Genomic DNA, 72089 nt, shown 5'->3' with positions numbered 1-72089 from the left:
GGTGTGGAGAGAAAGGTATAGGGGTGGCGGGTTGAGGGAGAGCAAGTAGGCAGGAGTAAAGGTGTGTTTGGGATAGCATAATATGCAGGACAGGAAGAGAGAAGGAGATAAAAAAGAAAAGGAAAGAGATGGAGACAGAAGGTGAGAGAGAAGGAGAGGGAGAAGGAAAGAGAAGGAGAGAGAAGGAGAGAGAAGGAAAGAGAAGGAAAGAGAAGGAAAGAGAAGGAGAGAGAGAAGGAAAGAGAAGGAGAGAGAGAAGGAAAGAGAGAAGGAAAGAGAAGGAGAGAGAGAAGGAGAGAGAGAAGAGAGAGAAGAGAGAAGGAGAGAAGGAAAGTGAGAAGAGAGAAGGAAAGAGAGAGAAGGAGAGAGAGAATGAAAGAGAAGGAAAGAGAAGGAAAGAGAGAAGGAAAGAGGAGAGCAAGAAGGAAAGAGAAGGAGAGAGAAGGAAAGAGGAGAAGGAAATAGAAGGAGAACGAGAAGGAGAGCGAGAAGGAAAGAGAGAAGGAAAGAGAGAAGGAGAAAGAAGGAGAAAGAGAAGGAGAGAGAAGGAAAGAGGAGAAGGAAAGAGAAGGAAATAGAAGGAGAGCGAGAAGGAGAGCGAGAAGGAGAGCGAGAAGGAAAGAGAGAAGGAGAGAGAGAAGGAGAGAGAGAAGGAAAGAGAAGGAGAGAGAAGGAAAGAGAGAAGGAGAGAGATGGTGAGCTGGCGTGACATTCTGAGATCAGGATGAATGGGTAGCGGCTCTCGGTGGCTGAGATTGCTTTATAGCATTTCATTTGGTTTGTTCCACTGCTTGGGTGAGCACAGCCCCAGTTATGGATTTCTATTCTAATGCGCTGGAGCAGGCGCTGAGAGAGGCCAATGAGACAGCTGCTGGAGCAGGGGGAACCACGCGCAGGGGGCCTGATCAATAGGACAGGGCTGGGGAGGGGTGGGTGGGACGGGGCTGAGGAGGAGGGGAGGCAGGGCTGAGCTAGGGTACAGCGCTGGGGTAAGGGAGGGCTGGGGAATGGGATATGGGGCTGGTGAAGGGTAGAGGGTTGGAATAGGGCTGAGTCTGGGGATAGGGAAGGGAGAGTGGTGGGCAGCAGGCTCTTGCCAAAACATAGGTATCATGTATGCTTGCTTACGGCTATGCTAAATGTACAGCCTACTAATGGCAACCACTGACAGCTCCAGAGAGTCAACTCTCCACCTATTGTCAAAAGATACACAGAGGACTAAAGTGACGACAATGTCAGCAGACATATATTAAAGGGATAGGAGCAACATTTTGGAAATTAAATACTTAACCAGAGTCAGATGAACTCCTGGATACCATTTGTATGTCCCTGCGTTCAGTTTGAAGGAAGTTTGAAGGTGGTTTCAGGAACCATTGCTAGGAACAATTAGCGTATTAGCCCTAACAATAACTGAAGCTTGTTTTTGTTGTTGTTTTTTTTAGAGGAGAAACACAGCTATGACCTGATTGGTTTCATTGTGACATCATAAAGGTGCATTCCAGTTTCAAGTTGCATTAGTCATATGCACGGCAAACATCCTCCAAACGAAATGCTTCCTTGCAGGTTCCTTCGACAATACGAAATGATACAATTTACGAATATGAACATAAAGTGAATGGCAGTAGAATAGAATACATATTTTAGCATAAATAGAGTACAGGAAGGCACAAGTGTAGAAATGGAGCAGTATACCAAGAGTCTGGTGACAGCGGTAGTGATGTGTTCTAAGGTGCAGAGAATCAGAGCAGATGGTCAGTCCACTTCAAGTGTTAGGCAGTCTGATGGCTTGTAGATAAAAACAGTCTCTGAACCTGTTGGTATTAGACCTCATGCTCCGATACGGTCTGCCCGACGGTGAGGGAGTGAACAGCTCGTAGCTGGGGTGTGTGGAGTCCTTGATGATGCTTTGTACCTTTGTCAGGTACTGATTTGAGTAGATGTCACGGATGGTTGGAAGCACGATCCCAGTGATGTACTGGGCCATCTTCAACACCTGCTGGAGGGCCTTGCAGTTGTGGACGAAGAAAATTCCGAACCAGTCCGTGATGCAACTAGTTAGGACACTCTCGAAGGTGCAGTGGAAGTATTTGGAGAGGACCTGGGGCGGCCACATTTCTTCAGCCGCCTTAGGAAGTAGAGACGCTGTTGCGCCATCTTGACAAGAGTGGTGGTGTTGTTGGTCCATGTTAAGTCCTTGGTGATGTGGGCGCAGAGGAACTTAAACCTACTGCAGTCCCGTTGTGATGTGGATCTGGGCGTGTTCCCTCCTCTGCTTCCTGAAGTCAAGAATCAACTCCTTTGTTTTGCTGATGTTGAAGGAGAGGTTGTTGTCATGGCACCACAATGCCAGTTCACTTACCACCTCCCCATTGGCTGACTTGTCGCTGTTGGTTATCAGGTCTACAACCGTGGTGTCGTCAGTAAACGTGATGATGGAGTTAGTGTCGTGCAAAGCCACACTGTCGTGGGGTGAACAAGGAGTACAGCAAAGGGCTGAGGACACACCCCTGGGGGGCCCCTGAATTAGTGTGGGGGAGGTGTTGTTGCCAATCGTCACACAGCTTGGAGTCTGCCCATCAGGAAGTCCAAGATCCAGTTGCAAAGTGTGGTCCCCAGACCCAGTGCTTTGAACTTGGTGTCAAACATGGAGGGAACAATCGTGTTGAACGCTGAACTGTAGTCAATGAAAAGCATTCTCACATAGGTGTACCTCTTTTTAAGATGTGTTACGGCCATGTGAATAGCGATGGAAATGGCATCTTCCATGGATCTGTTGGTAAATTGGAGTGGGTCCAGTGTGCCTGGCAGGCTGGCCTTGCTGTGGGCCATGACCAGTCTCCGCGGAGCACTTCATGATGACCTGAGGTAAGTGTGATGGGGAGGATAGTCATTTGGGCATGTCGCCTTGTTTTTCTTGGGCACTGGGACAATGGTGGTCTCCTCAAAAGCAGGTGGGGACTACAACCTGGGACATGTTGAAGATGTCAGAGAAGACACCCGCCAGCTGGCACACACTGAGGACATGGACGCCATCTGGGACGGCGGCTTTGTGAGTACTCACTTCTTCACCACCTGGCCGTGCTGCTGCTCCAGTTTCAACTGTTCTGCCTTTTTATTATTCGACCATGCTGGTCACTTATGAACATTTGAACATCTTGGCCATGTTCTGTTATAATCTCCACCCGGCACAGCCGGAAGAGGACTGGCCACCCCACATATGCTCTCTCTAATTCTCTTTCTTTCTCTCTCTCGGAGGACCTGAGCCCTAGGACCATGCCCCAGGACTACCTGACATGATGACTCCTTGCTGTCCCCAGTCCACCTGGCCGTGCCGCTGCTCTAGTTTCAACTGTTCTGCCTTTTTATTATTCGACCATGCTGGTCATTTATGAACATTTGAACATATTGGCCATGTTCTGTTATAATCTCCACCCGGCACAGCCAGAAGAGGACTGGCCACCCCACATAGCCTGGTTCCTCTCTAGGTTTCTTCCTAGGTTTTGGCCTTTCTAGGGAGTTTTTCCTAACCACCGTGCTTCTACACCTGCATTGCTTGCTGTTTGGGGTTTTAGGCTGGGTTTCTGTACAGCACTTTGAGATATCAGCTGATGTACGAAGGGCTATATACATATATTTGATTTGATTTGAGAAGAGGGAGAGAAAAAGCATCTGGTCATCCAGAGCAGCGAGAGTCCTCCTGGATAGCTCGGTATTGTCTGCCTCGAAGTGAGCATACAATGTGTTGAGCTTGTCTGGAAGGGATGCTTCGGTGGGCACCACACAGCTGGATTTGCCTTTGTAGTTTGTCATAGTCTGTAGTCCTTGCCACATGCGACTCAAGTCTGATTGTTGATGAACATCAATTAAAGTTTGAGTCTGTATTGTCTTTTTGCGCCCTGCTCGCGCCTGCTTGCCTTGTACACGATGTGTGTCACTGAGTCATCGGGGATCGTTCTGCTGACATTGAATGCTGCAGTATGGGCTCTCAGCATGGTACGGCTATCTCTGTTTGTCCAGGGTTTTTGGTTGGGATATGTCCGGTTTGTTATTGCGGGAACAACATCAACAACACATTTCCGAATGAAGCCTGTGACTGATGATGTATATTCCTCAATGTTGATGGATGAGTCCTAGCGGAAATGATTCTTTGAACATATTCCAATCAGTTCAATTCTCAAAACAGTCGTGCAGCATTGAGTCTGCTTCCTCTGTCCAGCACTTCATTATTCTCTGTGTTGGTAGCTGCCACTTGAGTTGCTGCTTGTAGTCGTGTGACTGTGCAACACAAAAAACAACAAGTCAATCCATACTGATGACTGGAAGACAAATGATACCCTATTCCCTATATAGTGCACTCTCTTTGCCCAGGTACCCATAGTGCACTATATAGGGAGCCACTTGGAACACATACCATCAACGCAAGACCAACTCAGGCTTGGGATGAGATTCTGAATGATCATCTTGAGAGAATTTGCACTCAGGCAAATAGACAGAGCATAATGAAAATAATTAAGGTATGGTTATGTTTGAATTTGTTGTCAACAGCGGAATGCAAAGCACCTCTTCAATACAGCTCAGTTGTATTGTACATCGACTCTTACACTACATACTCATACTAATTTTATCGTAATCATTAAAAACAAAGAAAATATGCCTTAACTGACAATTGGTCTGAAGCAGAAACATTATGGGAATTCACGAGCACCACAATGCTGATTCCACCCATGCTCTACCAAGGGTTTTCCCAGTACACAAGCTTTGACGCCGGGTCAATTGTGGGTCAATTGTGCGTCGCCCTATGGGACTCCCAATCACGGCCGGTTGTGAGTGGCGCAGCAGTCGAAGCACCTCAGTGCCAGAGGCGTCACTACAAAACATTGAGCTTCAATCAGTCCATACTACTTCATGGTATGACACAACACACCAGCAGGTTCCTTTATTACAGGTGTCTCACCACCACCGCTTATGGTGACCTTTAACCTATAGAGATCATGACCCCCACCGACCCCCTCCTTCCAGGCCAGAGAACAGGTTGATCTAAAGCTGACCTCCCTCCTACACACACACAGGTACCATGGCTAGAACAGAAACACACAGAGGCAGGTGAATTGACCTCCCAGTGACCTCTAGCTACAGCACAGTCTCTGTCCGCCCACAGACCTGAACACACCATTACACACACTAAACCACCAACACTATACATTACAACCTAAACAAAAAATTGCATTTTGAAAAGCCAAAAGTATTTTGTTTAAAACTATTTTTTATTTTATCATTTCTTTTACCCCCTTTTTCTCCCCAATTTTGTGATTACGATCTTGTCTCATCGCTGCAGCTCACCAACGGGCTCGGGAGGCAAAGATCGAGTCATGCGACCTCCGAAACATGACCCACCAAACCGCGCTTCTTCTTATCACCCGCACGCTGAACCAGGAAGCGATCTGTGTCGGAGGAAACGTTGTTGAACTGACGACCGGTAGTCAGCCTGCAGGACCCCGGCCCGCCACAAGGAGTCGCTAGACTGCGATGAGCCAAGTAAGGCTCCCTCTGGCCAAACCCTCCCCGAACCCTGGATGACGCTGGGCCAATTGTGCACCGCCCTATGGGACTCCCAATCACGGCATGTTGTGATACAGCCCGGGATTGAACCAGGGTCTGTAGTGACGCCTCGAGCACTGCGACTCGGGTGGCCCGGACCAGACCTATTCTGGTTTATATTAATATCAAACCTCAATTCTCGGTGAGTATTGTTCAACTTAGCCTTGAAGCATGTGTGTCCCGTAGACAATCCTGAGAACCTGCACTACCCTAGTAATTACACAGAGACCCTGCACTACCTTACTAATTACACAGAGACCCTGAACTACCCTACTAATTACAGAGAGACCCTGCACTACCCTCCTAATTACACAGAGACCCTGCACTACCTTACTAATTACACAGAGACCCTGAACTACCCTACAAATTATAGAGACCCTGCACTACCCTACTAATTACAGAGAGACCCTGCACTACCCTCCTAATTACACAGAGACCCTGCACTACCCTCCTAATTACACAGAGACCCTGCACTACCCTACTAATTACACAGAGACCATGCACTACCCTCCTAATTACAGAGACCCTGCACTACCCTACTAATTACAGAGACCCTGCACTACCCTACTAATTACACAGAGACCCTGCACTACCCTACTAATTACAGAGACCCTGCACTACCCTAATAATTACAGAGAGACCCTGCACTACCCTACTAATTACACAGAGACCCTGCACTACCCTAATAATTAGAGAGAGACCCTGCACTACCCTAATAATTACAGAGACCCTGCACTACCCTAATAATTACAGAGAGACCCTGCACTACCCTCCTAATTACACAGAGACCCTGCACTACCCTAATAATTACAGAGACCCTGCACTACCCTAATAATTACAGAGAGACCCTGCACTACCCTACTAATTACACAGAGACCCTGCACTACCCTAATAATTACAGAGACCCTGCACTACCCTAATAATTACAGAGAGACCCTGCACTACCCTACTAATTACACAGAGACCCTGCACTACCCTAATAATTAGAGAGAGACCCTGCACTACCCTAATAATTACAGAGACCCTGCACTACCCTACTAATTACACAGAGACCCTGCACTACCCTACTAATTACACAGAGACCCTGCACTACCCTACTAATTACACAGAGACCCTGCACTACCCTCCTAATTACAGAGACCCTGCACTACCCTCCTAATTACACAGAGACCCTGCACTACCCTACTAATTACAGAGACCCTGCACTACCCTCCTAATTACACAGAGACCCTGCACTACCCTCCTAATTACAGAGACACTGCACTACCCTCCTAATTACAGAGAGACCCTGCACTACCCTACTAATTACAGAGACCCTGCACTACCCTACTAATTACAGAGACCCTGCACTACCCTCCTAATTACACAGAGACCCTGCACTACCCTCCTAATTACACAGAGACCCTGCACTACCCTCCTAATTACACAGAGACCCTGCACTACCCTCCTAATTACAGAGACCCTGCACTACCCTACTAATTACAGAGACCCTGCACTACCCTACTAATTACAGAGACACTGCACTACCCTCCTAATTACAGAGAGACCCTGCACTACCCTCCTAATTACACAGAGACCCTGCACTACCCTCCTAATTACAGAGACCCTGCACTACCCTACTAATTACAGAGACCCTGCACTACCCTACTAATTACAGAGACACTGCACTACCCTCCTAATTACAGAGAGACCCTGCACTACCCTCCTAATTACACAGAGACCCTGCACTACCCTCCTAATTACAGAGACCCTGCACTACCCTACTAATTACAGAGACCCTGCACTACCCTACTAATTACACAGAGACCCTGCACTACCCTACTAATTACAGAGACCCTGCACTACCCTCCTAATTACACAGAGACCCTGCACTACCCTACTAATTACACAGAGACCCTGCACTACCCTACTAATTACAGAGACCCTGCACTACCCTACTAATTACAGAGACACTGCACTACCCTCCTAATTACACAGAGACCCTGCACTACCCTCCTAATTACAGAGACCCTGCACTACCCTACTAATTACAGAGACCCTGCACTACCCTCCTAATTACACAGAGACCCTGCACTACCCTCCTAATTACACAGAGACCCTGCACTACCCTCCTAATTACACAGAGACCCTGCACTACCCTCCTAATTACAGAGACCCTGCACTACCCTACTAATTACAGAGACCCTGCACTACCCTACTAATTACACAGAGACCCTGCACTACCCTACTAATTACAGAGACCCTGCACTACCCTCCTAATTACACAGAGACCCTGCACTACCCTCCTAATTACAGAGACCCTGCACTACCCTACTAATTACAGAGACCCTGCACTACCCTACTAATTACAGAGACCCTGCACTACCCTCCTAATTACACAGAGACCCTGCACTACCCTCCTAATTACAGAGACCCTGCACTACCCTACTAATTACACAGAGACCCTGCACTACCCTACTAATTACACAGAGACCCTGCACTACCCTAATAATTACACAGAGACCCTGCACTACCCTAATAATTACACAGAGACCCTGCACTACCCTCCTAATTACAGAGAGACCCTGCACTACCCTAATAATTAGAGAGAGAGAGAGAGAGGCAGGCAGAGAGAGAGAGAGAGAGAGGCAGGCAGAGAGAGAGAGAGAGGCAGGCAGAGAGAGAGAGAGAGAGAGGCAGGCAGAGAGAGAGAGAGAGAGAGAGCCAGGCAGAGAGAGAGAGAGAGAGAGAGGCAGGCAGAGAGAGAGAGGCAGGCAGAGAGAGAGAGAGGCAGGCAGAGAGAGAGAGAGAGAGAGAGAGAGGCAGGCAGAGAGAGAGAGAGAGAGGCAGGCAGAGAGAGAGAGGCAGGCAGGCAGAGAGAGAGAGAGAGAGGCAGGTAGAGAGAGAGAGAGGCAGGTAGAGAGAGAGAGAGGCAGGTAGAGAGAGAGAGAGGCAGGCAGAGAGAGAGAGAGGCAGGCAGAGAGAGAGAGGCAGGCAGAGAGGCAGAGAGAGAGAGGCAGGCAGAGAGAGAGAGGCAGGCAGAGAGAGAGAGGCAGGCAGAGAGGCAGAGAGAGAGGCAGAGAAACAATATGCATGGAGACAGCAGAAACCCGTCCCACTGCAGTTTCATCCATTAACAGAGGATTGTTCTGCCTCGCTCTATCTCACCCTTCACCCTCTCACTCCTCCACTCTCCTCTCCTCACGCTTTCCCTCCTCGCGCTCTATCTCACCCTTCACCCTCTCACTCCTCCACTCTCCTCTCCTCACGCTTTCCCCTCCTCACGCTCTCTCACCCTTCACCCTCTCACTCCTCCACTCTCCTCTCCTCACGCTCTCCCTCCTCGCGCTCTCTCACCCTTCACCCTCACTCCTCCACTCTCCTCTCCTCACGCTTTCCCTCCTCACGCTCTCTCTCACCCTTTACCCTCTCACTCCTTCACTCTCCTCTCCTCACGCTTTCCCTCCTCACGCTCTCTCTCACCCTTTACCCTCTCACTCCTTCACTCTCCTCTCCTCACGCTTTCCCTCCTCACGCTCTCTCTCACCCTTTACCCTCTCACTCCTTCTCTCCTCTCCTCACGCTTTCCCTCCTCGCGCTCTCTCACCCTTCACCCTCTCACTCCTCCACTCTCCTCTCCTCACGCTTTCCTCCTCGCGCTCTCTCTCACCCTTCACCCTCTCACTCCTCCACCCTCCTCTCCTCATGCTTTCCCTCCTCGCACTCTCTCACCCTTCACCCTCTCACTCCTCCACTCTCCTCTCCTCACGCTTTCCCTCCTCGCGCTCTCTCTCACCCTTCACTCCTCTCCTCACGCTTTCCCTCCTCGCGCTCTCTCTCACCCTTCACCCTCTCACTCCTCCACTCTCCTCTCCTCACGCTTTCCCTCCTCGCGCTCTCTCTCACCCTTCACCCTCTCACTCCTCCACTCTCCTCTCCTCACGCTCTCTCTCACCCTTCACCCTCTCACTCCTCCACTCTCCTCTCCTCACGCTTTCCCTCCTCACGCTCTCTCACCCTTCACCCTCTCACTCCTCCACTCTCCTCTCCTCACGCTTTCCCTCCTCACGCTCTCTCTCACCCTTCACCCTCTCACTCCCTCCACTCTCCTCTCCTCACGCTTTCCCTCCTCGCTCTCTCACCCTTCACCCTCTCACTCCTCCACTCTCCTCTCCTCACGCTTTCCCTCCTCGCGCTCTCTCACCCTTCACCCTCTCACTCCTCCACTCTCCTCTCCTCACGCTTTCCCTCCTCACGCTCTCTCTCACCCTTCACCCTCTCACTCCTCCACCCTCCTCTCCTCACGCTTTCCCTCCTCGCGCTCTCTCTCACCCTTCACCCTCTCACTCCTCCACCCTCCTCTCCTCACGCTTTCCCTCCTCACGCTCTCTCACCCTTCACCCTCTCACTCCTTCACTCTCCTCTCCTCACGCTTTCCCTCCTCGCGCTCTCTCTCACCCTTCACCCTCTCACTCCTTCACTCTCCTCTCCTCACGCTTTCCCTCCAAGCGCTCTCTCCGCCCTCTCGCTTCTCTCTGCAGAGTTGGTGTTTAATCATAGCTAACAACTGACACACACATCCATTCTCCTGACAAGACAGTTGATCACCCAATAACACCTCACAAATTAATAATCACCAAAAACTGCTGAGAGAACCAGAGAGAGGAGGGAACGAGAGGAGGAGAAGGTAAAGACTGACGAGGAGGAGGGAGAGAAAGAACAGCATGCCCCAACATCTCCTTTCATAGCCTGAAGACAGACAAGTGCTTCATTTCTCTCTTAAAAACAATAGACTATTTAAATCATCTGCCACACTTTCTCATACACGGTAACAAGAAGAATAACTAAATATGAGAAAATCGAAGTGATCAGGATTTTAATCAGATAGTTCTAGTCAACAGGTAAGAGGATACATTAAATTAGAGTCCATATGTTTGTTTCATCTTGGCATTATAAAACTATACTAAAACTATCATAAGTAAGAATGACCGACGTTTACCAAGCCAGCATATATAGAGAGCAATAACCCAGCTCTAGGCAGAGTATCTGTGGGGTGGCTCTAGGCAGAGTATCTGTGGGGCGGCTCTAGGCAGTGTGTCTGTGGGGCGGCTCTAGGCCGAGTGAGTCTGTGGGGCGGCTCTAGGCAGCGTGTCTGTGGGGCGGCTCTAGGCAGTGTGTGTCTGTGGGGCGGCGTGTCATATCCCCTGTATCCCCCGTACCGTCATACCCCCTGTACCCTCCGTACCGTCATACCCCCTGTACCCCCCGTACTGTCATACCCCCTGTACCCCCCGTCAAACTGTTTGTTTTCTTGTGGTGAAAAACTTTTACAAATAAAGAAGGTATCTATACATCCCAGCATAGTACAGTAAGACATATTACATCCCAAGCAATCAACCTTTTGAGCGGAGCCAAGACTGTGTAAAAAAATATTATTTTTTGAAAACTATTGATCCTATACCTTTAATACATCGAGATCCATTTTAATGACATTGTATCTAAATCCCATTTGCTGCTCCCTGGTTTAAAAATGTAATTTAATAAACTAAAAAGGACGACCATGTTTTCTTTTGTTGTCGTTGCTCTCCACTACTCTTCATCTTCTGGAGAAAAAAATAAATAGAGAGATGGATCGGCCCGAGTTGAACTCTTGTTGAAATTAAATTAAAAAGAGAACATGAATTAAAAGGAGGCAGAGTAATGTAGAGCAGCAACAGGTAGAACACAACTACAGTTATACCAGGAGGAGTTTAACTACAGACAGAGAGCGATGTCGTTCTCAGTATGAACACAACTACAGTTATACCAGGAGGAGGTTAGTCTTTTATATCATACCCATATCCTCTTATAATGGTGAGACGTTAGCATGTCTTGGAGGGTATGATATAAAAGGATAACCTCTAATGGTGAGACGTTAGCATGTCTTGGTGGTTATGATATAAAAGGCTAACCTCTTATTATAATGGTGAGACGTTAGCATGTCTTGGTGGTTATGATATAAAAGGCTAACCTCTTATTATAATGGTGAGACGTTAGCATGTCTTGGTGGTTATGATATTTGTGGGTCTATTACTTTCTCACTCATCATTATTCACGATTCATGAAATATATCCCCTTCTTAATGTCTGGTTACATAATAGGGACAGGAAGGCAGGGACTAACCCTTTAGGAGAGATGGGGACAGGAAGGCAGGGACTAACCCTTTAGGAGAGATGGGGGACAGGAAGGCAGGGACTAACACTTTAGGAGAGATGGGGACAGGAAGGTAGGGACTAACCCTTTAGGAGAGATGGGGACAGGAAGGCAGGGACTAACCCTTTAGGAGAGATGGGGACAGGACGGCAGGGACTAACCCTTTAGGAGAGATGGGGACAGGAAGGCAGGGACTAACCCTTTAGGAGAGATGGGGACAGGAAGGCAGGGACTAACCCTTTAGGAGAGATGGGGACAGGAAGGTAGGGACTAACCCTTTAGGAGAGATGGGGACAGGAAGGTAGGGACTAACCCTTTAGGAGAGATGGGGGACAGGAAGGCAGGGACTAACCCTTTAGGAGAGATGGGGACAGGAAGGCAGGGACTAACCCTTTAGGAGAGATGGGGACAGGAAGGCAGGGACTAACCCTTTAGGAGAGATGGGGACAGGAAGGTAGGGACTAACCCTTTAGGAGAGATGGGGGACAGGAAGGCAGGGACTAACCCTTTAGGAGAGATGGGGGACAGGAAGGCAGGGACTAACCCTTTAGGAGAGATGGGGGACAGGAAGGCAGGGACTAACCCTTTAGGAGAGATGGGGACAGGAAGGCAGGGACTAACCCTTTAGGAGAGATGGGGACAGGAAGGCAGGGACTAACCCTTTAGGAGAGATGGGGACAGGAAGGCAGGGACTAACCCTTTAGGAGAGATGGGGACAGGAAGGCAGGGACTAACCCTTTAGGAGAGATGGGGACAGGAAGGCAGGGACTAACCCTTTAGGAGAGATGGGGACAGGAAGACAGGGACTAACCCTTTAGGAGAGATGGGGACAGGAAGGCAGGGACTAACCCTTTAGGAGAGATGGGGACAGGAAGGTAGGGACTAACCCTTTAGGAGAGATGGGGACAGGAAGGCAGGGACTAACCCTTTAGGAGAGATGGGGACAGGAAGGCAGGGACTAACCCTTTAGGAGAGATGGGGGACAGGAAGGCAGGGACTAACCCTTTAGGAGAGATGGGGACAGGAAGGCAGGGACTAACCCTTTAGGAGAGATGGGGGACAGGAAGGCAGGGACTAACCCTTTAGGAGAGATGGGGACAGGAAGGCAGGGACTAACCCTTTAGGAGAGATGGGGACAGGAAGGCAGGGACTAACCCTTTAGGAGAGATGGGGACAGGAAGGCAGGGACTAACCCTTTAGGAGAGATGGGGGACAGGAAGGTAGGGACTAACCCTTTAGGAGAGATGGGGACAGGAAGGCAGGGACTAACAATTTAGGAGAGATGGGGACAGGAAGGCAGGGACTAACCCTTTAGGAGAGATGGGGACAGGAAGGCAGGGACTAACCCTTTAGGAGAGATGGGGACAGGAAGGCAGGGACTAACCCTTTAGGAGAGATGGGGACAGGAAGGCAGGGACTAACCCTTTAGGAGAGATGGGGACAGGAAGGCAGGGACTAACCCTTTAGGAGAGATGGGGACAGGAAGGTAGGGACTAACCCTTTTGGAGAGATGGGGACAGGAAGGCAGGGACTAACCATTTAGGAGAGATGGGGACAGGAAGGCAGGGACTAACCCTTTAGGAGAGATGGGGACAGGAAGGCAGGGACTAACCCTTTAGGAGAGATGGGGACAGGAAGGCAGGGACTAACCCTTTAGGAGAGATGGGGGACAGGAAGGCAGGGACTAACCCTTTAGGAGAGATGGGGACATGAATGTAGGGACTAACCCTTTAGGAGAGATGGGGACAGGAAGGCAGGGACTAACCCTTTAGGAGAGATGGGGGACAGGAAGGCAGGGACTAACCCTTTAGGAGAGATGGGGACAGGAAGGCAGGGACTAACCCTTTAGGAGAGATGGGGACAGGAAGGCAGGGACTAACCCTTTAGGAGAGATGGGGACAGGAAGGCAGGGACTAACCATTTAGGAGAGATGGGGACAGGAAGGCAGGGACTAACCATTTAGGAGAGATGGGGACATGAAGGCAGGGACTAACCCTTTAGGAGAGATGGGGACAGGAAGGCAGGGACTAACCCTTTAGGAGAGATGGGGACAGGAAGGCAGGGACTAACCCTTTAGGAGAGATGGGGACAGGAAGGCAGGGACTAACCCTTTAGGAGATGGGGACAGGAAGGCAGGGACTAACCCTTTCGGAGAGATGGGGGACAGGAAGGCAGGGACTAACCCTTTAGGAGAGATGGGGACAGGAATGTAGGGACTAACCCTTTAGGAGAGATGGGGACAGGAAGGCAGGGACTAACCATTTAGGAGAGATGGGGACAGGAAGGCAGGGACTAACCCTTTAGGAGAGATGGGGACAGGAAGGCAGGGACTAACCCTTTAGGAGAGATGGGGACAGGAAGGCAGGGACTAACCCTTTAGGAGAGATGGGGACAGGAAGGCAGGGACTAACCCTTTAGGAGATGGGGACAGGAAGGCAGGGACTAACCCTTTCGGAGAGATGGGGGACAGGAAGGCAGGGACTAACCCTTTAGGAGAGATGGGGACAGGAATGTAGGGACTAACCCTTTAGGAGAGATGGGGACAGGAAGGCAGGGACTAACCCTTTAGGAGAGATGGGGACAGGAAGGCAGGGACTAACCCTTTAGGAGAGATGGGGGACAGAAAGGCAGGGACTAACCCTTTAGGAGAGATGGGGGACAGAAAGGCAGGGACTAACCCTTTAGGAGAGATGGGGGACAGAAAGGCAGGGACTAACCCTTTAGGAGAGATGGGGACAGGAAGGCAGGGACTAACCCTTTAGGAGAGATGGGGACAGGAAGGCAGGGACTAACCCTTTAGGAGAGATGGGGACAGGAAGGCAGGGACTAACCCTTTAGGAGAGATGGGGACAGGAAGGCAGGGACTAACCCTTTAGGAGAGATGGGGACAGGAAGGCAGGGACTAACCCTTTAGGAGAGATGGGGGACAGAAAGGCAGGGACTAACCCTTTAGGAGAGATGGGGGACAGAAAGGCAGGGACTAACCCTTTAGGAGAGATGGGGGACAGAAAGGCAGGGACTAACCCTTTAGGAGAGATGGGGGACAGAAAGGCAGGGACTAACCCTTTAGGAGAGATGGGGGACAGAAAGGCAGGGACTAACCCTTTAGGAGAGATGGGGACAGGAAGGCAGGGACTAACCCTTTAGGAGAGATGGGGACAGGAAGGCAGGGACTAACCCTTTAGGAGAGATGGGGACAGGAAGGCAGGGACTAACCCTTTAGGAGAGATGGGGACAGGAAGGCAGGGACTAACCCTTTAGGAGAGATGGGGACAGGAAGGCAGGGACTAACCCTTTAGGAGAGATGGGGACAGGAAGGCAGGGACTAACCCTTTAGGAGAGATGGGGGACAGGAAGGCAGGGACTAACCCTTTAGGAGAGATGGGGGACAGGAAGGCAGGGACTAACCCTTTAGGAGAGATGGGGACAGGAAGGCAGGGACTAACCCTTTAGGAGAGATGGGGACAGGAAGGCAGGGACTAACCCTTTAGGAGAGATGGGGACAGGAAGGCAGGGACTAACCCTTTAGGAGAGATGGGGACAGGAAGGCAGGGACTAACCCTTTAGGAGAGATGGGGACAGGAAGACAGGGACTAACCCTTTAGGAGAGATGGGGACAGGAAGGCAGGGACTAACCCTTTAGGAGAGATGGGGACAGGAAGGCAGGGACTAACCCTTTAGGAGAGATGGGGACAGGAAGGCAGGGACTAACCCTTTAGGAGAGATGGGGGACAGAAAGGCAGGGACTAACCCTTTAGGAGAGATGGGGGACAGAAAGGCAGGGACTAACCCTTTAGGAGAGATGGGGGACAGAAAGGCAGGGACTAACCCTTTAGGAGAGATGGGGACAGGAAGGCAGGGACTAACCCTTTAGGAGAGATGGGGACAGGAAGGCAGGGACTAACCCTTTAGGAGAGATGGGGACAGGAAGGCAGGGACTAACCCTTTAGGAGAGATGGGGACAGGAAGGCAGGGACTAACCATTTAGGAGAGATGGGGACAGGAAGGCAGGGACTAACCCTTTAGGAGAGATGGGGACAGGAAGGCAGGGACTAACCCTTTAGGAGAGATGGGGACAGGAAGGCAGGGACTAACCCTTTAGGAGAGATGGGGACAGGAAGGCAGGGACTAACCCTTTAGGAGAGATGGGGACAGGAATGTAGGGACTAACCCTTTAGGAGAGATGGGGACAGGAAGGCAGGGACTAACCCTTTAGGAGAGATGGGGACAGGAAGGCAGGGACTAACCCTTTAGGAGAGATGGGGACAGGAAGGCAGGGACTAACCATTTAGGAGAGATGGGGACAGGAAGGCAGGGACTAACCCTTTAGGAGAGATGGGGACAGGAAGGCAGGGACTAACCCTTTAGGAGAGATGGGGACAGGAAGGCAGGGACTAACCCTTTAGGAGAGATGGGGACAGGAAGGCAGGGACTAACCCTTTAGGAGAGATGGGGGACAGGAAGGCAGGGACTAACCCTTTAGGAGAGATGGGGACAGGAATGTAGGGACTAACCCTTTAGGAGAGATGGGGACAGGAAGGCAGGGACTAACCCTTTAGGAGAGATGGGGACAGGAAGGCAGGGACTAACCCTTTAGGAGAGATGGGGACAGGAAGGCAGGGACTAACCCTTTAGGAGAGATGGGGGACAGAAAGGCAGGGACTAACCCTTTAGGAGAGATGGGGGACAGAAAGGCAGGGACTAACCCTTTAGGAGAGATGGGGGACAGAAAGGCAGGGACTAACCCTTTAGGAGAGATGGGGGACAGAAAGGCAGGGACTAACCCTTTAGGAGAGATGGGGGACAGAAAGGCAGGGACTAACCCTTTAGGAGAGATGGGGACAGGAAGGCAGGGACTAACCCTTTAGGAGAGATGGGGACAGGAAGGCAGGGACTAACCCTTTAGGAGAGATGGGGACAGGAAGGCAGGGACTAACCCTTTAGGAGAGATGGGGACAGGAAGGCAGGGACTAACCCTTTAGGAGAGATGGGGACAGGAAGGCAGGGACTAACCCTTTAGGAGAGATGGGGACAGGAAGGCAGGGACTAACCCTTTAGGAGAGATGGGGGACAGGAAGGCAGGGACTAACCCTTTAGGAGAGATGGGGACAGGAAGGCAGGGACTAACCCTTTAGGAGAGATGGGGACAGGAAGGCAGGGACTAACCCTTTAGGAGAGATGGGGACAGGAAGGCAGGGACTAACCCTTTAGGAGAGATGGGGACAGGAAGGCAGGGACTAACCCTTTAGGAGAGATGGGGACAACAAAAGAAAGATGACACTGGAACCTGTGTGCCTGAACTAATTGATATCCCTGAGTGCACCCTTTTAAACGCTCCCCACGTGCTGCAATAGGGTGCTGCTGGAACAAAGACGAGAGATACAAGGGGTCCGAAATGGCACCCTATTCCCTCTACAGCCCTATGGTCCCTGGTCAAAAGTAGTGCACTAGAAAGGGGATAGGGTGCAATTTGGGACACACGGAGGGAAGACACTGCAGCCCCCTTTCAATAGAGAGTGATCAACTCCTCTGAACAGTCTTGATGACATTCCATTCCAACTACTAATAACCATTGTTGAACATTGGCATTTCAGTTAACTTCCTGAATTGAAATGGGATTGACCCCAACCCTGACATACTGGAGTAGCTTTTGGGTGGGGGGGTAGTTATTCCATTCTAACACTAATGTTGGGGATGGACAGTACCCTGGACAGACCTAAAGTACAGGCACACAGAGGCAGATTAAGACAAATACAGGATATATTAAAAGCCTTGGTCTGGGAAACCGGCCTGTTCAGTACAGCACTTAAACACTGTAACTCACCACCAGTCCTGTTTTTGATGCTCAGTCGAGCCACGCCACCTCCCATGGTGCTGTCTCCTCTCCCACGGTCAGTGTGGGCCGACATTGACCATGGATGAGCAGACAGGTAAAACGTGATCGCCGGGGATTCTATGAGGGGGATCAATATGAAGCCGGAATTTCCGTGTGAAAAAGTAAAATATCATTAAAAAAATAATTAAAAAAACGTTTTGCTTTGTGTGTGAACAAAACAACAAATAAAATAATTCAATAAATGCCAACACGGCATGAAAAGAAAATGTTTTGGTTGTTTAAAAGTTAAGACAAAAGAACGTTGTTCAGAGTACATAACATGCCCAGTAAATGTTAACAGACCACAAACGATAATTGGAAAAACAATCTGTGAGAAAAAAAGTTAAGAGGATGCAAGAGAAAACTCCTGGACAGTCCTTCCTTTAACCAGACACAGAATAGAGCATTCAGATATACTGACGATCTCAGGTATACCATCTTCAGATATACTGACGATCTCAGGTATACCATCTTCAGATATACTGACAATCTCAGGTATGCCATCTTCAGATATACTGACAATCTCAGGTATGCCATCTTCAGATATACTGACGATCTCAGGTATACCATCTTCAGATATACTGACGATCTCAGGTATACCATCTTCAGATATACTGACGATCTCAGGTATACCATCTTCAGATATACTGACGATCTCAGGTATGCCATCTTCAGATATACTGACGATCTCAGGTATGCCATCTTCAGATATACTGACGATCTCAGGTATGCCATCTTCAGATATACTGACGATCTCAGGTATACCATCTTCAGATATACTGACGATCTCAGGTATGCCATCTTCAGATATACTGACGATCTCAGGTATGCCATCTTCAGATATACTGACGATCTCAGGTATACCATCTTCAGATATACTGACGATCTCAGGTATACCATCTTCAGATATACTGACGATCTCAGGTATACCATCTTCAGATATACTGACGATCTCAGGTATACCATCTTCAGATATACTGACGATCTCAGGTATACCATCTTCAGATATACTGACGATCTCAGGTATACCATCTTCAGATATACTGACGATCTCAGGTATACCATCTTCAGATATACTGACGATCTCAGGTATACCATCTTCAGATATACTGACGATCTCAGGTATACCATCTTCAGATATACTGACGATCTCAGGTATGCCATCTTCAGATATACTGACGATCTCAGGTATGCCATCTTCAGATATACTGACGATCTCAGGTATGCCATCTTCAGATATACTGACGATCTCAGGTATGCCATCTTCAGATATACTGACGATCTCAGGTATACCATCTTCAGATATACTGACGATCTCAGGTATACCATCTTCAGATATACTGACGATCTCAGGTATACCATCTTCAGATATACTGACGATCTCAGGTATACCATCTTCAGATATACTGACGATCTCAGGTATACCATCTTCAGATATACTGACGATCTCAGGTATACCATCTTCAGTTATACTGACGATCTCAGGTATACCATCTTCAGATATACTGACGATCTCAGGTATACCATCTTCAGTTATACTGACAATATACTGCATCCAGGAGAGAGAGCCTCAAATAAGGAATCTGGAGGAGAGTACTACATGGGACTAGAACAGGAGCAGATGGACACCATGTACCCCCCCATTCCCCATTTCACCTTTAAATTCCAGAAGATATTTAAGGTAAGGTCTTCAAATGTTACAATGAGCCGCCCCCCAAAAGTGAAATAATCATATTTTTTCTTGGTTCCAATCCTATTCCCTCACTCTGCTTCCCCCCCAGCCACACCCCTCTGCTTCCCCCCAGCCACACCCCTCTGCTTCCCCCCAGCCACACCCCTCTGCTTCCCCAGCCACACCCCTCTGCTTCCCCCCAGCCACACCCCTCTGCTTCCCCCCAGCCACACCCCTCTGCTTCCCCCAGCCACACCCCTCTGCTTCCCCCCAGCCACACCCCTCTGCTTCCCCAGTCACACCCCTCTGCTTCCCCAGCCACACCCTCTGCTTCCCCAGCCACACCCCTCTGCTTCCCCAGTCACACCCCTCTGCTTCCCCAGCCACACCCCTCTGCTTCCCCCCAGCCACACCCCTCTGCTTCCCCCCAGCCACACCCCTCTGCTTCCCCCCAGCCACACCCCTCTGCTTCCCCAGTCACACCCCTCTGCTTCCCCAGCCACACCCCTCTGCTTCCCCAGCCACACCCCTCTGCTTCCCCCCAGCCACACCCCTCTGCTTCCCCAGTCACACCCCTCTGCTTCCCCAGCCACACCCCTCTGCTTCCCCAGCCACACCCCTCTGCTTCCCCCCAGCCACACCCCTCTGCTTCCCCCCAGTCACACCCCTCTGCTTCCCCCCAGCCACACCCCTCTGCTTCCCCCCAGCCACACCCCTCTGCTTCCCCCCAGCCACACCCCTCTGCTTCCCCCCAGTCACACCCCTCTGCTTCCCCCCAGCCACACCCCTCTGCTTCCCCCCAGCCACACCCCTCTGCTTCCCCCCCAGCCACACCCCTCTGCTTCCCACCCAGCCACACCCCTCTGCTTCCCCCCAGCCACACCCCTCTGCTTCCCCCAGCCACACCCCTCTGCTTCCCCCCAGCCACACCCCTCTGCTTCCCCCCAGCCACACCCCTCTGCTTCCCCCCCAGCCACACCCCTCTGCTTCCCCCCAGCCACACCCCTCTGCTTCCCCCCCAGCCACACCCCTCTGCTTCCCCCCAGCCACACCCCTCTGCTTCCCCAGCCACACCCCTCTGCTTCCCCAGTCACACCCCTCTGCTTCCCCAGTCACACCCCTCTGCTTCCCCAGTCACACCCCTCTGCTTCCCCAGCCACACCCCTCTGCTTCCCCCCAGTCACACCCCTCTGCTTCCCCCCCAGCCACACCCCTCTGCTTCCCCAGTCATCTTTCTCTGTGTGATACCCTATAATCCCCAGACTTTATTGTTTCCCAATAAGGCTGATGAACATTGACTATTGTTCTCCAATAGGAGACGTTAGCAACATGCTGTCTAACAGTCAGAGGAGAAGGAGAAACCTAGAGGATATGAAACACCTCTCAAAACAATAATGAAGCTACAGAGAGAGAGTTTTTTTTTACAAGACTTATATTCTCAAATGCATTCATGAAGAGCAGTGTGCCTGTTGTGTCAAGATACATTAATGTGGAGCGAAATGGACAAACCAAATCCCTGACGTACACACTAGAGCTGGGCGATACGGACAAACCAAATCCCTGACGTACACTAGAGCTGGGCGATACGGACAAACCAAATCCCTGATGTACAATAGAGCTGGGCGATACGGACAAACCAAATCCCTGACGTACACTAGAGCTGGGCGATACGGACAAACCAAATCCCTGACGTACACTAGAGCTGGGCGATACGGACAAACCAAATCCCTGACGTACACTAGAGCTGGGCGATACGGACAAACCAAATCCCTGACGTACACTAGAGCTGGGCGATACGGACAAACCAAATCCCTGACGTACACTAGAGCTGGGCGATACGGACAAACCAAATCCCTGACGTACACTAGAGCTGGGCGATACGGACAAACCAAATCCCTGACGTACACTAGAGCTGGGCGATACGGACAAACCAAATCCCTGACGTACACTAGAGCTGGGCGATACGGACAAACCACCTCCCTGACGTACACTAGAGCTGGGCGATACGGACAAACCAAATCCCTGACGTACACTAGAGCTGGGCGATACGGACAAACCAAATCCCTGACGTACACTAGAGCTGGGCGATACGGACAAACCAAATCCCTGACGTACACTAGAGCTGGGCGATACGGACAAACCAAATCCCTGACGTACACTAGAGCTGGGCGATACAGACAAACCAAATCCCTGACGTACACTAGAGCTGGGCGATACGGACAAACCAAATCCCTGACGTACACTAGAGCTGGGCGATACGGACAAACCAAATCCCTGACGTACACTAGAGCTGGGCGATACGGACAAACCAAATCCCTGACGTACACTAGAGCTGGGCGATACGGACAAACCAAATCCCTGACGTACACTAGAGCTGGGCGATACGGACAAACCAAATCCCTGACGTACACTAGAGCTGGGCGATACGGACAAACCAAATCCCTGACGTACACTAGAGCTGGGCGATACGGACAAACCAAATCCCTGACGTACACTAGAGCTGGGCGATACGGACAAACCAAATCCCTGACGTACACTAGAGCTGGGCGATACGGACAAACCAAATCCCTGACGTACACTAGAGCTGGGCGATACGGACAAACCAAATCCCTGACGTACACTAGAGCTGGGCGATACGGACAAACCAAATCCCTGACGTACACTAGAGCTGGGCGATACGGACAAACCAAATCCCTGACGTACACTAGAGCTGGGCGATACGGACAAACCACCTCCCTGATGTACACTAGAGCTGGGCGATACGGACAAACCACCTCCCTGATGTACACTAGAGCTGGGCGATACGGACAAACCACCTCCCTGATGTACACTAGAGCTGGGCGATACGGACAAACCACCTCCCTGATGTACACTAGAGCTGGGCGATACGGACAAACCACCTCCCTGATGTACACTAGAGCTGGGCGATACAGACAAACCACCTCCCTGACGTACACTAGAGCTGGGCGATACAGACAAACCAAATCGCTATTTTCAAACTTCACATCTCTAGTAGAGGCTACAACTTACTGTTATGAATTATATCTGCAAAATGTCTGCGATAAGTATGATCAGTGTCGATAATTTCCCCAGCTCTAATGTAAGCACACATCCACACACACACACATTGTACTAAAGCCAAATAGGTTGTGGGAACACCAATGGCTGGCTGATGGCTCTAGAATGAATGAGAACACCAACAGCTGGCTGATGGCTCTAGAACGAATGAGAACACCAACAGCTGGCTGATGGCTCTAGAACGAATGAGAACACCAACAGCTGGCTGATGGCTCTAGAACGAATGAGAACACCAACAGCTGGCTGATGGCTCTAGAACGATCCAGATCACAAGATCGTCTCTTCTGAGAGAAAGATAGCTGCTGTTGGGATCAATACCCACCCTGTCATCATAGTGACGACACAGCTGACAGAGAGAGAGGAGGAGGAGGAGGGAGAGGAAAAGAGGGGGAGGGAAAAATGGAAGGAGAGAGAGAGGGGGGGGGGAGAGCGCTGGCGGAGGGTGTTGTGGTAATTAGCAGAATAAACTTTGATCTTGTCCACCGTGAGACCATCACACAGCTCATTCAATTAGGAAACAATTTGAAAAAACATTTTCTCCCCTTGTCTTCGAGCCGTCTGAGTATTGAATCTCTCTTATTTCCTGGGAGCGGGAACAGAGGGCCAGGCAGAGCAGGCCGATATTTACTGATCCCACTGATATTTACTGATCCCCACTGATATTTACTGATCCCGCTGATATTTACTGATCCCGCTGATATTTACTGATCCCACTGATATTTACTGATCCCGCTGATATTTACTGATCCCGCTGATATTTACTGATCCCGCTGATATTTACTGATCCCACTGATCCCGCTGATATTTACTGATCCCACTGATATTTACTGATCCCACTGATATTTACTGATCCCCACTGATATTTACTGATCCCCACTGATATTTACTGATCCCGCTGATATTTACTGATCCCGCTGATATTTACTGATCCCGCTGATATTTACTGATCCCCACTGATATTTACTGATCCCACTGATATTTACTGATCCCGCTGATATTTACTGATCCCGCTGATATTTACTGATCCCCACTGATATTTACTGATCCCCACTGATATTTACTGATCCCCACTGATATTTACTGAACCCCACTGATATTTACTGATCCCCACTGATATTTACTGATCCCCACTGATATTTACTGATCCCCACTGATATTTACTGATCCCACTGATATTTACTGAACCCCACTGATATTTACTGATCCCCACTGATATTTACTGATCCCCACTGATATTTACTGATCCCCACTGATATTTACTGATCCCCACTGATATTTACTGATCCCACTGATATTTACTGATCCCACTGATATTTACTGATCCCACTGATATTTACTGATCCCCACTGATATTTACTGATCCCACTGATATTTACTGATCCCACTGATATTTACTGATCCCCACTGATATTTACTGATCCCACTGATATTTACTGATCCCACTGATATTTACTGATCCCCACTGATATTTACTGATATTTACTGATCCCACTGATATTTACTGATATTTACTGATCCCCACTGATATTTACTGATCCCCACTGATATTTACTGATCCCCACTGATATTTACTGATCCCCACTGATATTTACTGATCCCCACTGATATTTACTGATCCCACTGATATTTACTGATCCCCACTGAACCCAGTGATATTTACTGATCCCCACTGATATTTACTGATCCCCACTGATATTTACTGATCCCCACTGATATTTACTGATCCCCACTGATATTTACTGATCCCCACTGATATTTACTGATCCCCACTGATATTTACTGATCCCCACTGATATTTACTGATCCCCACTGATATTTACTGATCCCCACTGATATTTACTGATCCCCACTGATATTTACTGATCCCCACTGATATTTACTGATCCCGCTGATATTTACTGAACCCGCTGATATTTACTGAACCCGCTGATATTTACTGAACCCGCTGATATTTACTGATATTTACTGAACCCACTGATATTTACTGAACCCGCTGATATTTACTAATCCCGCTGATATTTACTGATATTTACTGAACCCACTGATATTTACTGAACCCACTGATATTTACTGAACCCACTGATATTTACTGAACCCACTGATATTTACTGATCACACTGATATTTACTGATCCCCACTGATCCCCACTGATCCCGCTGATATTTACTGATCCCGCTGATATTTACTGAACCCACTGATATTTACTGAACCCACTGATATTTACTGATCACACTGATATTTACTGATCCCCACTGATCCCCACTGATCCCACTGATATTTACTGATCCCCACTGATATTTACTGATCCCGCTGATATTTACTGAACCCACTGATATTTACTGATCCCACTGATATTTACTGATCCCACTGATATTTACTGATCCCCACTGATATTTACTGATCCCCACTGATATTTACTGATCCCCACTGATATTTACTGATCCCCACTGATATTTACTGATCCCCACTGATATTTACTGATCCCCACTGATATTTACTGATCCCACTGATATTTACTGATCCCCACTGATATTTACTGATCCCCACTGATATTTACTGATCCCGCTGATATTTACTGAACCCGCTGATATTTACTGAACCCGCTGATATTTACTGATATTTACTGAACCCACTGATATTTACTGATCCCCACTGATATTTACTGAACCCCACTGATATTTACTGAACCCACTGATATTTACTGATCCCGCTGATATTGACTGATATTTACTGAACCCAGTGATATTTACTGAACCCAGTGATATTTACTGAACCCACTGATATTTACTGAACCCACTGATATTTACTGATCCCACTGATATTTACTGAACCCGCTGATATTTATTGATCCCGCTGATATTTACTGATCCCACTGATATTTACTGAACCCACTGATATTTACTGAACCCACTGATATTTACTGAACCCGCTGATATTTACTGAACCCGCTGATATTTACTGAACCCGCTGATATTTACTGAACCCGCTGATATTTACTGAACCCACTGATATTTACTGATCCCCACTGATATTTACTGATATTTACTGAACCCACTGATATTTACTGATCCCACTGATATTTACTGAACCCACTGATATTTACTGAACCCACTGATATTTACTGAACCCACTGATATTTACTGATCCCCACTGATATTTACTGATCCCGCTGATATTTACTGATCCCGCTGATATTTACTGATCCCGCTGATATTTACTGATCCCGCTGATATTTACTGATCACATTGATATTTACTGATCACACTGATATTTACTGAACCCACTGATATTTACTGAACCCACTGATATTTACTGAACCCACTGATATTTACTGATCCCGCTGATATTTACTGATATTTACTGAACCCATGGATCTTTACTGAACCCACTGATATTTACTGAACCCACTGATATTTACTGAACCCACTGATATTTACTGAACCCGCTGATATTTACTGAACCCGCTGATATTTACGGATCCCGCTGATATTTACGGATCCCGCTGATATTTACTGATCCCGCTGATATTTACTGATATTTACTGAACCCACTGATATTTACTGAACCCACTGATATTTACTGAACCCGCTGATATTTACTGAACCTGCTGATATTTACTGAACCCGCTGATATTTACTGATCCCGCTGATATTTACTGATCCCGCTGATATTTTCTGATATTTACTGAACACACTGATATTTACTGAACCCACTGATATTTACTGATCCCACTGATATTTACTGATCCCACTGATATTTACTGAACCCACTGATATTTATTGAACCCACTGATATTTACTGAACCCACTGACATTTATTGAACCCACTGATATTTACTGATCCCCACTGATATTTATTGATCACACTGACATTTATTGAACCCACTGATATTTACTGATCCCCACTGATATTTACTGATCCCACTGATATTTACTGAACCCACTGATATTTACTGATCCCACTGATATTTACTGATCCCACTGATATTTACTGATCCCCACTGATATTTACTGATCCCACTGATATTTACTGATCCCACTGATATTTACTGATCCCACTGATATTTACTGATCCCACTGATATTTACTGATCCCCACTGATATTTACTGATCCCACTGATATTTACTGATCCCCACTGATATTTACTGATCCCCACTGATATTTACTGATCCCCACTGATATTTACTGATCCCACTGATATTTACTGATCCCACTGATATTTACTGATCCCACTGATATTTACTGATCCCACTGATATTTACTGATCCCCACTGATATTTTCTGATATTTATTGAACCCACTGATATTTACTGATAACACTGCTATTTACTAATCCCACTGATATTTATTGAACCCACTGATATTTATTGAACCCACTGATATTTACTGATAACACTGATATTTACTGATCCCGCTGATATTTATTGAATCCACTGATATTTACTGTACCCACTGATATTTACTGACGGTAATACAATGACATTTCAATGACCTCCTCTACTGAGGGTATGGAACTGATAGGAGGGTACTGGTCTGTCTGGACCAGGTACATCCACTCTGCCCTGGTCTGCTCTGTCCTGCTCTGCCCTACTCTGCTCTGTCCTACCAGTGCCAGGCCTTCCTCCAGCCTGGTGAGCAGTTGCAGCTTGACAGCAGGTGGCCTCCCAGTCCCGCCTCTCCCCAGTCCCGCCTCTCCCCAGTCCCGCCTCTCCCCAGTACCCGCCTCTTCCCCAGTCCCGCCTCTCCCCAGTACCCGCCTCTTCCCCAGTCCCGCCTCTTCCCCAGTACCCGCCTCTTCCCCAGTCCCCGCCTCTTCCCCAGTCCCCGCCTCTTCCCCAGTCCCGCCTCTTCCCCAGTCCCGCCTCTTCCCCAGTCCCGCCTCTTCCCCAGTCCCGCCTCTTCCCCAGTCCCGCCTCTTCCCCAGTCCCGCCCCGCCTCCTGCTCCAGCTTGGCTCAGCCACCAAAGTGTGATGAAGGGCTCCACAAAGCGTTTGTGACTACCTCGCTCCACAGAACTGTGTTCTGAATAATGGGGGTGGTGGGGGGTAGGCCGTCGTCACTCTTTCAACAGGGCCCTGTTTACACATGGCATTATCAATTGGCCCTGCCGCTGAATACCTAACACACTCTATTTGGCTTCCAGTCAATTAGGCTTTAAGCTGTCAGCAAACAAGACTAAGTTCATTTTGAATCCCTGTGAATCCAGTTAAATGTTGTGGAAGGGCGGCTGCACGCCCACAGACCGACCTGAGAAAACAAAATATGTACAAAAAAAATGTAAAATACAAAAAAGGAGGGAAAAATAAAATATAAAATGAATTTAATTGCAAGAGGACAGCATTTAGAGTGGACAGTTGTTAGAAGGGGCATCCATTAGAGAAGGCACAAGGCATATAGAGTCCCAGTAAACCTGTTTATCAGGAGCAGAACCCAGGCTGGCATGTGGCGGAGAGGGCGCCCCGTCGCGCGGCGGAGAGGGCGCCCCGTCGCGCGGCGGAGAGGGCGCCCGTCGCGCGGGCGGAGAGGGCGCCCCGTCGCGCGGCGGAGAGGGCGCCCGTCGCGCGGCGGAGAGGGCGCCCGCCGCGCGGCGGAGAGGGCGCCCGTCCGCGGCGGAGAGGGCGCCCGTCGCGCGCGGCGGAGAGGGCGCCCGTCGCGCGGCGGAGAGGGCGCCCGTCCGCGCGGCGGAGAGGGCGCCCGTCGCGGCGGAGAGGGCGCCCATCGCGCGGGCGGAGAGGGCGCCCGTCGCGTGTCGGAGAGGGCACTCCGTCGGAGAGGGCGCCCCGTCGCGTGGCGGAGAGGGCGCCCGTCGCGTGGCGGAGAGGGCGCCCCGTCGCGTGGCGGAGAGGGCGCCCCGTCGCGTGGCGGAGAGGGCGCTCCGTCGCGTGGCGGAGAGGGCACTCCGTCGCGTGGCGGAGAGAGCACTCCGTCACACACACGCACTAGACTCACACAGTAGACCAGGCCTCCTAGACTCACACAGTAGACCAGGCCTCCTAGACTCACACAGTAGACCAGGCCTCCTAGACTCACACAGTAGACCAGGCCTCCTAGACTCACACAGTAGACCAGGCCTCCTAGACTCACACAGTAGACCAGGCCTCCTAGACTCACACAGTAGACCAGGCCTCCTAGACTCACACAGTAGACCAGGCCTCCTAGACTCACACAGTAGACCAGGCCTCCTAGACTCACACAGTAGACCAGGCCTCCTAGACTCACACAGTAGACCAGGCCTCCTAGACTCACACAGTAGACCAGGCCTCCTAGACTCACACAGTAGACCAGGCCTCCTAGACTCACACAGTAGACCAGGCCTCCTAGACTCACACAGTAGACCAGGCCTCCTAGACTCACACAGTAGACCAGGCCTCCTAGACTCACACAGTAGACCAGGCCTCCTAGACTCACACAGTAGACCAGGCCTCCTAGACTCACACAGTAGACCAGGCCTCCTAGACTCACACAGTAGACCAGACTTCCTAGACTCACACATTAGACCAGGCCTCCTAGACTCACACAGTAGACCAGGCCTCCTAGACTCACACAGTAGACCAGGCCTCCTAGACTCACACAGTAGACCAGGCCTCCTAGACTCACACAGTAGACCAGGCCACCTAGACTCACACAGTAGACCAGGCCACCTAGACTCACACAGTAGACCCACCCTATTAGGTATACTTTGGTTAACACATAACACAAACGACATTGTCATAGTCTAGAGCAGGGTATTGAACTCTGACCCTACGAGGTCCGGAGTCTGCTGGTTTTCTGTTCTACCTGATAATTAATTTCACCCACCTGGGTGTCCCAGGTCTAAATCAGGCCCTGATTAGAGGGGAATCACCCACCTGGTGTCCCAGGTCTAAATCAGGCCCTGATTAGAGGGGAATCACCCACCTGGTGTCCCAGGTCTAAATCAGGCCCTGATTAGAAGGGGAACCACTCACCTGGTGTCCCAGGTCTAAACCAGGCCCTGATTAGAAGGGGAACAATTAAAATAAGCAGTGGAAATGGCTTCCAGGTCCAGCGTTGAACTTGAGGGGACGAGAGCCGTAAACACAACCATGACACATCATCTGTAGCTCCATCATTAGCCAGCTAACGACACTCTTTGAAGTGATGGCCGGCACGGCTTTGAGTTGCCGTGCTGGTTTGTTCCACTCAACAACGTCTGTATATAAAACAGTGTTCTTATCACAATAGACTCTTTCATTTAAAACAAGACAATATCAGAGTCGCTGGGCCCAGTTGATGCATTAGTGAACATCTCTTTTCTAAGTTGAATAATTAGCTAGGTATCCTGGGGGCTGAGTCAGTAATCTCTCTATGGACCAGAGCATGTTGAATTAATAGGAGTATTTTCTCTACAGATAGCCGACCAAGCTGACCGGCTATGCAAATCCAACTGACATTTACTCCTGAGGTGCTGACCTGTTGCACCCTCGACAACTACTGTGATTATTATTTGACCGTGCTGGTCATCTATGAACATTTGAACATCTTGGCCATGTTCTGTTATAATCTCCACCCGGCACAGCCAGAAGAGGACTGGCCACCCCCCAGAGCCTGGTTCCTCTCTTGGTTTCTTCCTAGGTTCCAGCCTTTATAAGGAGTTTTTCCTAGCCACCGTGCTTCTACACCTGCATTGCTTGCTGTTTGGGGTTTTAGGCTGGGTTTCTGTACAGCACTTTGTGTTATAGGCTGATGTAAGAAGGGCTTTATAAATATAGTCTCACCAGTCAATATACACATCCAATCTAATTTACACCCAAGGTTACATACACACCGCGCATCACAATGCTGCTTCAATACATCGTCTGCCATCTATAGACCCAGCATGTAAAAGTGAAGGACTGTACTGTAAAATCTAACGCCTGGTCGGACTGCCACAGAGCTCTGCTGAACCGATGAATTCATTCATTATTAAAGAGTGATTCAAAAAATAACAGAACCATGGAACAGAACCATGGAACAGAACCATGGAACAGAACCATGGAACAGAACCATGGAAGACATTGATTGAGGGAACATCTGGCCTGCCTGTCTCCATCTGGTCTGTTTCTTGGGGCCAGAGGAGACACAGAAGCCCTGTTAGAGGATGAAGTCAATATTAACAAGACACCTAGTCTAGGGTTAGACTTAAATAACAACCAGGGCCAGCCATCTGCCAGCTCAGTGACACCACTAGAGGAAATATATCCAACTGCAGCCAAGCCAACCGCCGTCAAACAAGACAAAACCTTTAAAAACAATCCAGCATGTGGACCTGAGCTGTAAACAAACTTGTTTTGGAAAACAACAACAACAAAAAATAAACAAAATGCATGACCCATCATCCAATGAGACAAAATGGACCCTACCTTAAAAAAACGAAGCACTAACAGAATCTAAACAGTAAGTTAATGCACAGATAACTTGTTTCAGAAAACAATAATACCCAATTGAATTCATTACAAAATCTATCACCCAAGCCTAGATAAATCCTAAACTAAACATATTAACTGTAGTGTGTGTGAGAGAGAAAGAGAGAGAGAACCTGGCAGGCGGCTGTAGACAGAGAGAAGCCTTTCAGCTAGAGTAGAGTGGTGATAAGGTAAAGCATTGCCAAGGCAGGGCCAGCACCGTTTAACACACCAACACATCTATCCCACATTATCATTTAAGAGGATTAAAATCAATCAAAACAAACCTGCTTTACTGGAGGATTTACCTTGGATTTGTGTCTCAGAGAGAGAAAAACAACAGTTTATCGAAAATCAATCGAAATCAGTGCTAACATCAGATTCAAATCTACAGAACAATAAACAGAAGGTTGGACGGGACATTTCCATCCAAGTTAGCAGAGATACCTGGATGGACTAGGTCATGGTACCTGCATAGCGTTATGAGAGGTAATGAAGACACAGGTAATCACAGCTCATCCTATGAGGTCAGGAGAACCTGCTGGGTTTCTGTTCTCGCTGATAACGAAACAAATCGAATAACATTTTAATTCTGACATGCCCCCGAATACAACAGGTGTAGTAGTAGACTTTACAGTGAAATGCTGAATACAACAGGTGTAGTAGACCTGAATACAACAGGTGTAGTAGACCTCACAGTGAAATGCTGAATACAACAGGTGTAGTAGACCTCACAGTGAAATGCTGAATACAACAGGTGTAGTAGACCTTACAGTGAAATGCTGAATACAACAGGTGTAGTAGACCTTACAGTGAAATGCTGAATACAACAGGTGTAGTAGACATTACAGTGAAATGCTGAATACAACAGGTGTAGTAGACCTCACAGTGAAATGCTGAATACAACAGGTGTAGTAGACCTCACAGTGAAATGCTGAATACAACAGGTGTAGTAGACCTCACAGTGAAATGCTGAATACAACAGGTGTAGTAGACCTTACAGTTAAATGCTGAATACAACAGGTGTAGTAGACCTCACAGTGAAATGCTGAATACAACAGGTGTAGTAGACGTCACAGTGAAATGCTGAATACAACAGGTGTAGTAGACCTCACAGTGAAATGCTGAATACAACAGGTGTAGTAGACCTTACAGTAAAAAGCTGAATACAACAGGTGTAGTAGACCTCACAGTGAAATGCTGAATACAACAGGTGTAGTAGACCTCACAGTGAAATGCTGAATACAACAGGTGTAGTAGACCTCACAGTGAAATACTGAATACAACAGGTGTAGTAGACCTCACAGTGAAATGCTGAATACAACAGGTGTAGTAGACCTTACAGTAAAAAGCTGAATACAACAGGTGTAGTAGACCTCACAGTGAAATGCTGAATACAACAGGTGTAGTAGACCTCACAGTGAAATGCTGAATACAACAGGTGTAGTAGACCTCACAGTGAAATGCTGAATACAACAGGTGTAGTAGACCTCACAGTGAAATGCTGAATACAACAGGTGTAGTAGACCTTACAGTGAAATGCTGAATACAACAGGTGTAGTAGACCTTACAGTGAAATGCTGAATACAACAGGTGTAGTAGACTTTACAGTGAAATGCTGAATACAACAGGTGTAGTAGACCTTACAGTAAAAAGCTGAATACAACAGGTGTAGTAGACCTCACAGTGAAATGCTGAATACAACAGGTGTAGTAGACCTTACAGCGAAATGCTGAATACAACAGGTGTAGTAGACCTCACAGTGAAATGCTGAATACAACAGGTGTAGTAGACCTCACAGTGAAATGCTGAATACAACAGGTGGAGTAGACCTTACAGTGAAATGCTGAATACAACAGGTGTAGTAGACCTCACAGTGAAATGCTGAATACAACAGGTGTAGTAGACCTCACAGTGAAATGCTGAATACAACAGGTGTAGTAGACCTTACAGTGAAATGCTGAATACAACAGGTGTAGTAGACCTTACAGTGAAATGCTGAATACAGCAGGTGTAGTAGACCTCACAGTGAAATGCTGAATACAACAGGTGTAGACCTCACAGTGAAATGCTGAATACAACAGGTGTAGTAGACCTTACAGTGAAATGCTGAATACAACAGGTGTAGTAGACCTCACAGTGAAATGCTGAATACAACAGGTGTAGTAGACATTACAGTGAATACAACCCACCTGGTGTCCCAGGTCTAAATCAGTCCCCGATTAGAGGGGAATCACCCACCTGGTGTCCCAGGTCCAAATCAGGCCCTGATTAGAAGGGGAATTACCCACCTGGTGTCCCAGGTCTAAATCAGGCCCTGATTAGAGGGGAATCACCCACCTGGTGTCCCAGGTCTAAATCAGGCCCTGATTAGAAGGGGATTACCCACCTGGTGTCCCAGGTCTAAATCAGGCCCTGATTAGAAGGGGATTACCCACCTGGTGTCCCAGGTCTAAATCAGGCCCTGATTAGAAGGGGAATCACTCACCTGGTGGACCAGGTCTAAATCAGGCCCTGATTAGAAGGGGAATCACTCACCTGGTGGACCAGGTCTAAATCAGGCCCTGATTAGAGGGGAATCACCCACCTGGTGTCCCAGGTCTAAACCAGTCCCTGATTAGAGGGGAATCACCCACCTGGTGGACCAGGTCTAAACCAGTCCCTGATTAGAGGGGAATCACCCACCTGGTGTCCCAGGTCTAAATCAGGCCCTGATTAGAGGGGAATCACCCACCTGGTGTCCCAGGTCTAAATCAGTCCCCGATTAGAGGGGAATCACCCACCTGGTGTCCCAGGTCTAAATCAGTCCCCGATTAGAGGGGAATCACCCACCTGGTGTCCCAGGTCTAAATCAGTCCCTGATTAGAGGGGAACAACCCACCTGGTGTCCCAGGTCTAAATCAGGCCCTGATTAGAGGGGAATCACCCACCTGGTGTCCCAGGTCTAAACCAGTCCCTGATTAGAGGGGAATCACCCACCTGGTGTCCCAGGTCTAAATCAGGCCCTGATTATAGAGGAATCACCCACCTGGTGTCCCAGGTCTAAATCAGGCCCTGATTATAGAGGAATCACCCACCTGGTGTCCCAGGTCTAAACCAGTCCCTGGTGAGAGTGCAAGGAGGAGAACAAGCAGAGGAACAAGCTTCAACGTCCAGAGGTACATTTGAGCGTATAAGGAATATGAGAAATAAATACATTACAATGGGTGAAAACATCACCATCCAGACTGTTATACAGTACACCCTGGGTGAAAACATCACCATTCAGACTGTTATACAGTACGTACACCCTGGGTGGAAACATCACCATTCAGACCGTTATACAGTACGTACACCCTGGGTGAAAACATCACCATCCAGACTGTTATACAGTACACCCTGGGTGAAAACATCACCATTCAGACCGTTATACAGTACACCCTGGGTGGAAACATCACCATCCAGACTGTTATACAGTACGTACACCCTGGGTGAAAACATCACCATTCAGACCGTTATACAGTACACCCTGGGTGAAAACATCACCATCCAGACTGTTATACAGTACACCCTGGGTGGAAACATCACCATTCAGACTGTTATACAGTACACCCTGGGTGGAAACATCACCATTCAGACTGTTATACAGTACACCCTGGGTGAAAACATCACCATTCAGACTGTTATACAGTACACCCTGGGTGGAAACATCACCATCCAGACTGTTATACAGTACACCCTGGGTGAAAACATCACCATCCAGACCGTTATACAGTACACCCTGGGTGGAAACATCACCATCCAGACCGTTATACAGTACACCCTGGGTGAAAACATCACCATCCAGACTGTTATACAGTACGTACACCCTGGGTGAAAACATCACCATCCAGACCGTTATACAGTACACCCTGGGTGGAAACATCACCATTCAGACCGTTATACAGTACACCCTGGGTGAAACATCACCATCCAGACCGTTATACAGTACACCCTGGGTGAAACATCACCATCCAGACTGTTATACAGTACACCCTGGGTGAAAACATCACCATTCAGACCGTTATACAGTACGTACACCCTGGGTGGAAACATCACCATTCAGACTGTTATACAGTACACCCTGGGTGAAAACATCACCATCCAGACTGTTATACAGTACACCCTGGGTGGAAACATCACCATTCAGACCGTTATACAGTACACCCTGGGTGAGAACATCACCATCCAGACTGTTATACAGTACACCCTGGGTGAAAACATCACCATTCAGACTGTTATACAGCACACCCTGGGTGAAAACATCACCATTCAGACCGTTATACAGTACACCCTGGGTGAAAACAGTACAAAACATCACCATTCAAAGCAGTAGCTTTGTAAACATATTTCATTGTTTCATAACAGACAGTGCGAGGTCTGCATTGACACCAGCGTGAGATGAGGTCTGCATTGACACCAGAGTGAGATGAGGTCTGCATTGACAACAGTGTGAGATGAGGTCTGCATTCACACCAGAGTGAGATGAGGTCTGCATTGACACCAGAGTGAGATGAGGTCTGCATTGACACCAGCGTGAGATGAGGTCTGCATTGACACCAGCGTGAGATGAGGTCTGCATTGACACCAGCGTGAGATGAGGTCTGCATTCACACCAGCGTGAGATGAGGTCTGCATTCACACCAGAGTGAGATGAGGTCTGCATTCACACCAGCGTGAGATGAGGTCTGCATTGACACCAGAGTGAGATGAGGTCTGCATTCACACCAGCGTGAGATGAGGTCTGCATTGACACCAGAGTGAGATGAGGTCTGCATTCACACCAGCGTGAGATGAGGTCTGCATTCACACCAGCGTGAGATGAGGTCTGCATTCACACCAGCGTGAGATGAGGTCTGCATTCACACCAGCGTGAGATGAGGTCTGCATTCACACCAGCGTGAGATGAGGTCTGCATTCACACCAGTGTGAGATGAGGTCTGCATTGACAACAGCGCCCACTGCTGGTCACATTGATATAAGGACCATCTGACTGCATAACATGAACAGATTTAGCATTTTTGATAATAAAAAAATAAAATAAACACCGTGTTTATTTAATCTGCACTGAAAAGACACTACTGGCTGGTAAAAACAGCAGTGATATTACCAACACAGATGATGAAAACAGCCTTTTAATGGGTATGTGTGTGACAAGAGGTCAACTTGACGTGGGTACCAGCACTGAACATTTGTCCTCCTTCTCATCTCTTTAGTAAATGAAGGAGAGAGTGCGTACAAAACGCCTGGCTTGGGGTAATCACATATCTGAAGCCCTGCTTCCCTCTCTTCTGCTGATGCAACGGTGGACCCGAATTCAACCCTGTTCCCTTTATTGTGTCCTATGGGATCTCATCGAAAGTAGTGCACTATAAAGGGGACAGGGTGCCAGTTGGGATGTCGACAGTGTCTCTGGGTCCCCAGGACAAACATAACAAAGCCTCCTCCTCCTCTCATCTCCTGAAAATTAACTGTTACTGCCTCATGTCCTCACTACTTTCATCCATTTCTGTATCTCATTTCAGCTCTTTTGTGGGTGTGAGAGACACAGAGAAAGAGAGAGAGAGAGAGAGACAGAGAGAGAGAGAGAGAGAGAGACACACAGAGAGAGAGCGAGACACAGAGAGAGAGAGAGATACAGAGAGAGAGACACAGAGAGAGAGACACAGAGAGAGACACAGAGAGAGACACAGAGAGAGAGAGACACACACACAGAGAGAGAGAGAGACACAGAGAGAGAGACACACAGAGAGAGAGACACACAGAGAGAGAGACACACAGAGAGACACACAGAGACACACAGAGAGAGAGAGAGAGACACAGAGAGAGAGAGACACACAGAGAGAGAGAGACACAGAGAGAGAGAGAGACACAGAGAGAGAGACACAGAGAGAGAGAGACACAGAGAGAGAGAGAGACAGAGAGACACAGAAGGAGAGACAGAGTGACACAGAGAGTGACACAGAGAGAGTGACACAGAGGGAGTGACACAGAGGGAGTGACACAGAGGGAGTGACACAGAGGGAGTGACACAGAGGGAGTGACACAGAGGGAGTGACAGAGAGGGAGTGACAGAGAGGGAGTGACACAGAGGGGGAGAGTGAGCGACTCGGTACTGGTATCCCAGTGTATATAGCCAGTTACCATTGACTCTGTACTGGTATCCCAGCGTATATAGCCAGTTACTATCTACTGGGTACTGGTATCCCAGTGTATATAGCCAGTTACCATTGACTCGGTACTGGTATCCCAGTGTATATAGCCAGTTACCATTGACTCTGTACTGGTATCCCAGTGTATATAGCCAGTTACTATCTACTGGGTACTGGTATCCCAGTGTATATAGCCAGTTACCATTGACTCTGTACTGGTATCCCAGCGTATATAGCCAGTTATCATTGACTCAGTACTGGTATCCCAGTGTATATAGCCAGTTACCATCTACTCTGTACTGGTATCCCAGCATATATAGCCAGTTACCATCTACTCTGTACTGGTATCCCAGTGTATATAGCCAGTTACCATTGACTCTGTACTGGTATTCCAGTGTATATAGCCAGTTATCATTGACTCAGTACTGGTATCCCAGTGTATATAGCCAGTTACCATCTACTCTGTACTGGTATCCCAGCATATATAGCCAGTTACCATCTACTCTGTACTGGTATCCCAGCATATATAGCCAGTTACCATCTACTCTGTACTGGTATCCGAGCGTATATAGCCAGTTACCATCTACTCTGTACTGGTATCCCAGCATATATAGCCAGTTACTATCGACTCTGTACTGGTATCCCAGCGTATATAGCCAGTTACCATTGACTCTGTACTGGTATCCCAGTGTGTATAGCCAGTTACCATTGACTCTGTACTGGTATTCCAGTGTATATAGCCAGTTACCATTGACTCTGTACTGGTATCCCAGTGTATATAGCCAGTTACTATCGACTCTACTGGTATCCCAGTGTATATAGCTGGCTAGAGAGAGAGAGACACAGAGTGACACAGAGTGACACAGAGAGAGTGACACAGAGAGAGTGACACAGAGGGGGAGAGTGAGCGACTCGGTACTGATATCCCAGTGTATATAGCCAGTTACTATCTACTCTGTACTGGTATCCCAGTGTATATAGCCAGTTACCATTGACTCGGTACTGGTATCCCAGCGTATATAGCCAGTTACCATTGACTCGGTACTGATATCCCAGTGTATATAGCCAGTTACTATCTACTCTGTACTGGTATCCCAGTGTATATAGCCAGTTACCATTGACTCGGTACTGGTATCCCAGCGTATATAGCCAGTTACCATTGACTCGGTACTGGTATCCCAGTGTATATAGCCAGTTACTATCTGCTCTGTACTGGTATCCCAGTGTATATAGCCAGTTACCATTGACACTGTACTGGTATCCCAGTGTATATAGCCAGTTACCATCGGCTCTGTACTGGTGTCCCAGCGTATATAGCCAGTTACCATTGACTCGGTACTGGTATCCCAGTGTATATAGCCAGTTACCATTGACTCTGTACTGGTATCCCAGCGTATATAGCCAGTTACCATCGACTCTGTACTGGTGTCCCAGCGTATATAGCCAGTTACTATCTACTCGGTACTGGTATCCCAGTGTATATAGCCAGTTACCATTGACTCGGTACTGGTATCCCAGCATATATAGCCAGTTACCATCTACTCTGTACTGGTATCCCAGCATATATAGCCAGTTACCATCTACTCTGTACTGGTATCCGAGCGTATATAGCCAGTTACCATCTACTCTGTACTGGTATCCCAGCATATATAGCCAGTTACTATCGACTCTGTACTGGTATCCCAGCGTATATAGCCAGTTACCATTGACTCTGTACTGGTATCCCAGTGTGTATAGCCAGTTACCATTGACTCTGTACTGGTATTCCAGTGTATATAGCCAGTTACCATTGACTCTGTACTGGTATCCCAGTGTATATAGCCAGTTACTATCGACTCTACTGGTATCCCAGTGTATATAGCTGGCTAGAGAGAGAGAGACACAGAGTGACACAGAGTGACACAGAGAGAGTGACACAGAGAGAGTGACACAGAGAGAGTGACACAGAGGGGGAGAGTGAGCGACTCGGTACTGATATCCCAGTGTATATAGCCAGTTACTATCTACTCTGTACTGGTATCCCAGTGTATATAGCCAGTTACCATTGACTCGGTACTGGTATCCCAGCGTATATAGCCAGTTACCATTGACTCGGTACTGGTATCCCAGTGTATATAGCCAGTTACTATCTGCTCTGTACTGGTATCCCAGTGTATATAGCCAGTTACCATTGACACTGTACTGGTATCCCAGTGTATATAGCCAGTTACCATCGGCTCTGTACTGGTGTCCCAGCGTATATAGCCAGTTACCATTGACTCGGTACTGGTATCCCAGCGTATATAGCCAGTTACCATTGACTCGGTACTGGTATCCCAGTGTATATAGCCAGTTACCATTGACTCTGTACTGGTATCCCAGCGTATATAGCCAGTTACCATCGACTCTGTACTGGTGTCCCAGCGTATATAGCCAGTTACTATCTACTCGGTACTGGTATCCCAGTGTATATAGCCAGTTACCATTGACTCGGTACTGGTATCCCAGCGTATATAGCCAGTTACCATTGACTCGGTACTGGTATCCCAGTGTATATAGCCAGTTACCATTGACTCGGTACTGGTATCCCAGTGTATATAGCCAGTTACCATTGACTCTGTACTGGTATCCCAGCGTATATAGCCAGTTACTATCGACTCTGTACTGGTATCCCAGTGTATATAGCCAGTTACCATTGACTCTGTACTGGTATTCCAGTGTATATAGCCAGTTATCATTGACTCGGTACTGGTATCCCAGTGTATATAGCCAGTTACCATCTACTCTGTACTGGTATCCCAGCGTATATAGCCAGTTACTATCTACTCGGTACTGGTATCCCAGTGTATATAGCCAGTTACCATTGACTCTGTACTGGTATCCCAGCGTATATAGCCAGTTACCATTGACTCTGTACTGGTATTCCAGTGTATATAGCCAGTTATCATTGACTCGGTACTGGTATCCCAGTGTATATAGCCAGTTACCATCTACTCGGTACTGGTATCCCAGTGTATATAGCCAGTTACCATTGACTCTGTACTGGTATCCCAGCGTATATAGCCAGTTACCATTGACTCTGTACTGGTATTCCAGTGTATATAGCCAGTTACCATTGACTCGGTACTGGTATCCCAGCGTATATAGCCAGTTACCATTGACTCGGTACTGGTATCCCAGTGTATATAGCCAGTTACCATTGACTCTGTACTGGTATCCCAGCGTATATAGCCAGTTACCATCGACTCTGTACTGGTGTCCCAGCGTATATAGCCAGTTACTATCTACTCGGTACTGGTATCCCAGTGTATATAGCCAGTTACCATTGACTCGGTACTGGTATCCCAGCATATATAGCCAGTTACCATCTACTCTGTACTGGTATCCCAGCATATATAGCCAGTTACCATCTACTCTGTACTGGTATCCGAGCGTATATAGCCAGTTACCATCTACTCTGTACTGGTATCCCAGCATATATAGCCAGTTACTATCGACTCTGTACTGGTATCCCAGCGTATATAGCCAGTTACCATTGACTCTGTACTGGTATCCCAGTGTGTATAGCCAGTTACCATTGACTCTGTACTGGTATTCCAGTGTATATAGCCAGTTACCATTGACTCTGTACTGGTATCCCAGTGTATATAGCCAGTTACTATCGACTCTACTGGTATCCCAGTGTATATAGCTGGCTAGAGAGAGAGAGACACAGAGTGACACAGAGAGAGTGACACAGAGAGAGTGACACAGAGGGGGAGAGTGAGCGACTCGGTACTGATATCCCAGTGTATATAGCCAGTTACTATCTACTCTGTACTGGTATCCCAGTGTATATAGCCAGTTACCATTGACTCGGTACTGGTATCCCAGCGTATATAGCCAGTTACCATTGACTCGGTACTGGTATCCCAGTGTATATAGCCAGTTACTATCTGCTCTGTACTGGTATCCCAGTGTATATAGCCAGTTACCATTGACACTGTACTGGTATCCCAGTGTATATAGCCAGTTACCATCGGCTCTGTACTGGTGTCCCAGCGTATATAGCCAGTTACCATTGACTCGGTACTGGTATCCCAGCGTATATAGCCAGTTACCATTGACTCGGTACTGGTATCCCAGTGTATATAGCCAGTTACCATTGACTCTGTACTGGTATCCCAGCGTATATAGCCAGTTACCATCGACTCTGTACTGGTGTCCCAGCGTATATAGCCAGTTACTATCTACTCGGTACTGGTATCCCAGTGTATATAGCCAGTTACCATTGACTCGGTACTGGTATCCCAGCGTATATAGCCAGTTACCATTGACTCGGTACTGGTATCCCAGTGTATATAGCCAGTTACCATTGACTCGGTACTGGTATCCCAGTGTATATAGCCAGTTACCATTGACTCTGTACTGGTATCCCAGCGTATATAGCCAGTTACTATCGACTCTGTACTGGTATCCCAGTGTATATAGCCAGTTACCATTGACTCTGTACTGGTATTCCAGTGTATATAGCCAGTTATCATTGACTCGGTACTGGTATCCCAGTGTATATAGCCAGTTACCATCTACTCTGTACTGGTATCCCAGCGTATATAGCCAGTTACTATCTACTCGGTACTGGTATCCCAGTGTATATAGCCAGTTACCATTGACTCTGTACTGGTATCCCAGCGTATATAGCCAGTTACCATTGACTCTGTACTGGTATTCCAGTGTATATAGCCAGTTATCATTGACTCGGTACTGGTATCCCAGTGTATATAGCCAGTTACCATCTACTCGGTACTGGTATCCCAGTGTATATAGCCAGTTACCATTGACTCTGTACTGGTATCCCAGCGTATATAGCCAGTTACCATTGACTCTGTACTGGTATTCCAGTGTATATAGCCAGTTACCATTGACTCTGTACTGGTATCCCAGTGTATATAGCCAGTTACCATTGACTCTGTACTGGTATCCCAGTGTATATAGCCAGTTACTATCGACTCTACTGGTATCCCAGTGTATATAGCTGGCTAGAGAGAGAGAGAGAGACACAGAGTGACACAGAGAGAGTGACACAGAGAGAGTGACACAGAGAGAGTGACACAGAGGGGGAGAGTGAGCGACTCGGTACTGATATCCCAGTGTATATAGCCAGTTACTATCTGCTCTGTACTGGTATCCCAGCGTATAAAGCCAAGTTCCAAGTTATTGTTACTCACTGTGGATAAATAAATAAAAAATGTCTTTCTCTACATTGTTGAGAAGGACACGTCAGTAAGCATTTCACTGTTAGTCTACACCAGTTGTTGACCAAGCAAGTGACATAACATTTGATGTGATAGTGTGTGTGTGTGTGTGTGTATATGTGTGTGTGTGTGAGCTTCCTGAAGCAATTGAATGGCTCGGCAGAGAAAAGGGAGCCATTCCGTAAATCAATACACATCTAATCAATAAACAACTTGTTCGTACTCCACACTTGGCTATTTTCCCCCGTCCCTGTTTATGCAGGGGTCAAATGTCATCAACCAGACCCTGCTAGCAGCAGCACCTCTCTGCCAGGTCCCCATTCACAAAAGAGCTTTTTAAACCTCAAGATTAATTGAAGCATGTTTTTGCATGAGCGAGCATCCAAAATGGCACCCTATTCTGGATTTAGTGCGCTACTTTAACCAGGGAAATATGTAGGGAATAGGGTGCCATTTGAGACTACAGTAGTATACCACATCTACTACAGTATATAACAATACTACTTTTTTAATTTTTTTTTATTTTTTTTTACCTTTATTTTACTAGGCAAGTCAGTTAAGAACAAATTCTTATTTTCAATGACGGCCTAGGAACAGTGGGTTAGCTCGGGGATTTGAACTTGCAACCTTTCGGTTACTAGTCCAACACTCTAACCACTAGGCTACCCTGCCGCCCCAGTATCTACAGTACACAACAATACTACATCTATAGTATACAACAATACTACATCTAGTATAGTATACTACATCTACTACAGTAGACAACAATATCGCATCCAGTATAGTATACTGCAATTGTACATCTCGTATAGTATACCACAATATTACATCTAGTATACTACAATAGTACACCTAGTATAATACAATATTACATCTAGTATAGTATACTACAATATTACACCCACTATAGTATACTACAATATTACATCCACTATAGTATACTACAATATTACATCCACTATAGTATACTACAATATTACACCCACTATAGTATACTACAATATTACACCCACTATAGTATACTACAATATTACATCCACTATAGTATACTACAATATTACATCACCTATAGTATACTACAATATTACACCCACTATAGTATACTACAATATTACATCCACTATAGTATACTACAATATTACATCACCTATAGTATACTACAATATTACATCACCTATAGTATACTACAATATTACATCACCTATAGTATACTACAATATTACATCACCTATAGTATACTACAATATTACATCACCTATAGTATACTACAATATTACATCACCTATAGTATACTACAATATTACATCCACTATAGTATACTACAGAAAGGCAAATGTAATAACACATGTTCATGCATGAGTCAATGAATGGCACAGAAGGTGTACCCCCCAAATGGCACCCTATTCCCTATATAGTGCACTACTTTAATCAGAGCCATATGGAACCCCATTCCCTATATAGTGCACTACTTTAATCAGAGCCATATGGAACCCCATTCCCTATATAGTGCACTACTTTAATCAGAGCCATATGGAACCCTATTCCCTATATAGTGCACTACTTTAACCAGAGCCCTATGGTGTGCCATTTGGGACACGGCCCTGTACAGCCCCTAGACAGAAACACATGACGTATTTATGCATGAGTCAATGAAGAGCAGAGCATAAGAAGTATTGACAAGAAGTCTGGAAAGCCAAGAGGAGACAACAGAGAGCAGTTGGCTTGACAGCTGTTGGATTGAAACCCCAACCAGGCCCCAACCAGGCACCAACCAAACCCCAATCAGGCCCCAACCAAACCCCAACCAGGCACCAACCAAACCCCAACCAAACAAAAACCAGTTACCAACCAAACCGGTTCCAAATGCTGCCTGACATTCCTCTCCATTCAACCACTCACTGGGGAGGAGAGAGAGACAGAGTAATGAGCAAATGTCAAATGTTTTTTTTTATTAACCAAATTACCGTACGACAGACCACGTATTCACCCTGCACATCCTAATTGACGAACAAACAAACCAAAAGAAACTCCCATATCTACTGGGTGAAATACCACAGTGTGCCATCACAGCAGCAAGATTTGTGACTTGTTGCCACAAGAAAAGGGCAACCAGTGAGGAACAAACACAGAGTGAGTGAGAGAGAGAAACCTGTTTTCTCCATCTGTCTAAAACTAGTCAAAACATGAGGCCTACACCTCCGTTTACTGGGACAAAACAAAAACTAGTTGTGCTCCCACCTCTTGGGCTGCTTTAGACAGTAATTATCAAACTTAAGTAACATTTCTTTGTAAGAAAGGATTTGAAGGCAGGAAATGAGGGAGGGATAAAGGCAGGGAGACAGAAGCGTGTAAAGGACGTGTGTGTGTGTGTGTGTGGAAGACGAGAGGGAGGAAGTGTGTGTGTGTGTGTGTGTGTGTGTGTGTGTGTGTGTGTGTGTGTGTGTGGAAGACGAGAGGGAGGAAATGTGTGTGTGTGTGTGTGTGTGTGTGTGTGTGTAAGACGAGAGGGAGGAAATGTGTGTGTGTGTGTGTGTGGAAGACGAGAGGGAGGAAATGTGTGTGTGTGTGTGTGTGGAAGACGAGAGGGAGGAAATGTGTGTGTGTGTGTGTGTGTGTGTGTGTGTGTGTGTGTGTGTGTGTGTGTGTGTGTGTGTGGAAGACGAGAGGGCGGAAATGTGTGTGCACAACTAGACCTTAATGAGTCCTTTGAATTCGAGGCTCCCCTCTTCTCATTCATGTGTCATTCTCTAACGCTGGACTGTGTGCTGTGTGGGGCTGGGGCCAGAACAGGTGCAACAGATGAATACAGGCAGCAAGGTAGCTGCCTGCCTCCAAGCAGGACGTGTCTCTGTGACACTCTGTACCCATTGTTCAAGCTGTTTATCTGCAACCTTTTTAGCCCCCCCCCATATGGTAGCAGCAGGCACCCCCAGTCCCCCTACCTCGCCACCCCAAAACCGCCACTACTCCCACCCCGGTTATAGATCTGTCATCCTTATTGAAAGCATTCCTATTCCCGTTCTTAAGTGTTGTGTATGCGACCGCATTCACATAGAAATGCGTGTTATAGATCTGTCGTTCACATCGAAAGCAAGCTTAAGAAGCGGTAGATATGTTCTATGTGCTCTATTTCTATGATTCATGTTCTTAAGTTTAGTGTTTGAGTCTTTTCCTTTCGGTTTTATACACCAGCTTCAAACAGCTGATTTGTTGTTGTTGTTGCTTATGGAAAATATGTTTAATTGTGGTTTAGATGGTACAATGATTATCTACACTATACTTGCTTGTTTTGTCACAAACTGAAATTAGCCGACCTATTCAAATTTTAGCAACCAGGAAATGGCGGTTGGTGATTTCTGCACAGTACATCTTTAAATAAAAGTTGAACTCTACCCTCCACCCAGCAGGCCCGGCTCCACAACTCCCCTGGAACACCAACACAACGCAAAGGGTCCCAGTTGCAACCCCAGTTGGGGACCATCTGTCCGGGCTCCACAACGCCACAGCAGGGCCTACCCAGCGGCATAAATCACCCACCCAACGTAGTTCCCGCTGGGATCAGTTTAAGGGGCTTAGGCCGGGGCCGGGCTAGGGGGAGCTATAGGGGGGCTGGGGAGGGCTTGTCAGGTCGCTGTTAGCTCTTATTGCCGTCGCACGGGTGACCTCACCAAGAACAGCCAGCCCTCTGATCAAAGACGTTTTAATGAGGGTTTAATCACCGGAGCCACGTCCCAATCCAGGAGAGGAAACCAGAGACTAGCAGCAGCTACAGCAACACAGGGTACGTCCCAACTGGAGGAGAGGAGATGGAGATGGAGATGGGAGGAGAGGAAACCAGAGACTAGCAGCAGCAACACAGGGTACGTCCCAACTGGAGGAGAGGAGATGGAGATGGAGATGGGAGGAGAGGAAACCAGAGACTAGCAGCAGCAACACAGGGTACGTCCCAACTGGAGGAGAGGAGATGGAGATGGAGATGGGAGGAGAGGAAACCAGAGACTAGCAGCAGCAACACAGGGTACGTCCCAACTGGAGGAGAGGAGATGGGAGGAGAGGAGATGGGAGGAGATGGAGATGGGAGGAGAGGAAACCAGAGACTAGCAGCAGCACACACAGGGTACGTCCCAACTGGAGGAGATGGAGATTGGAGGAGAGGAGATGGGAGGAGAGGAGATGGAGAAGGGAGGAGAGGAGATGGAGATGGGAGGAGAGGAGATGGAGATGGGAAGAGAGGAGATGGGAGGAGAGGAGATGGAGATGGGAGGAGATGGAGATGGGAGGAGAGGAGATGGAGATGGGAGGAGATGGAGATGGGAGGAGACTGGGGGAGATGGCACAGAGGAGATGGGAGGAGACTGAGTGAGAGGAGAGGGTGGCGAGAGGGCATGGAAAAGGATGAGCAGGAGTAGGAGTAGGACCTCTGTTGCCCAATAACCTGAGAGAGAGTGAAAGGCTGTTCTTGTGTCCCAAATGCCCCCCTAGTCCCGATATAGTGCACTACTTTAGACCAGAGCCCGAGTCCCGATATAGTGCACTACACTTCCCTATACAGACTCTGGGCTCTGGTATGGTGGAGTGGGCTACAGAGGTCCTACTCCCGCTCATCCTTTTCCATTCCCTCTCGCCACCGTCTCCTCTCCTCCAGTCTCCTCCCATCTCCTCTCCTCCAGTCTCCTCCCATCTCCTCTCCTCCAGTCTCCTCCCATCTCCTCTCCTCCAGTCTCCTCCCATCTCCTCTCCTCCAGTCTCCCCCCATCTCCTCCAGTCTCCTTCCATCTCCTCTCCAGCCCTCTCCTCTCCAGCCCTCTCTCCAGCCCTCTCCTCTCCAGCCCTCTCTCCACTCTCCTCTCCAGCCCTCTCTCCACTCTCCTCTCCAGCCCTCTCTCCACTCTCCTCTCCAGCCCCTCTCTCCACTCTCCTCTCCAGCCCTCTCTCCCCTCTCCTCCCCAGCCCTCTCTCCACTCTCCTCTCCAGCCCTCTCTCCACTCTCCTCTCCAGCCCTCTCCACTCTCCAGCCCTCTCTCCACTCTCCAGCCCTCTCTCCACTCTCCAGCCCTCTCTCCACTCTCCAGCCCTCTCTCCACTCTCCAGCCCTCTCTCCACTCTCCTCTCCAGCCCTCTCTCCACTCTAGCCCTCTCCTCTCCAGCCCTCTCCTCTCCAGCCCTCTCCTCTCCAGCCCTCTCCTCTCCAGCCCTCTCCTCTCCAGCCCTCTCCTCTCCAGCCCTCTCCTCTCCAGCCCTCTCCTCTCCAGCCCTCTCCTCTCCAGCCCTCTCCTCTCCAGCCCTCTCCTCTCCAGCCCTCTCCTCTCCAGCCCTCTCCTCTCCAGCCCTCTCCAAAGCTGTTGCTTTTCAAAAAACAGCATTAGTTATTTTATTCCCTGGTCAGATCAAGCTGATCACTCACCAGGTCACCTGTGTTTGAGAAATGAAACAGATCTCTGATCTCCTTCTGTTGTTATCGTCAGTCACCACTTCAGTTCAGACAATATGAACACCGCTGTGTGTTAAGTGTGTGTGAGCTACTCCTAATAACAAATACATTCTCTGTCTTGGTCGGGAGAAAAATGTATATTTGTAGTTTCAGCTATTACGCTAACAATAACAATATGCCACATAACAGACACTTATTCCAACGCCACTCACAGTACAATGAGTGCATTCATTTTGTGTAAATGAGATTTAGTATGTGTATTTGGTTACGCATGTGATTTAGTATGTGTATTTGGTTATGCATGTGATTTTGTATGTGTATGTGATTTTGTATGTGATTTTGGTTATGCATGTGATTTAGTATGTGTATTTGGTTATGCATGTGATTTTGTATGTGTATGTGTTTTTGTATGTGTATGTGATTTTGTATGTGTACTTGGTTATGCATGTGATTTAGTATGTGTACTTGGTTATACATGTTATTTAGTATGTGTATGTGATTTTGTATGTGATTTTGGTTATGCATGTGATTTAGTATGTGTATTTGGTTATGCATGTGATTTTGTATGTGTATGTGATTTTGTATGTGATTTTGTATGTGTATGTGATTTTGTATGTGTATGTGATTTTGTATGTGTATGTGATTTTGTATGTGTATGTGAATTGAACCCACAACCTGAAGAGGGCAGCTAGCCTGTATTTATTACTGTCACAATCTGACAGATCATTTGAGACATTGGATCGTTTGAGACAAAGACCACAATAATCCTTATGGAGAAAAATTAACTGAAACACGTTTAGCTACATGAACACAGATCACATCACTAAAGACTCAACCATTGACACGGGACTAAAGACTCAACCATTGGCTCGGGACTAAAGACTCAACCATTGGCTCGACACGGGGCTAAAGACTCAACCATTGACACGGGACTAAAGACTCAACCATTGGCTCGGGACTAAAGACTCAACCATTGGCTCGGGACTAAAGACTCAACCATTGACACGGGACTAAAGACTCAACCATTGACACGGGACTAAAGACTCAACCATTGGCTCGGGACTAAAGACTCAACCATTGGCTCGACACGGGGCTAAAGACTCAACCATTGGCTTGACACGGGGCTAAAGACTCAACCATTGGCTTGACACGGGGCTAAAGACTCAACCATTGGCTTGACATGGGGCTAAAGACTCAACCATTGGCTTGACACGGGGCTAAAGACTCAACCATTGGCTTGACACGGGGCTAAAGACTCAACCATTGGCTTGACACGGGGCTAAAGACTCAACCATTGGCTTGACACGGGGCTAAAGACTCAACCATTGGCTTGACACGGGACTAAAGACTCAACCATTGGCTTGACACGGGACTAAAGACTCAACACTTCAAATTACAGGTCAAATCAATGAAATCAATATCCTTCATTTCAATCAACTGCCCATTTGATTTGAATTTAAGAGACAGGGCACGGAACATAATATTATATATTTAATAGATATCCTTAGCATCAGTACAAATATATACACTACATAACCAAATTGTATGTGGACACCTGCTTGTCTAACATCTCATTCCAAAATTATGGGCATTAATAAGGAGTTGGTCCCTCCCTCCCATCCAATTCATCACAAAGGTGTCCGATGGGGTTGAGGTGAGGGCTCTGTTCAGGCCGATCAAGTTCTTCCACAACAGGAGCATTCTCATGCTGAAACAGGAAAGGGCCTTCCCCAAACTGTTGCAACAAAGTTGGAAGCACAGAATCGTCTAGAATGTCATTGTATGCTGTAGCGTTAAGATTTCCCTTCACTGGAACTAAGGGGCCCGAACCCTGAAAAAAAGCCTCAGACCATTATTCCTCCTCCACCAAACGTTACAGTTGGCACTATGCATTGGGGCAGGTTGTGTTCTCCTGGCATCCGCCAAACCCAGATTCTTCAGTTGGACTGCCAGATGGTGAAGTGTGATTCATCACTCCAGAGAACGTGTTTCCACTGCTCCAGAGACCAATGGCCGCAAACTTTACACCACTCCAGCCGACGCTTGGCATTGCACATGGTGATCTTAGGCTTGTGAGCGGCTGCTCCAACATGGAAACCCATTTCATGAAGCTGCCGAACAACAGTTCTTGTGCGGATGTTACTTCCAGAGGCAGTTTGGAACTCGGTAGTGAGTATTGCAACCGAGGACAGACGTTTTTTTACGAGGTGAGTGCTTCAGCATTCATCAGTCCCGTTCTGTGAGCTTTGTGGCCTACCACTTCGCAGCTGAGCCGTTGTTGCTCCTAGACGTTTCCACTTCACAATAGCAGCACTTACAGTTGACCGGGGGCAGCTCAAGCAGGGCAGAAATTTGACAAACTGACTTTTTGGAACGGTGGCATCCTATGACGGTGCAACTTTGAAAGTCACTGAGCTCTTCAGTAAGGCAAATCTACTGCCAATGTTTCTCTATGGAGATTGCATGGCTGTAAACTCAATGTCTATACACCTGTCAGCAACGGGTGTGGCTGAAATAGCCGAATCAACTTATTTGAAGCGTTGTAAACATACTTTTGTACATATTTTTTGTCAGCTTGGAGGTATTGAACTGGCAACCTTTTGGTTACTAGTCCAACGCTCTAACCACTAGGCTACCCTGCCGCCTCTACGCTCTAACCACTAGGCTACCCTGCCGCCTCTACGCTCTAACCACTAGGCTACCCTGCCGCCTCTACGCTCTAACCACTAGGCTACCCTGCCGCCTCTACGCTCTAACCACTAGGCTACCCTGCCGCCCCTACGCTCTAACCACTAGGCTACCCTGCCGCCCTACGCTCTAACCACTAGGCTACCCTGCCGCCCTACGCTCTAACCACTAGGCTACCCTGCCGCCCCTACGCTCTAACCACTAGGCTACCCTGCCGCCCCTACGCTCTAACCACTAGGCTACCCTGCCGCCCCTACGCTCTAACCACTAGGCTACCCTGCCGCCCCTACGCTCTAACCACTAGGCTACCCTGCCGCCCCTACGCTCTAACCACTAGGCTACCCTGCCGCCCCTACGCTCTAACCACTAGGCTACCCTGCCGCCCCTACGCTCTAACCACTAGGCTACCCTGCCGCCCCTACGCTCTAACCACTAGGCTACCCTGCCGCCCCTACGCTCTAACCACTAGGCTACCCTGCCGCCCCTACGCTCTAACCACTAGGCTACCCTGCCGCCCCTACGCTCTAACCACTAGGCTACCCTGCCGCCCCTACGCTCTAACCACTAGGCTACCCTGCCGCCCCTACGCTCTAACCACTAGGCTACCCTGCCGCCCCTACGCTCTAACCACTAGGCTACCCTGCCGCCCCTACGCTCTAACCACTAGGCTACCCTGTCCCCCCTACACTCTAACAACTAGGCTACCCTGCCGCCCCTACACTCTAACAACTAGGCTACCCTGCCGCCTCTACGCTCTAACCACTAGGCTACCCTGCCGCCTCTACGCTCTAACCACTAGGTTACCTACCACCCCTACGCTCTAACCACTAGGCTACCTACCGCCCCTACACTCTAACCACTAGGCTACCCTGCCGCCTCTACACTCTAACCACTAGGCTACCTACCGCCCCTACACTCTAACCACTAGGTTACCTACCACCCCTACGCTCTAACCACTAGGTTACCTACCACCCCTACGCTCTAACCACTAGGTTACCTACCACCCCTACGCTCTAACCACTAGGTTACCTACCACCCCTACGCTCTAACCACTAGGTTACCTACCACCCCTACACTCTAACCACTAGGTTACCTACCACCCCTACACTCTAACCACTAGGCTACCTGAATACGTGAGAATTTGAACTCGGTATTGCAGTTCATTTCCTCACGGTTTCCATAAAGAGATAAAACTACCTGGGCATGTTCAGGAAACGAGCCATCGACGATGGTCCTCTATGCTGAAAAACACTCAACACAAGATATATCTTGACTGTCCCTTTTATTTGTTGTGGTGTGTGTGTGTGCCACGGTGAGTCTTTCTGGTGCGCAGCAGGGCAAAGCCGGATACGCTGCTGTGAAATGGATTAGCTGGAGGAAGTAGGCCTGGTACCTGCCCTGGTTGCTCCTCTATCTGCACTCTCTACACAATCACACACACACTGCCAGTGGAGGGGTGGAAGGAGAGGAGTGAGGGAGGGAGAGAGAGAGAAGTTGAAAGGTATCTCAACACAAAAGAACCATGACCATGCTGTGGTCACCTGGCTGCCCAGGAGGAGGTGATAGAGGGAGGAGGTACTGAATGGATTAGGAGGATGGAGGGGGGAGGCGAAGGAGGAGGAGGAGGGGGTGGAGGTGATGGATGAGGAGGTACTGAATGGATTAGGAGGATGGAGGGGGGAGGTGATGGAGGAGGGAGGTGATGGAGGAGGTACTGAATGGATTAGGAGGATGGAGGTGATGGAGGAGGAGGGAGGTGATGGAGGAGGTACTGAATGGATTAGGAGGATGGAGGGGGGAGGTGATGGAGGAGGAGGAGGTGATGGAGGGGGGAGGTGATGGAGGAGGAGGAGGTGATGGAGGAGGTACTGAATGGATTAGGAGGATGGAGGAGGAGGTACTGAATGGATTAGGAGGATGGAGGGGGGAGGCGATGGAGGAGGAGGGAGGGAGGAAGGTGATGGATGAGGAGGTACTGAATGGATTAGGAGGATGGAGGGGGGAGATGGAGGAGGAGGAGGTATTGAATGGATTAGGAGGATGGAGGTGATGGAGGAGGAGGGAGGTGATGGAGGAGGTACTGAATGGATTAGGAGGATGGAGGTGATGGAGGAGGAGGGAGGTGATGGAGGAGGTACTGAATGGATTAGGAGGATGGAGGAGGAGGTACTGAATGGATTAGGAGGATGGAGGGGGGAGGCGATGGAGGAGGAGGGAGGGAGGAAGGTGATGGATGAGGAGGTACTGAATGGATTAGGAGGATGGAGGGGGGAGGTGATGGAGGAGGAGGAGGTACTGAATGTATTAGGAGGATGGAGGTGATGGAGGAGGTACTGAATGGATTAGGAGGATGGAGGATGGAGGTGATGGAGGAGGAAGGAGGAGGTACTGAATGGATTAGGAGGATGGAGGTGATGGAGGAGGAGGGAGGGGTACTGAATGGATTAGGAGGATGGAGGGGGAGGTGATGGAGGGGGAGGTGATGGAGGAGGATGTGATGGAGGAGGAAGGAGGAGGTACTGAATGGATTAGGAGGATGGAGGGGGAGGTGATGGAGGAGGAGGGATGGGTACTGAATGGATTAGGATGATGGAGGGGGGAGGTGATGGAGGAGGAGGGAGGAGGATCTGAATGGATTAGGAGGATGGAGGTGATGGAGGAGGAGGGAGGTGATGGAGGAGGTACTGAATGGATTAGGAGGATGGAGGAGGAATGATGAGGTGATGGAGGAGGAAGGAGGAGGTACTGAATGGATTAGGAGGATGTAGGTGATGGAGGAGGTGGTGATGGAGGAGGAAGGATGAGGTGATGGAGGAGGAAGGAGGAGGTACTGAATGGATTAGGAGGATGGAGGGGGGGTGATGGAGGGGGAGGTGATGGAGGGGGAGGTGATGGAGGAGGAAGGAGGGGGTACTGAATGGATTAGGAGGATGGAGGGGGGAGGTGATGGAGGAGGAAGGAGGGGGTACTGAATGGATTAGGAGGATGGAGGTGATGGAGGAGGAGGGAGGGGGTACTGAATGGAGGAGGAGGATGGAGGGGGGAGGTGATGGAGGAGGAAGGAGGGGGTACTGAATGGATTAGGAGGATGGAGGTGATGGAGGAGGAGGGAGGGGGTACTGAATGGAGGAGGAGGTGATGGAGGAGGAGGACGAGGAGGTCAGAGGACGGAGCTATATCACGACATCAGCTCGGTGGAGTCCACTACAGACCACTACACTACAGACCACTACACTACAGACCACTACACTACAGACCACTACACTACAGACCACTACACTGCAGACCACTACACTGCAGACCACTACACTGCAGACCACTACACTGCAGACCACTACACTGCAGACCACTACACTATAGACCACAACACTGCAGACAGATAGGAGAACTCATACAAAGGTCACCTGTCACTAGAGACAGAAGATATAAGATAGGAGAACTCATACAAAGGTCACCTGTCACGAGAGACATAAGATAGGAGAATAGGGGAGGAGAGCGAGAATAGGAGAGGAGAGAATAGGAGAGAAGAGGAGAGAGAGAGCATGAGAGAGGAGAATAGGAGAGGAGAGCGAGAATAGGAGAGGAGAGAAGAGGAGAGAGAGCATGAGAGAGGAGAATAGGAGAGGAGAGGAGAGAGCATGAGAGAGGAGAATAGGAGAGGAGAGCGAGAATAGGAGAGAAGAGGAGAGAGAGAGAGAGAGAGAGAGAGAGCATGAGAGAGGAGAATAGGAGAGGAGAGCGAGAATAGGAGAGGAGAGAATAGGAGAGGAGAGAATATGAGAGAGAGAGAGAGCATGAGAGAGGAGAATAGGAGAGGAGAGCGAGAATAGGAGAGGAGAGAATAGGAGAGAAGAGGAGAGAGATAGAGAGCATGAGAGAGGAGAATAGGAGAGGAGAGAGAGAGAGAGCATGAGCGAGGAGAATAGGAGAGGAGAGCGAGAATAGGAGAGGAGAGAATAGGAGAGAAGAGGAGAGAGAGAGAGCATGAGAGAGGAGAATAGGAGAGGAGAGCGAGAATAGGAGAGGAGAGAATAGGAGAGAAGAGGAGAGAGAGAGAGAGCATGAGAGAGGAGAATAGGAGAGGAGAGCGAGAATAGGAGAGGAGAGAATAGGAGAGAAGAGGAGAGAGAGAGAGAGCATGAGAGAGGAGAATAGGAGAGGAGAGGAGAGAGAGAGAGCATGAGAGAGGAGAATAGGAGAGGAGAGTGAGAATAGGAGAGGAGAGAATAGGAGAGGAGAGAATATGAGAGAGAGAGAGAGCATGAGAGAGGAGAATAGGAGAGGAGAGCGAGAATAGGAGAGGAGAGAATAGGAGAGAAGAGGAGAGAGATAGAGAGCATGAGAGAGGAGAATAGGAGAGGAGAGAGAGAGAGAGCATGAGAGAGGAGAATAGGAGAGGAGAGCGAGAATAGGAGAGGAGAGAATAGGAGAGAAGAGGAGAGAGAGAGAGAGCATGAGAGAGGAGAATAGGAGAGGAGAGCGAGAATAGGAGAGAAGAGGAGAGAGAGAGAGCATGAGAGAGGAGAATAGGAGAGGAGAGCGAGAATAGGAGAGGAGAGAATATGAGAGAAGAGAGAGAGAGAGAGCATGAGAGAGGAGAATAGGAGAGGAGAGAATAGGAGAGGAGAGAATAGGAGAGAAGAGAATAGGAGAGAAGAGAATAGGAGAGAAGAGGAGAGAGAGAGAGCATGAGAGAGGAGAATAGGAGAGGAGAGAATAGGAGAGGAGAGAATAGGAGAGAAGAGGAGAGAGAGAGAGCATGAAAGAGGAGAATAGGAGAGGAGAGCGAGAATAGGAGAGGAGAGAATAGGAGAGAAGAGGAGACAGAGAGAGCATGAGAGAGGAGAATAGGAGAGGAGAGCGAGAATAGGAGAGGAGAGCGAGAATAGGAGAGGAGAGAATAGGAGAGAAGAGGAGAGAGAGAGCATGAGAGAGGAGAATAGGAGAGGAGAGCGAGAATAGGAGAGGAGAGCGAGAATAGGAGAGGAGAGAATAGGAGAGAAGAGGAGAGAGAGAGCATGAGAGAGGAGAATAGGAGAGGAGAGAGAGAGAGCATGAGAGGAGAATAGAGATAAGGAACATTCTCTCCTGCTGTAGTGTGTCACCACTCAGAGCTGTTACTGTATGACAGTCAATCTCTTCATATACTTATTTATATAAACACATAGTAATACTAGTGTTGTAAATCAAATTGTCCGTGGTCACCTCTAAGATTCTTCTTCCTAATACCATTGCCTACAGAATACTCTGAGCACCTTCGCAGAGGGTGGGGTTGGTCTGGCATTGTCCCTGTCAACACAGAGTGACACAGCCTCAGAGCAGACCGTCAAGGGGAGTGTGTGAGATGAAAGGGGGGGTACATTACCCTTTTATTCTGGTCTTTTATTAACTCAGGGATTCACAGGACGAGCCCAGGTCCCCAAGGACAACTCTTTGTCTTAGTGACGCACACCCATAAACCCTGCTGGGGTCCGGACAGAGCAACACACACACACACCTCCTCTCAGAACACATCAGCCCCCCCCCCACGTGTCACTGGCCAGCCCATCCAACCGTGGGACAGGTGGGGGGGAGAGGGGAAGAGAAAGACCAGTGTCATCCTCTGGGATGTTCACCCCCTCACAGCTAGAGGAGCGGAACAGGAAATCTCTCTCCTCCCCCCACAGGGCAGGTTCTCCTCTCCTCCCTACAGGGCAGGTTCTCCTCTCCCTCCCCCCACAGGGCAGGTTCTCCTCTCCTCCCCCCACAGGGCAGGTTCTCCTCTCCTCCCCCCACAGGGCAGGTTCTCCTCTCCCTCCCCCCACAGGGCAGGTTCTCCTCTCCTCCTCCCTACAGGGCAGGTTCTCCTCTCCTCCCCACAGGGCAGGTTCTCCTCTCCTCCCTACAGGGCAGGTTCTCCTCTCCTCCCCACAGGGCAGGTTCTCCTCTCCCTCCCTACAGGGCAGGGTCTCCTCTCCCTCCCTACAGGGCAGGGTCTCCTCTCCTCCCTACAGGGCAGGTTCTCCTCTCCTCCCCCCACAGGGCAGGTTCTCCTCTCCCTCCCCACAGGGCAGGTTCTCCTCTCCTCCCCCCACAGGGCAGGTTCTCCTCTCCCTCCCCACAGGGCAGGTTCTCCTCTCCTCCCCCACAGGGCAGGTTCTCCTCTCCTCCCCCCACAGGGCAGGTTCTCCTCTCCTCCCCACAGGGCAGGTTCTCCTCTCCCTCCCCACAGGGCAGGTTCTCCTCTCCTCCCCACAGGGCAGGTTCTCCTCTCCTCCCTACAGGGCAGGTTCTCCTCTCCCTCCCCACAGGGCAGGTTCTCCTCTCCTCCCCACAGGGCAGGTTCTCCTCTCCTCCCCCCACAGGGCAGGTTCTCCTCTCCTCCCCCACAGGGCAGGTTCTCCTCTCCTCCCCACAGGGCAGGTTCTCCTCTCCCTCCCCACAGGGCAGGTTCTCCTCTCCTCCCCACAGGGCAGGTTCTCCTCTCCTCCCTACAGGGCAGGTTCTCCTCTCCCTCCCCACAGGGCAGGTTCTCCTCTCCCTCCCCACAGGGCAGGTTCTCCTCTCCTCCCCACAGGGCAGGTTCTCCTCTCCTCCCTACAGGGCAGGTTCTCCTCTCCCTCCCCACAGGGCAGGTTCTCCTCTCCTCCCCCCACAGGGCAGGTTCTCCTCTCCTCCCCACAGGGCAGGTTCTCCTCTCCCTCCCCACAGGGCAGGTTCTCCTCTCCTCCCCACAGGGCAGGTTCTCCTCTCCTCCCCCCACAGGGCAGGTTCTCCTCTCCTCCCCCCACAGGGCAGGGTCTCCTCTCCCTCCCTACAGTATATGACTGATACACGAGGATCCCCATTGGACAACCCGGAACAGGTGGACAGGATGAGGGGCTGGTTGACTAAAGGATGTCATCACACCACTGGCCAGGACATCACTGAAATAACTGCGCAGACAGCCAGCCAGACAGCCAGCCAGCCAGCCAGCCAGCCAGCCAGCCAGTATCAGACAGCTAGCATCAGACAGCTAGCATCAGACAGCCAGCCAGCCAGCCAGCCAGCCAGCCAGCCAGCCAGCCAGCCAGCCAGCCAGCCAGCCAGCTAGCTAGCTAGCTAGCATCAGCCTTGCTGAAGACAGGGGGTCAGATCATGTTACAGTGGTGCGGTGGTTCTCCTCCCCTCTCCCCTCTGTCCTCTCCCCTCTGTCCTCTCCCCTCTGTCCTCTCCCCTCTGTCCTCTCCCCTCTGTCCTCTCCCCTCTGTCCTCTCCCCTCTGTCCTCTCCGTGTAATGACAGCGGGGTTAACATCTCAACATGGGAGGGAGTGAGGGAGAGCGGGAGAGAGTCTGAATGCTCAGTGAGCAAAGGGTCACTGTGTTGCAGTTAACCACTCTGGAGAAGGGAGAAGAACATCGGGCAAGACAGGAGGGGCAGGGCTTAGGGAAGACAGAGCGTGTGGCCAGTCAGAGGTCAAAGGTGAACCCTCCACGTGACCGCTCACAGAGACAGCTCTCTGACAGATTGGCCCCTCTATCCCACCGTCCATCTATTTTCTCTCTCTCCACGATTGGCTCCTCTCTCCCCCTCTCACAGGGTTATGCATCTCTTCAGCTTGATCTACCCTACTCCTCCCCCTCTCTCCCCTCTACCTCTCGCTCCCTCTGCCCCCTCCCCCAGGGTTATGCATCTCTTCAGCTTGATCTACCCTACTCCTCCCCCTCTCTCCTCTCTTCCCTGAAGATTGCTCCACTGTCCACTGTGACCTTTAACCTGGTGATCTGAGTGCAATTACAGTGAGGAGAGAAAGAAGAGAGAGAGAAAGAAAGAGGGAGGGAAGAAATAGAAGAGAGTAGGTAGAAGAACAGAGGGATGATGAGAGCTGCAGGTTTCAAAACAAGATAAACACTTCGAGCCAAATGGAAAGGAGGGACAAACACCAATAGATTAATATAAACCAAAAGCTTGGTTTCAGACTCCATGTGTTCAGACTACTGCCTCCTCTCTCATCTGGCCTCCTCTCTTCCCTTCCTCTCCTCCTCTCCCCCCTCTCTTCCCTCCCTCTCCTCTTCCCCCTATCCTCTGGCCTCCTCTCTTCCCCCTCTCCTCTGGCCTCCTCTCCTCTCCCCCCTTCTGGCCTCCTCTGGCCTCCTCTCTCCCCCCTCTAATCTGGCCTCCTCTCCCCCCCTCTAATCTGGCCTCCTCTATTCCCTTCCACTCCTCCTCTAACCCCCTCTCCTCTGGCCTCCTCTCTTCCCTTTCTCTCCTCCTCTCCCCCTCTCCTCTGGCCTCCTCTCTTCCCTTTCTCTCCTCCTCTCCCCCTCTCCTCTGGCCTCTCTTCCCTTCCACTCCTCCTCTAACCCCCTCTCCTCTGGCCTCCTCTCTTCCCTTCCTCTCCTCCTCTCCCCCTCTCCTCTGGCCTCCTCTCTTCCCTCCCTCTCCTCTTCCCGCCCTATCCTCTGGCCTCATCTCCTCCCCCCTCTCCTCTGGCCCCTCTCCCCCCCCTCTCCTCACCCTCTCTCCTCTGGCCTCCTCTCCTCACCCTCCTCTCCTCTGGCCTCCTCTCCTCTGGCCTCCTCTCGTCCCCCCTCTCCTCTGGCCTCCGCTCCTCCCCCCTCTCCTCTGGCCTCCTCTCCTCCCCCCTCTCCTCTGGCCTCCTCTCCTCCCCCCCTCTCTCCTCTACCTCCGAATGAAGAGAGACAAGATGGAGAGAAAGGGGGAAATGGATGGAGGAGGGAAGATGGAGAAAGAGCCACAAGAGAAAAAAAGGGTTGAGGGGAGGGAGGGGTTGCTAAAGGGGGAGGGGCGGAGTGGACAATCTGTGACAAGGGCGATGAACTCTGAACTGTGATGTCACAGCTCTCAGAGACAAAGGCACAGGGACCAAGGACACCAAGCCCTGAGAACCCTCCTCTTCCTCTCCTCAGTCTATCCCCTGAGAACCCTCCTCTTCCTCTCCTCAGTCTATCCCCTGAGAACCCTCCTCTTCCTCTCCTCAGTCTATCCCCTGAGAACCCTCCTCTTCCTCTCCTCAGTCTATCCCCTGAGAACCCTCCTCTTCCTCTCCTCAGTCTATCCTCTGTGAACCCTCCTCTTCCTCTCCTCAGTCTATCCCCTGAGAACCCTCCTCTTCCTCTCCTCAGTCTATCCTCTGTGAACCCTCCTCTTCCTCTCCTCAGTCTATCCCCTGAGAACCCTCCTCCCATCTCTATTCCCTGTGTATAGATTACATGAGGAGTCATTGATCAGAATACTCAGCCATTGACCATTGAAACTCCACACAATTTATAAAATGCATAACAGACAAAAGTGTTGAATTATAGGATATAATCTATGCAGCACAATAAAAGCATACTGATCTGAACAATAAGTAATACACTAGCAAGCGTTTGTATGTGATGTAGCTATGCATCTATATGTCCATGTGTACTGGACTGTCATCTTCAGCAGGAAGATCATCCATTCGGGATAAATTGCACTAAATGACCTCCCTGAGCTTCTCCTATCAGGGCTTTCTATTAGATTAGAGGGAGAGGGTAGCATTTCAGCTAAACCAATCATGAGTCCTTAATGACATCAGAGGTGATGGCAGGTTGACCTCTAACCCTCTCTGGCCGGCTGATGCAGAAAGGACCCCAGTCTGATTTGACAGTCCTCTATCCTTCATCAACTGACACCTACAGATGCAGAGAGGGAGAGGAACCTGGTCTAATGTGACAGACTAGGAGAGGAGCCTGGTCTAATGTGACAGGCTAGGAGAGGGAGAGTAACCTGGTCTAATGTGACAGACTAGGAGAGGAACCTGGTCTAATGTGACAGGCTAGGAGAGGAACCTGGTCTAATGTGACAGGCTAGGAGAGGAACCTGGTCTAATGTGACAGGCTAGGAGAGGAACCTGGTCTAATGTGACAGGCTAGGAGAGGGAGAGGAACCTGGTCTAATGTGACAGGCTTGGAGAGGAACCTGGTCTAATGTGACAGGCTAGGAGAGGAACCTGGTCTAATGTGACAGGCTAGGAGAGGAACCTGGTCTAATGTGACAGGCTAGGAGAGGGAGAGGAACCTGGTCTAATGTGACAGGCTAGGAGAGGAACCTGGTCTAATGTGACAGGCTAGGAGAGGAACCTGGTCTAATGTGACAGGCTAGGAGAGGAACCTGGTCTAATGTGACAGGCTAGGAGAGGAACCTGGTCTAATGTGACAGGCTAGGAGAGGGAGAGGAACCTGGTCTAATGTGACAGGCTAGGAGAAGAACCTGGTCTAATATGACAGGCTTGGAGAGGGAGAGGAACCTGGTCTAATGTGACAGGCTTGGAGAGGAACCTGGTCTAATGTGACAGGCTAGGAGAGGAACCTGGTCTAATGTGACAGGCTTGGAGAGGGAGAGGAACCTGGTCTAATGTGACAGGCTTGGAGAGGGAGAGGAACCTGGTCTAATGTGACAGGCTTGGAGAGGGAGAGGAACCTGGTCTAATGTGACAGGCTAGGAGAGGAACCTGGTCTAATGTGACAGGCTAGGAGAGGAACCTGGTCTAATGTGACAGGCTAGGAGAGGGAGAGGAACCTGGTCTAATGTGACAGGCTTGGAGAGGAACCTGGTCTAATGTGACAGGCTAGGAGAGGAACCTGGTCTAATGTGACAGGCTAGGAGAGGAACCTGGTCTAATGTGACAGGCTAGGAGAGGGAGAGGAACCTGGTCTAATGTGACAGGCTAGGAGAGGAACCTGGTCTAATGTGACAGGCTAGGAGAGGAACCTGGTCTAATGTGACAGGCTAGGAGAGGAACCTGGTCTAATGTGACAGGCTAGGAGAGGAACCTGGTCTAATGTGACAGGCTAGGAGAGGGAGAGGAACCTGGTCTAATGTGACAGGCTAGGAGAAGAACCTGGTCTAATATGACAGGCTTGGAGAGGGAGAGGAACCTGGTCTAATGTGACAGGCTTGGAGAGGAACCTGGTCTAATGTGACAGGCTAGGAGAGGAACCTGGTCTAATGTGACAGGCTTGGAGAGGGAGAGGAACCTGGTCTAATGTGACAGGCTTGGAGAGGGAGAGGAACCTGGTCTAATGTGACAGGCTTGGAGAGGGAGAGGAACCTGGTCTAATGTGACAGGCTAGGAGAGGAACCTGGTCTAATGTGACAGGCTAGGAGAGGAACCTGGTCTAATGTGACAGGCTAGGAGAGGAACCTGGTCTAATGTGACAGGCTAGGAGAGGAACCTGGTCTAATGTGACCGGCTAGGAGAGGAACCTGGTCTAATGTGACCGGCTAGGAGAGGAACCTGGTCTAATGTGACAGGCTAGGAGAGGAACCTGGTCTAATGTGACAGGCTAGGAGAGGAACCTGGTCTAATGTGACAGGCTAGGAGAGGGAGAGGAACCTGGTCTAATGTGACAGGCTAGGAGAAGAACCTGGTCTAATGTGACAGACTAGGAGAGGGAGAGGAACCTGGTCTAATGTGACAGGCTAGGAGAGGAACCTGGTCTAATGTGACAGGCTAGGAGAGGAACCTGGTCTAATGTGACAGGCTAGGAGAGGAACCTGGTCTAATGTGACAGGCTAGGAGAGGGAGAGGAACCTGGTCTAATGTGACAGGCTAGGAGAGGAACCTGGTCTAATGTGACAGGCTAGGAGAGGAACCTGGTCTAATGTGACAGGCTAGGAGAGGAACCTGGTCTAATGTGACAGGCTTGGAGAGGGAGAGGAACCTGGTCTAATGTGACAGGCTTGGAGAGGGAGAGGAACCTGGTCTAATGTGACAGGCTTGGAGAGGGAGAGGAACCTGGTCTAATGTGACAGGCTAGGAGAGGAACCTGGTCTAATGTGACAGGCTAGGAGAGGAACCTGGTCTAATGTGACAGGCTAGGAGAGGAACCTGGTCTAATGTGACAGGCTAGGAGAGGAACCTGGTCTAATGTGACAGGCTAGGAGAGGAACCTGGTCTAATGTGACAGGCTAGGAGAGGGAGAGGAACCTGGTCTAATGTGACAGGCTAGGAGAAGAACCTGGTCTAATATGACAGGCTTGGAGAGGGAGAGGAACCTGGTCTAATGTGACAGGCTTGGAGAGGAACCTGGTCTAATGTGACAGGCTAGGAGAGGAACCTGGTCTAATGTGACAGGCTTGGAGAGGGAGAGGAACCTGGTCTAATGTGACAGGCTTGGAGAGGGAGAGGAACCTGGTCTAATGTGACAGGCTTGGAGAGGGAGAGGAACCTGGTCTAATGTGACAGGCTAGGAGAGGAACCTGGTCTAATGTGACAGGCTAGGAGAGGAACCTGGTCTAATGTGACAGGCTAGGAGAGGAACCTGGTCTAATGTGACAGGCTAGGAGAGGAACCTGGTCTAATGTGACCGGCTAGGAGAGGAACCTGGTCTAATGTGACCGGCTAGGAGAGGAACCTGGTCTAATGTGACAGGCTAGGAGAGGAACCTGGTCTAATGTGACAGGCTAGGAGAGGAACCTGGTCTAATGTGACAGGCTAGGAGAGGGAGAGGAACCTGGTCTAATGTGACAGGCTAGGAGAAGAACCTGGTCTAATGTGACAGACTAGGAGAGGGAGAGGAACCTGGTCTAATGTGACAGGCTAGGAGAGGAACCTGGTCTAATGTGACAGGCTAGGAGAGGAACCTGGTCTAATGTGACAGGCTAGGAGAGGAACCTGGTCTAATGTGACAGGCTAGGAGAGGAACCTGGTCTAATGTGACAGGCTAGGAGAGGGAGAGGAACCTGGTCTAATGTGACAGGCTAGGAGAGGAACCTGGTCTAATGTGACAGGCTAGGAGAGGGAGAGGAACCTGGTCTAATGTGACAGGCTTGGAGAGGAACCTGGTCTAATGTGACAGGCTAGGAGAGGGAGAGGAACCTGGTCTAATGTGACAGGCTAGGAGAGGGAGAGGAACCTGGTCTAATGTGACAGGCTAGGAGAGGGAGAGGAACCTGGTCTAATGTGACAGGCTTGGAGAGGGAGAGGAACCTGGTCTAATGTGACAGGCTAGGAGAGGGAGAGGAACCTGGTCTAATGTGACAGGCTAGGAGAGGAACCTGGTCTAATGTGACAGGCTAGGAGAAGAACCTGGTCTAATGTGACAGGCTAGGAGAGGGAGAGGAACCTGGTCTAAAGTGACAGGCTAGGAGAGGGAGAGGAACCTGGTCTAATGTGACAGGCTAGGAGAGGAACCTGGTCTAATGTGACAGGCTAGGAGAGGGAGAGGAACCTGGTCTAATGTGACAGACTAGGAGAGGGAGAGGAACCTGGTCTAATGTGACAGGCTAGGAGAGGGAGAGGAACCTGGTCTAATGTGACAGGCTAGGAGAGGGAGAGGAACCTGGTCTAATGTGACAGGCTAGGAGAGGGAGAGGAACCTGGTCTAATGTGACAGGCTAGGAGAGGGAGAGGAACCTGGTCTAATGTGACAGGCTAGGAGAGGGAGAGGAACCTGGTCTAATGTGACAGGCTAGGAGAGGGAGAGGAACCTGGTCTAATGTGACAGGCTAGGAGAGGAACCTGGTCTAATGTGACAGGCTAGGAGAGGAACCTGGTCTAATGTGACAGGCTAGGAGAGGGAGAGGAACCTGGTCTAATGTGACAGACTAGGAGAGGGAGAGGAACCTGGTCTAATGTGACAGGCTAGGAGAGGGAGAAGAACCTGGTCTAATGTGACAGGCTAGGAGAGGAACCTGGTCTAATGTGACAGGCTAGGAGAGGAACCTGGTCTAATGTGACAGGCTAGGAGAGGAACCTGGTCTAATGTGACAGGCTAGGAGAGGGAGAGGAACCTGGTCTAATGTGACAGTCTAGGAGATGAACCTGGTCTAATGTGACAGGTTAGGAGAGGGAGAGGAACCTGGTCTAATGTGACAAGCTAGGAGAGGAACCTGGTCTAATGTGACAGACTAGGAGAGGGAGAGGAATCTGGTCTAATGTGACAGGCTAGGAGAAGAACCTGGTCTAATGTGACAGGCTTGGAGAGGAACCTGGTCTAATGTGACAGGCTAGGAGAGGGAGAGGAACCTGGTCTAATGTGACAGACTAGGAGAGGGAGAGGAACCTGGTCTAATGTGACAGACTAGGAGAGGGAGAGGAACCTGGTCTAATGTGACAGACTAGGAGAGGGAGAGGAACCTGGTCTAATGTGACAGGTTAGGAGAGGGAGAGGAACCTGGTCTAATGTGACAGGTTAGGAGAGGGAGAGGAACCTGGTCTAATGTGACAGGCTTGGAGAGGAATCTGGTCTAATGTGACATGCTAGGAGAGGAACCTGGTCTAATGTGACAGGCTAGGAGAGGGAGAGGAACCTGGTCTAATGTGACAGACTAGGAGAGGGAGAGGAACCTGGTCTAATGTGACAGACTAGGAGAGGGAGAGGAACCTGGTCTAATGTGACAGGCTAGGAGAGGGAGAGGAACCTGGTCTAATGTGACAGGCTAGGAGAGGGAGAGGAACCTGGTCTAATGTGACAGGCTAGGAGAGGGAGAGGAACCTGGTCTAATTTGACAGGCTAGGAGAGGAAGAGGAACCTGGTCTAATGTGACAGGCTAGGGGAGGGAGAGGAACCTGGTCTAATGTGACAGGCTAGGAGAGGGAGAGGAATCTGGTCTAATGTGACAGGCTAGGAGAGGGAGAGGAACCTGGTCTAATGTGACAGGCTGGTCACCCCCGGCAAACATGCTTTACTGGATTTTGTCGGGAACTGGAACAAGATGTCGTGCACATCCATCCAGAGCATCCCAAACATGCTCACATGTCCGGTGATTATGCAGGAACATTTTCAGCTTCCAGGAATTGTGTCCAGATCCTTGAGACATGGGGCCTTGTATTATCATGCTGGAACATGAGGTGATGGCGGCGGATGAATGGCACGACAATGGGCCTCAGGATCTCGTCACAGTATCTTTGTGCATTCTAATTTCCCCCCCAAAATTACAAAATATCCCTTTTTTCAGGACCCTGTCTTTCAAAGATAATTTGTTTAAAAAAAATCCAAATAACTTCACAGATCTTCATTGTAAAGGGTTTAAACACCGTTTCCCATGCTCGTTCAATGAACCATAAACAATTAATGAGCATGCACTTGTGGAACGGTCGTTAAGACACTAACAGCTTACAGACGGTAGGAAAATAAGGTCACAGGTATGAAAACTTAGGACACTAAAGAGGCCTTTCTACTGACTCTGAAAAACACTAAAAAAAAGATGCCCAGGGTCCCTGCTCATCTGCGTGATCGTGCCTTAGGCATGCTGCAAGGAGGCATGAGGACTGCAGATGTGGCCAGGGCAATAAATTGAAACGTGAGACGCCTAAGACAGCGCTACAGGGAGACAGGACGGACAGCTGATCGTTCTCGCAGTGGCAGACCACATGAAACAACACCTGCACAGGATCGTTACACCCGAACATCACACCTGCGGGACAGGTACAGGATGGCAACAACAACAGCCGAGTTACACCAGGAACACACAACCCCTCCATCAGTGCCCAGTCTGTACACAATAAGCTGAGAGAGGCTGGACTGAGGGCTTGTAGGCCCTGTTGTAAGGCAATGGATTAATGGTCATTGTAGTTAATTAGCACATTTTTGCGCTGAACTAGGTTGAATATTTGTTTAATAAACTACAACTCCCTTCAGCCCAGTGTCCCACATGGAGTTGATTTCTCTCTAGAGAAACAGCACGTTCGGCTCACACAAAAAAAACAGAACTAAATGGAATTCATGTAATTGAACTAAGATTAGTACATTTAATAAAAACAAATGTTGGTTAATCACTCAGCACTAGAAGTGTGTAAGAGCTACAGTATGCCAACTAAATGTAGATACATGTAGAGGTACAGAACAACACAATCACAGTGTTGAAATGAGAGGAATGGTGGAAGGAGGATGGTGGGATTCCCTGGTGTAGAGACTCAATTTATTTATGCATTTTTTTGTATTTTCGCCTCTTTCTCCCCAATTTCATGGTATCCAATTGGTAGTTAGAGTCTTGTCTTATCGCTACAACGCCCGTACGGACTTGGGAGAGGCCAAGGTCGAGACCCATGCGTCCTCCGAATCACAACCCAACCAAGCCACACTGCTTCTTGACACAACTACACATCCAACTCGGATAATGTCAATGTTTAAGTGTTTAAAGTGTGTTATATTATATTGTATTATAAACTGTATGTTAATGTTTAAGGACAAATGGGGACTAAAAGAGATCCTAATAAAATCAAATCAAATCAACCCGGATGCGTGCACTGAGCCCGGCCAACCACAGGAGTCGCTAGTGAGCGATGGGACAAGAACATCCCTGCCGGCCAAACCCTCCCCTAACCCGGACGATGCTGGTCCAATTGTGCGCCGCCCCATCGACCTCCCGGTCGCGGCCGGCTGTGACAGAGGCCTGGACTCGAACCCAGAATCTGTAGTGCCACTGTGTTGCAGTTCCTTAGACCACTGCGCCACTCGGTAGGGACTCCATAATTGAGCACATGACAGATGGATGGACAGAACAGAGAGGATGGGTGGTGTGATAGAGGAGTGGAGGAAGGATGGATGGTCAGAGGACATCAGTGACCACACTAGGGATTTCCCAGAAGCCACTAGGCTGTGTGACAGTGTGGGGAGGATCCCTGGGGGGGGGGGGGGGGTACTTGGATCCCTGGGGGGGTATTTGGATCCCGGGGGGGGGGGGGGGGGGCTCCGGGTAGAGAAAATTCAGTTGGTGCTGCAGTAACTGAAAAAAGGTTGGGAATCACAGCACTAGAGAGTATGAGAACGGCCGTAGAGTCACAAGTAGGTCTTATTTGGAACACCAGCGTTCAACTAATTAAAATACTACCGAAGAACAACGTGGTGGTGATAAAGAGAACACGCATCAGCTGAGAGTTAATCTGATGTGGACAGCAGGGAGGGAGGAGGAGGGAGTTGGTTCAGTTTGAAGGGGCATGCTGAGGAGTGTGGGAATGAGAGGAGGAGAAATAAACGTGTGAGGCTTTACGGATTAGAGATGAAAGAGGAGGAGACGTGGAGAGTAGTGGGGAGACACAGCGAGACATGGGGAAGCACAGGGGAGAGGGGGGCGGGGCGCAGAGGAGGTGCGAGGAGAGGCGCGGGAGGCTTTGCAGTCAGAGTCGAAGCTGATGGCATTTACCTCTCTCTTTCACACACACACACACTGCCCTTCTCTCTGCTTTCTCTTTTCCTCGTCAGATGTGAAGGAGAAACGAGCTCCACAGCTGCCCTCAGAGGAGATGACGGAGAGAGATGAGAAGGGGGAGAGAGAAGGGAGAGGAGAATAAAAGGGAGAGGAGAAGGGAGGAGAGAGGAGAAGGGAGGAGAGAGGAGAAGGGAGGAGAGGGGAGAAGGGAGGAGAGGGGAGAGAGGAGGAGAGAGGAGAAGGGAGGAGAGAGGAGAAGGGAGGAGAGAGGAGAAGGGAGGAGAGAGGAGAGGGGAGGGAGAGAGGAGAGGGGAGGAGAGGGGGAGAAGGGAGGAGAGGGGAGAAGGGAGGAGAGGGGAGAGAGGAGGAGAGAGGAGAGAGGAGAAGGGAGAAGGGAGGAGAGGGGAGAAGAGAGGAGAAGAAAAGGGATGAAAGAGGAGAGAAGAGGAGTGGATGTGACACTCAAATGCCCCAGACAGACGTCTCAAAAGACGAGACAGACAGGCGGGGGGGGGGGGACCAGACAGACAGGCGGGGGGGACCAGACAGACAGCCGGGGGGACCAGACAGACAGCCGGGGGGGGGACCAGACAGACAGCCGGGGGGACCAGACAGACAGCCGGGGGCGACCAGACAGACAGCCGGGGGGGGGGACCAGACAGACAGCCGGGGGGACCAGACAGACAGCCGGGGGGACCAGACAGACAGCCGGGGCGACCAGACAGACAGCCGGGGGGGGACCAGACAGACAGCCGGGGGGGGGACCAGACAGACAGCCGGGGGGGGACCAGACAGACAGCCGGGGGGGGACCAGACAGACAGCCGGGGGGACCAGACAGACAGACAGGGGGACCAGACAGACAGACAGTGGGGGACCAGACAGACAGACAGGGGGACCAGACAGACAGACAGGGGGGACCAGACAGACAGCCGGGGGACCAGACAGACAGCCGGGGGAACCAGACAGACAGCCGGGGGAACCAGACAGACAGCCGGGGGAACCAGACAGACAGCCGGGGCGACCAGACAGACAGCCGGGGCGACCAGACAGACAGCCAGGGGGACCAGACAGACAGCCAGGGGGGACCAGACAGACAGCCAGGGGGACCAGACAGACAGCCGGGGAACCAGACAGACAGCCAGGGGCGACCAGACAGACAGCCAGGGGGACCAGACAGACAGCCAGGGGGACCAGACAGACAGCCAGGGGGACCAGACAGACAGCCAGGGGGACCAGACAGACAGCCAGGGGGACCAGACAGACAGCCAGGGGGACCAGACAGACAGATAGGGGGACCAGACAGACAGCCAGGGGGACCAGACAGACAGCCAGGGGGACCAGACAGACAGCCAGGGGGACCAGACAGACAGCCAGGGGGACCAGACAGACAGCCAGGGGGACCAGACAGACAGCCAGGGGGACCAGACAGACAGCCAGGGGGACCAGACAGACAGCCAGGGGGACCAGACAGACAGCCAGGGGGACCAGACAGACAGCCAGGGGGACCAGACAGACAGCCAAATATTTCACCCGTTTACATTCCCAACCAGTTGGAACAAACAGACACCATATAGACACCCCCATATTTACATCCTACCCATCCATATAGACACCCCCATATTTACATCCTACCTATTCATTCATATAGACACCCCCATATTTACATCCTACCTACCTACCCATCCATATAGACACCCCCATATTTACATCCTACCTATCCATTCATATAGACACACCCATATTTACATCCTACCTATCCATTAATCTCAAAGGACCCTAATATGAATCTCATTTCTCTACATCCTTCATTCCCTACAACGGTTTCTCAAATCTAGTCCTGGATTAACGAAGCATCTCTAACACCGCAACATCTTGCCACACAACTCAACACACCCAGCCACACCACACAACACACCCAGCCACACCACACAACACACCCAGCCACACAACACAACACACCCAGCCACACAACACAACACACCCAGCCACACAACACAACACACCCAGCCACACAACACAACACACCCAGCCACACAACACAACACACCCAGCCACACAACACAACACACCCAGCCACACAACACAACACACCCAGCCACACAACACAACACACCCTGCCACACAACACACCCAGCCACACAACACACCCAGCCACACAACACACCCAACACACACCCTGCACAGCTGACGTCTTACATTTATTTTGACATGTTTCTCTGATTGGTTGGGAAGTAAAACCATAGCAACAATCAATATCACTGTGTGCTTTGATCCCCTCATCTATAACCTACATTTTCTCTCCTCCTCCATGCAAAGCTTCCATCCTGAGCAGTGAGTCCCCATTACGGAATAAGGCTATTAGAAAACCAGTGTATTGTAGCGGCATGTAGCATGCTGGTAGTGTGTGTGTGTGTGTGTGTGTGTGTGTGTGTGTGTGTGTGTGTGTGTGTGTGTACACAGTATGCACCTAAGCATGGCTGGCAGCTTGGTTGGTAGTGGAGGAGATGAAAGGTATGGCATGGAGAGAGAGAGGAAGGGGAAGAGAGGGGAGAGGAAGGGAAGGGGAGGATGAGGGGAGAGGAAGGGAGAGGAAGGGGAAGAGAGGGGAGAGGAAGGGAAGGGGAGGATGAGGGGAGAGGAAGGGGAGGAGAGAGGAAGGGGAAGAGAGGGGAGAGGAAGGGAGAGGAAGGGGAAGAGAGGGGGAGATGAAGGGAAGGGGAGGATGAGGGGAGAGGAAGGGGAGGAGAGAGGAAGGGGAAGAGAGGGGAGAGGAAGGGAAGGGGAGGATGAGGGGGAGAGGAAGGGGAGGAGAGAGGAAGGGGAAGAGAGGGGAGAGGAAGGGAGAGGAAGGGGAAGAGAGGGGAGAGGAAGGGAGAGGAAGGGGAAGAGAGGGGAGAGGAAGGGAAGGGGAGGATGAGGGGAGAGGAAGGGGAGGAGAGAGGAAGGGTAGGAGAGAGGAAGGGGAGGAGAGAGGAAGGAGAGGGGAGGAGAGAGGAAGGGTTAGGGGTACGCAGGGAGAGAGAACATCCCTGTACACACACACACACACACACACACACCAGGGATCATCAACTAGATTCAGCTGTGGGCCGTCCCAGCAACCAGATCACCGCGAGGCCCCAGCAACCAGATCACAGCGAGGCCCCAGCAACCAGATCACCGCGAGGCCCCAGCAACCAGATCACCGCGATGCCCCAGCAACCAGATCACCGCGAGGCCCCAGCAACCAGATCACAGCGAGGCCCCAGCAACCAGATCACCGCGAGGCCCCAGCAACCAGATCACCACGAGGCCCCAGCAACCAGATCACCACGAGGCCCCAGCAACCAGATCACCGCGATGCCCCAGCAACCAGATCACCGCGATGCCCCAGCAATCAGATCACCGCGAGGCCCAAGCAATCAGACCTCAAAACAAAACGTTTTTTTTTTTAAAGTAATTTCTGTAAGTTGAGTCTCAGAGCCATGTTGTTCCACACACAGCTGGGTGTTAACGCTGCACAAAGGGCGCTAATCAGTAAGCGAGGATAGCGTTGTAAGCAATCACTGCATGGCTCGACGTTATTAAAAACAAAAATACGCTCTCAGGCCGGGCCGAGCTGGCGGGTTGGCTTACTGCAGACCAGTCAATACCCCCAGACATGCTTGACAATTTATCATTTTTCAGCTCTCATTTTTCACATATTGACAAAGTGTTTGTCCATTTCTTAAGGCGGTATTACATCTGTTAGCCGGATTACTAAAACAGAGACGGGCTTGCAAGCTATTGTCGATCCTCTCCTCTCCTCACTTAAAATAAAACATTTAGTCAGTTTCACAACAGTTAACAGCCTTGATGCTGTTTCAATATCAAGCCAAATCCCAGATCTTTAAAGCTAAAACAACGCACTACTTATTTACAGAACAAACTGAGTACATATTGAGAAACAGGGCAAGCTGGTAGAGTTCGTGACACTGTGAAACAATATCCACACTATCTATTTATTGGGAATGGCTTCATTACAGCACACACACACACACACACACACACACACACACACACACACACACACACACACACACACACACACACACACACACACACACACACACACACAGGAGGTAAAACATGGTTCAGTTTCACACTGAAAAATCACATCCACACACAACCGCAAGAATCTAAGTCATGAATAGGAAAACTCTGATGACATTTCAACAGTTACCATGAATGGTGCCAGGAAAGCATTTCAGATGTCCATATGCAAAGTAGACCAGAGAGAGACACATTTACCAGACAGTGGAAAGAGGGGATCCTCCTGCTATTGTCTGGTTCTGTACTGTCTGGTTCTGTACTGTCTGGTTCTGCTACTGTCTGGTTCTGTACTGTCTGGTTCTGTACTGTCTGGTTCTGCTACTGTCTGGTTCTGTACTGTCTGGTTCTGTACTGTCTGGTTCTGTACAGTCTGGTTCTGCTACTGTCTGGTTCTGCTACTGTCTGGTTGTGCTACAGTCTGGTTCTGCACTGTCTGGTTCTGCTACTGTCTGGTTCTGCTACTGTCTGGTTCTGCTACTGTCTGGTTCTGCTACTGTCTGGTTCTGCTACTGTCTGGTTCTGTACTGTCTGGTTCTGTACTGTCTGGTTCTGCACTGTCTGGTTCTGCACTGTCTGGTTCTGCACTGTCTGGTTCTGCACTGTCTGGTTCTGTACTG

The 72089-nt window shown here is 49.6% G+C and overlaps 1 protein-coding gene across 1 annotated transcript; it reads left to right on the top strand.

The window, feature by feature from the left end:
• Positions 1–19244: 19244 nt before the first annotated feature.
• LOC135517083 (uncharacterized) lies at positions 19245–59164 on the top strand. The gene is made up of 5 exons (XM_064941105.1): positions 19245–19325; positions 19426–20542; positions 27111–27359; positions 27816–28319; positions 59121–59164. Exons 1-5 carry the CDS (start codon positions 19245–19247, stop codon positions 59162–59164), a joined length of 1995 nt encoding a protein of 664 aa, XP_064797177.1.
• Positions 59165–72089: the final 12925 nt, after the last annotated feature.

This window comes from Oncorhynchus masou, chromosome 28 (genome assembly GCF_036934945.1).
Source record: "Oncorhynchus masou masou isolate Uvic2021 chromosome 28, UVic_Omas_1.1, whole genome shotgun sequence".
Lineage (NCBI taxonomy): Eukaryota > Metazoa > Chordata > Actinopteri > Salmoniformes > Salmonidae > Oncorhynchus > Oncorhynchus masou.
Note: the sequence above shows the minus strand (reverse complement) of the source record. Positions and strands in the feature narration are given on the sequence as shown.

Excerpts from the sequence above, each read along its gene's own strand:
- LOC135517083 (XM_064941105.1), top strand. The coding sequence starts at position 19,245 with ATGGGACTAGAACAGGAGCAGATGGACACCATGTACCCCCCCATTCCC. Across the intron at positions 19,326-19,425 it reads AATTCCAGAAGATATTTAAG|CCACACCCCTCTGCTTCCCC; the intron begins GTAAGGTCTTCA and ends CTTCCCCCCCAG. Across the intron at positions 27,360-27,815 it reads AGCTTGGCTCAGCCACCAAA|GAGCAGAACCCAGGCTGGCA; the intron begins GTGTGATGAAGG and ends CCTGTTTATCAG.